Source organism: Carassius auratus, linkage group LG49B (genome assembly GCF_003368295.1).
Source record: "Carassius auratus strain Wakin linkage group LG49B, ASM336829v1, whole genome shotgun sequence".
NCBI classification, from domain to species: domain Eukaryota; kingdom Metazoa; phylum Chordata; class Actinopteri; order Cypriniformes; family Cyprinidae; genus Carassius; species Carassius auratus.
The window spans coordinates 1,162,528-1,219,189 of record NC_039301.1 but is presented as its reverse complement, the minus strand read 5'-3'; the positions used below and the strand labels follow the sequence as shown (position 1 = coordinate 1,219,189).

At 39.7% G+C, this 56,662-nt stretch overlaps 4 protein-coding genes across 4 annotated transcripts in view; 2 read left to right on the top strand and 2 right to left on the bottom strand.

Annotated features, from left to right (window-relative positions):
• Window positions 1-5,719: 5,719 nt before the first annotated feature.
• Window positions 5,720-11,564, bottom strand: LOC113068780 (uncharacterized). The gene is made up of 4 exons (XM_026241636.1): window positions 11,433-11,564; window positions 11,220-11,343; window positions 10,857-10,933; window positions 5,720-7,488 (listed from the first exon to the last, which is right to left on the bottom strand). Exons 3-4 carry the CDS (start codon window positions 10,874-10,876, stop codon window positions 5,919-5,921), a joined length of 1,590 nt encoding a protein of 529 aa, XP_026097421.1. The 5' UTR covers window positions 10,877-10,933; window positions 11,220-11,343; window positions 11,433-11,564; the 3' UTR covers window positions 5,720-5,918.
• A 1,339-nt stretch (window positions 11,565-12,903) lies between these two features.
• On the top strand, window positions 12,904-23,512 carry LOC113068781 (uncharacterized). Its single transcript, XM_026241637.1, has 2 exons — window positions 12,904-12,977; window positions 21,846-23,512. The coding sequence occupies exon 2, from the start codon at window positions 21,853-21,855 to the stop codon at window positions 23,428-23,430; it is 1,578 nt and encodes a 525-aa protein (XP_026097422.1). The 5' UTR covers window positions 12,904-12,977; window positions 21,846-21,852; the 3' UTR covers window positions 23,431-23,512.
• A 4,204-nt stretch (window positions 23,513-27,716) lies between these two features.
• On the bottom strand, window positions 27,717-32,868 carry LOC113068779 (amiloride-sensitive amine oxidase [copper-containing]-like). Its single transcript, XM_026241635.1, has 5 exons — window positions 32,727-32,868; window positions 30,217-31,758; window positions 29,772-30,060; window positions 29,542-29,674; window positions 27,717-28,421 (listed from the first exon to the last, which is right to left on the bottom strand). Exons 2-5 carry the CDS (start codon window positions 31,751-31,753, stop codon window positions 28,152-28,154), a joined length of 2,229 nt encoding a protein of 742 aa, XP_026097420.1. The 5' UTR covers window positions 31,754-31,758; window positions 32,727-32,868; the 3' UTR covers window positions 27,717-28,151.
• A 21,252-nt stretch (window positions 32,869-54,120) lies between these two features.
• The window catches only part of LOC113068778 (potassium voltage-gated channel subfamily H member 2-like), a 117,060-nt gene continuing 114,518 nt past the window's right edge, over window positions 54,121-56,662 (top strand). Inside the window, exon 1 of the mRNA XM_026241634.1 lies at window positions 54,121-54,519. Coding sequence (XP_026097419.1) covers window positions 54,444-54,519 — 76 coding nt within the window. The 5' untranslated portion in view covers window positions 54,121-54,443. The remainder of the gene's footprint in view (window positions 54,520-56,662) is intronic.

Here is a 56,662-nt window from a genome sequence, read left to right as displayed (position 1 = left end):
GAAGTATATTACATCTTTTGTTCTTTTAATTGTGATGATTTTGGCTTAGATTTAACAAAAACACACCAAATCACTATCTCAACAAATTAGAATATGGTGACATCCCAATCAGCTAATTAATTCAAAACAGCTGCAAAGGTTTCTGAGCCTTCAAAATGGTCTCTCAGTTTGGTTTACTAGGCTACACAATCATGGTTAAGACTCTTTTTAAGCCACTCCTGAACCACAGACAATGTCAGAGGCATCTTACCTGGGCTAAAGAGAAGAAGAACTGGACTGTTGTTGCCAGTGGTCCAAAGTCTTTTCTGATGAGAGCAAGTTTTGTGTTTCATTTGGAAACCAATGTCCTAGAGTCTAGAGGAAGGGTGTAGAAGCTCATAGCTCAAGTTGCTTGAAGTCCAGTGTTAAGTTTTCACAGTCTGTGATGTCATCTGCTGGTGTTGGTCCATTGTGTGTTTTGGAAACCAAAGTCACTGCACCATTTAACAAGAAATCTTTGAGCACTCTTCTATCACTCACACTATTCTGCTGACCAGCTTTTTGAAGATGCTGATTTCATTTTCCAACAGGATTTGGCACCTGCCCACACTGACAAAGCATCAAAAGTTTGTTAAATGACCATGGTGTTGGTGTGCTTGACTGGCCAGCAAACTCACCAGACCTGAGCCCCAGAGATAATCTATGGGCTATTGTCAAGAGGAAGATGAGAAACAAGAGAGCAAACAATGCAGATGAGCTGAAGGCCACTGTCAAAGAAAACTGGGCTTCCAGACCACTTCAGCAGTGCCACATAATGATCATCTCCATGACACGCCGAATTGAGGCAGTAATTAAAGCAAAATGAGCCCCTACCAAGTATTGAGTACATGTACAGTAAATGAACATACTTATCAGAAGGCTAACAATTATATATATTTTTTTTATTGGTCTTAAGAAGTATTCTAATTTGTTGAGATTTGTTGTGAATTGGTGGGTGTTTGTTTTAAATGTGTGCCAAAAATCATCACAATTAAAAGAACCAAAACTTAAACTACTTCAGTCTATGTGCACTGATTTATTTAATACACTGATTTCACAATTTAAGTTGAATTAATGAAATAAATGAACTTTTCCACGGCATTCTAATTTATTTAGAAGCACCTGTAGTTACACAAACAAAGGCTGTTTTTTTTTTTTGTGTTTGTGGAGCGTGACATTCTGTGAAGTACTAAAAAAGACAGACCAATTTCATTTACCAAAGATATAGGAACTTGTCAGGCGGGACCCATGTGCAGATTTATTAAACAATGACAGAAATATGTCCAATATACTTTAGAGGAAATTTTATGTAACTGCATGACTAATAACTAACAAGGAATTAGTGAAAACAACAAACACAAGATGCAGTAAGCACTTAACATCATTGTTCAGGGGTGCATTTCCCAAAAAAGTATCGTTGGCTATGGCTGCAAGTTCTATTAAACAGTATTAGTAATGATGGAACTTGTGACCAAAGTTGCTTTAAAGAAACGCACCCAAGACCAAGACAGACTTTCACTATTCCAGTATCTGGATGTAAATGGACATATGAATATTGTTCCTGAACAAATTGTGACGATCGTGTATCCAGAGAGACACAGGGAGAGCGAGAGATCCAAATGCAGATGTATTTATTATAGGGTAATCCAAATCGTAGTCAGAAACAAGCAAAGGTCAACACCAAAAAGACAGTCCAAAATAAACAAACAAAAGGAAAGGAACAGGAAAGGGAGGACGAGCAGACTGGGAAGAATCTCGGGGAACGGGAATGCTGGATACATGAAGGGTAAGGACTCCATACAAACAACAGGATAAGACTGGTATTTATAGGGAGGCTAATGACAATAAAGTGACTGCACCTGGTGCAATTAACAATTAACAGGAGTGCAATTACTGTGATGACAGGACAAGACTAGAGGAATTCTAGTGCCTACGGTGAAGTGCCTGAAGGGAAGTGAGCCCACTAGTGGACACCCAGGGAAACAGAGACTAGACAGCGTGACATTACCCCCTCCTCCACAGAATAGCTGCCAGATGCTCCACCCAAACCCAAGGGAAAACCAAACACACAAAGAGACCAGGAGGGAGGTTGAGCAGCGGAGGACCAGGGGGAGGGACGGAGGGCCAGGTAAAATGGGGAAAACAGAGACAAGAGGACCAGGTAGAATGGGGAAACAGAGACAAGAGAAGTGCAACACAAAACAAGGAGTCCAGGAGGGTGGTGGACCGGCGGAAGATCAGGGGGAGGGACGGAGGGCCAGGTCCTTAGAGGGAAACAGAATGAAAGACACAGACATGAAACCCGGGAGGTAAGTGGACCGGCGGAGGTTCAGGGGGAGGGACGGAGGGCCAGGTCCATAGGAGGAAAACAGACAGAAGAAAAAAAACAAACAAACACAAAAACACAAGTCCAAGAAGGACATCACATGACGCACACCAGGGTGGAGCAGAAGACCACCACATCCGTGCGGTCAGAACAGACGCTCTCCAGTGCGGAGCAGAAGACCACCACATCCATGCGGCCGAAACATACGCCCCCCAGGGCGGAGCAGCGACCACCACATCCTTGCGGTCCAAACAGACGTCTCCCAGGGCGGAGCAGAAGACCACCACATCCGTGCGGCCGAACCAGACGCCCCCCAGGGCAGAGCAGAAGACCACCACATCCGTGCGGCCGAAACGGACGCCCCAAAGGGGGAACCAGAAGACCACCACCTTCGTGTGGTCGAATGGGCAGGAGGACAAGTCTGGTTGGGCAAGTCTGAAACAAAGAACATGAACAACTTACGGGTAGCCACCATGGCCACAACAGGATCAGTCGGGTGCTCAGAGAGTTCGACTGAGACATGACGAGACTCAGGAAGTTCCGCAGAGGCGAGTAGAGACTCTGGTAGATCAGCCGAGCCGAGGTGAGACTCTAGTAGTTCAGCAGAGACATGGAACAGCTCTGGTATTTCAACATAGAAATGACGAGACTCTGGTACTCCCATGGTGCTACTACTGGGTTCCAGAAGATCAATGCTGACTTGACTCTGCTCATGAAGATTATTGGTGACTTGCATTTGTTCATGAAAATCATTGGTGACTTGTATTTGTTCATGAAGATCAATGGTGACTTGCCCTTGTTCATGAAGATCGATGGTGACTTGCCTTTGTATTCTTGAATTCTCCCATGAAGAACCCCGGTGACTTGACTCGGTCCTTGAAGATCACCGGTGACTTGACTCTGTCCCTGAAGATCATCGATGATTTGACTCTGTCCTTGAAGATCACCAGTGACTTGACTCTGTCCTTGAATATCACCAGTAACTTGACTCTGTCCTTGAAGATCACCAGTGACTAGACTTGATTCTAGAAGGTCAACGGTGACTAGCCTTGACTCTGGAAGGTCCACGGTGACTAGCCCTGACTCTGGAAGTTCAATGGTGACTAGTCCTGACTCTGGAAAGTCAACGGTGACTAACCCTGACTCTGGAGGGTCCACGAGCACCTGACTCGACTCTGGAGGGTCCATGACCACCTGACTTGACTCTGGAGGGTCAACAGGAACTATCCCTGACTCTGGAAGGTCAACAGTGACTGACCCTGACTCTGGAAGGTCGATGGTGACTAGCCCTGACTCTGGAAGGTCGACGGTGACTAGCCCTGACTCTGGAAGGTCAACGGTGGCTGACCATGACTTTGGAAGGTCGACGGTGACTAACCCTTACTCTGGAGGGTCCCCGAGCACCTGACTCGACTCTGGAGGGTCCACGACCACCTGACTTGACTCTGGAGGGTCAACAGGAACTATCCCTGACTCTGGAAGGTCGACGGTGACTAACCCTGACTCTGGAGGGTCCACGGGCACCTGACTTGACTCTGGAGGGTTCACGAGCACCTGACTCGACTCTGGAGGATCAACCGGAACCTGACTCAACTCTGGAAAGTCAACTGGTACCTGACTCGACTCTGGAAGGTCAACAGGAAACTGACTCGATTCTGGAGGGTCAACTGGAACATGACTTGACTCTGGATGGTCAACTGGAACCTGACTCGACTCTGGATGGTCAACTGGAACCTGACTCGACTCTGGATGGTCAACTGGAGCCTGACTCGACTCTGGAGGTTCAACTGGAACCTGACTCGACTCTGGATGGTCAACTGGAGCCTGACTCGACTCTGGAGGGTCAACGGAAACCTGACTCAACTCTGGAGGGTCAACGGGAACCTGACTCAACTAAGGAAATTCCACTGTAGCTGCCATCCTCTGCAGTGGCTCTGGGCTGGTGGCCATCTTTTACTGTGGTGTTGGCCCAGCCTACGTGACGTGAACAGTCTCTGGATCAGTAGACGTGACATGAACACTCCTGGGAATCACTAGGTTTTGTGACAGCATGGAGAAATGATCCAAAAATGTCTCAGCGGCCATCTTGGGTGTTGGCGTTGAGCTGGCGGCCATCTTGGGCGTTGGCGTTGAGCTGGCGGCCATCTTGCATCGTGGCGCTGGGTTGATGACCACTTTTTGCTGTGGCGCTGTGCTGGCGTCCATCTTGCCTTCGCCTTGTCAATCTTTAGAGTGTCATAACCGGACACCGCCACATCATGTCACATGCTTCCTGTAAACTCCCTGGTTCATATCTGCCCATAACAACACTGATACTCTTCTGTACATGCGAAATATATGAATAATAAACCCGCGATTACGATAGTAAAGCTTGGTATGAGATTTTTTGGAGATCTGGGGCATTTTTATAAAAAATAATTGAAAATGTACATCTGAAATGCTAACTTGTGCAGCGATGTAAAAGGCTATAAATAGCATATTTTTACAACAGTAAACAACCAAATTCCACCCGTGATCGCAAAAGGAAGTTATTACAAAAACTCAATCGGGGTTTAAAGTGAGTTTTGAGTAAAAGTGTACTAATAATTTCATAAATTGTCTGATGTAGCTTAATGCTAACATTAGCTCTAATTCTACTAATAGCAGGTGCATTTATTCTTCATAATGCATTTCTGTCACAATAATTCATCTAAGGTCGTAAGAAAATGTTTTGTTGAATTTTTTTAGTAAGACTTTTGCTAAATAAGGGCTAAATGCATGCTGAGACTGAAGTGAGATAGCAGCTTGGTGGCTTTGTAAAGCTTGAAATACCACAACAAAGGCTAATAAAGGGGGAATAAAAGCAAAATAATAATGCATATAATGTGTCATACCTGGTGGAGGTGTGAAAGACTTGTTTTGTGAGAACAATAGAATCATGAATGGGGGAGTATTCAGAGCCAAAAATACAGACAGAGCACACAGAACATCTTCACATGATCTTACAGAGATGACAAGTGCCATAAATCAATCAGATTAGCCTTCTCTAAAAACACACATGACATGGCCTTAGAAAATATTTCATAAAATTCACAGTTTTACAGTTTAGATTATGAAATTTTCAAATGAAGCTTTGGTAGACTTGTGGCTTTAAATAGACGGTGTTTCTAAACTCATATCCTACAGTACATCAACAATTTTTTAATACATTAAAAAAATATGTTTTTAATATTTTTATTTTTATGTTTGAGCTTATATATCTATATTATCATAACAGTCTGAGTGATTCCTGAACAGTAAACTTTGAAATGTCAGCTTTGTGAACAAATGATGATTATGTATCTAGTCAGAAAGAATCATGAGCAGAAACCTTTTTATTTTGGGTATGTCATTTCTGTCTCCATGCCAAAAAAATGGGGGGTGACTGGTAAGGGGCTAGACAACACAAACAATTGGCTAAATTGTTATATTTAGCAAGGCTTTAGTCACTCTTACAAATTATGTACTGTATATGAACACTGCTTTCATGAATACAATGATAATATATGTAGCATTATATCACAGAAAGACAACTTCAGAGCTCACTATATCTGATTTAACATGTTTTCATGTATTTAAGCACTTTGTTTTTTTCTTCCCTTGCTCTCTTTTTTTTCTTTTCCAGTGTTTCAGCCTTTCCAGACTTACAGATTTCCTTCAGCTTCTCAATCAGAAAATCAAAATGCTGAAGTGTGAACACAGAATCAGTGTTCAGTGCGATCAAGTCCAGAATATCCACACAGTGATAAGCTTCCATCACCAGGTATACTTTCTCAATCTCTAATATGTGTAGTTCTTCTTCCAGCTTCTTGGCCAGAGACTCACCTTCCTTAATTTTGATTATACTGTCATTATATTTATTTTTTAAATCTTCATCTGTCATTTTTTCCCTCTTCATCTTTGTTTCATATATTTTTGCTTCTTTGACATGTTTGCTGTAGTGGCATTTATTAGTACACACTGTACAGTAATGATTCTTCATGACTTTACACCATGAGAGACCACAGCACCACCAGCATCCTGGATAATGACAGTTCTCCCTACAGAAGGTGCAGCACATCGCCACACTGGCTACAGAACGATCAATATCTACCTTCTCTATGTAGACCACATCAACTTCATACTCAAAGTTCTTGTTTTCTTCAGCATCTTTCTTGTTTTGCTCCACAGCTTCCTGAGCTTGTTTCAGCTCATTTTGCTTTGTGTCAATCTTTTGATTAAGTGATTGTAGATCAGAGATATTTGTCTCCAACTGCTTCCTTTTCTCCAAAACACCTTGAGTGATCTTCAGTGATTTTGCTTTTATGTTTTCAATAAATATGAAAAATCCTGTAATTTCTGTGAAAGTTAGATCCCATGATTGTTTCAGCATTTCATTAGTTTCATCAGCAGGTTCTGTCTGACAGTTGTCGAACAGGAAATACACCGGCTGATTCTGCTGATTTACTGCACACTTGATTTTAGCCTCTTTAACAGCCGTCAGGATATTTTTAGGGATAGTTCCACGTGAATGTGTGAGGACCAAGATGATGTTTTCAGCAATATCTCTTCCAAATAAAGACTGAACAGCATCAAATATGTATAATTCTCTTTCAGATATTCGAGTCTGGGTTGCTTTAATCACCAGACACACTGCATGTATTTTATGAATACCTTCAGCAGATTTACTTAAACTGAGCAAACTCTCAGCAATCTCTTTATCTTTCTCAACTCCATGAGTGTCTCCATATCCTGGAGTGTCGATGATTGTTAAATGGATTGGACTCTCTTGTAGATAAAACTCATAAACAGTGATGCGTCTGGTCTGAGTATGAACTTGTGAGTAGTAGCTCTGATCATCTGTGATCTCAAACCAAACCTTGTCTTCTCTCTGAACACCCAACATGTAGTTGATCATCACATCGATCAGGGTTGTTTTTCCTGTTCCTGTTCCTCCCACCAGCAGAATGGTTTTATGGAGTTTCTTTGTGTGTCTCTCCCCAAAGGTAACTTTTATGTATGGTTTAGATGGATCACGAGAGTCTGTCCTCGGTTTCAGATGATATCGAGTAGGAGGCCCCTCCTCAGTTACATTACTTTCTTTGATGATTGCATGAAATTTGTACAAACTTGATTCTTTTTTTTGTCTGTGGAGAAAACAACATATAAATAATATAAATAACAGCTTATAACATTTTAAAATAAATTGTATTACTTTACTTTTTTTAGGGCCCTATGAAATCCGTTTATTTTTTCCCAAATTCGGTTGAATATTTTTCCAAATTCCGTTTTTGCGTTTCAATTTTTCTGGATTCCATTTTTTTTTCTGTTTATTTTTTTCTCAACTCCATTTTAATGGTTAAATTTAATTTTATTAATCAAATACTTGTCTTTAAATTAAACCGGACTCTTATTTTGATGTGTTTACGTGAATACCTTTACAGTTCCGTGTATGCGATGTGACGCTAGTTTTACTCAAATCAAACGGTCAAACGCTCATGAAGTGAACGCATCATGACTCTCAGTGCAGTTTTGGAGGGGGAAAAACATTTCTTAAGGCTATTTTAAGAAATAATTGAATAAAATAAGTTGTTTTTATGCATGTAAATATGTCAATGTGCTGAAGTGCATGAAAACCAGCTATGTATTAGACCCGGAAATAACGTCTCTCTCTCTCTCTCTCTCTCTCTCTCTCTATCTCTCTCTACTGTATAAAAATACATTATATATTATTATGTAAAGTATAATATTATACACTGTAATAAAATATAGTATTGTATTATAGTTATTGTATCCAAAGTTGTCTGTCTGGAACGCAGCATTAGGTTAACGTCAATAAACGAGCGTGTACTACAATTACGATTCATTCTATAAGGTGACATTTCAGCACTTGACAAACGGACAGCGACTCCTCTAAGCAGCACTTAAAGCACAGCTACGTGATTGTTGGGAAACTAATGAACGATCGTAAAATTACTCGTAGAAAACGCTCTTAAAGAGCCAGTAAGATGAAAATTCTAAACTTCCTATCACTGTTTATAAGTCCTGTACATTAGGTTTAAATCCATCCAAGGTTAAAAAACATTGTCATTTTGTCAAAATATCATTTTAAAATTACCTCAATTCTCAGAGATCCCCAAACGGTTCGCGCGAAGCTGTTCAAACAATTCAGTTTTCTTAAACCCCACCTTTCGGTAGCATACTGTGTTCTGATTGGTCAACTGACATAGTTTTGGTTGGTTGTTCCGCACACAACTTCACGGTAAACTATGCGTTAGCATCTTTTTGGGGTGAATTATGTCTTATTCCTCTCATCGCGAAGCCAACAGTAAAATAAAAAACTTGAACAGTCTCGTTGCTTTTTCTTCTGTGTGGGTGTATTCAGGGGCGTCGCACCCGTGGGGGATGTGGGGGTTTTAACACCCACACTTTTCCCGGTGAGAGGGTTCGACACCCGCACATTTTCTGCAGTTTTTCCGCAGTTTTGCACAAACGCCTTACTACAGTCGTTCCTCCGTTTCTCTGACCGCTCTGTGTCTGCGCTCGCCGCGGCTGCCTCCTGCCCCCTCCCTCTCAAACTCTACACCGGCTTTGAGTGTGATCGGCTGATGATTGGCTGTTTTGCCTTAAGTCCCGCCTCTCTTGGGGTGTTATCGGTCAGCTCGTGCTGAGGAGGCGGGAACTTATGGTTATTTACATCTCCCTTTTCCAGGTACTTTGAATGAGTGTTTATGCTTTAGAGGTTTTTAAATAAGCTTGATATGTGTTTGGGAAGATGTTCTGTTAATCGTTTTGTTGACATGTCGAGTGTTTTCGGTATTATATTTCGTCTTTTAGACTAATGCTAATTGCTATTATTGGGATATTGTTTGCATACCTGTTGAAGAACTATGAAATTAAAGTGTATATTATTTTAATGTTTAAAAATTATTTATACCACCAGAGAAAAAGCTTTGTGTGGGCGTTTTTTCTCTCCTTTTCTGATTTTGCGTTTTTTTCTCCCCTTTTCTGATTTTTTTTTCTTTTCTTTTTTTTAATGTAGGATTATTTTTTTCCCAGCCAAACGCTGCAAGCCGGAAATCCCGCACAGGGCCAGAGAACTTTAAGCCCTGCATTTTGTACCCCTCTGTCAATGTGTTCATCATTTTTATTGTTTATAAACAAACCACATCCATCCCCCACACTTTTGAAAAGCTTGCTACGCCCCTGGGTGTATTCAAGCCGCGCGCTTCAGTTTGAATCTGAATAGCGCGTTCAGCACGGGGGCATGGTCACATTAGATATAACGAAGGGTGACATGAAAAACAGACATCGCGTTGTTTTCATATGGATTACTTTATCACAGAATATCTGTTTTCGGCAGCACTTGTTTAGTTTTAAAGTAGATATCTATAGAAAGTCAAGCTTTCTATAGATATCTCTCTCATGTCTCTTCGTTGAGTATTCACGGAGTTACACTTCATTTTAATGACGTTTTTGTAAATGAAGATCAGCGCAGAAAGGCTGTAGACAGCACACACACTGATAAGACGCTCGGGAGAAAACAGACACATAACTTCATAATCATACTTTGCGTTGTGATTCAGAGATGCTCGTTGGTCCAAATAAAGTTGGTAATGAACCCTCTTTTATGGCCAAATGCTTTGAAAATCCCGCTATACTCACCGAGATTAGAAAAGCAGTCATCAGTGAAATGTTGTGAACCGAACAAAAGGGATTTGTTGTACTGCTCTGGTATTGTGGTAAAAATGAATTTTAGCCATTGGTTCTTCTGATCTTCATTCTTTGGCAGTGAAAATAAAACACACTGTCTCCTCGACATGATGCTCTCACACCAACCAGAGCTGTGTGTGTGTGTGGGGGGGGGGGGGGGGGGCAGGTCAGAGGTCAGTTTCTCTCAAGACGGTAGGCGGAGATTATTATGCAAAGTGTTCCTAGTGACGTACATAGAGATGGGCAAAAGATTTGAAATCTATAACGACTCGTTTCAGCGATTCAGAGTTGACTCCTTACTTAAGAAGCCAATAACTTTATAAAAAGTGTACTTTTTGGTTTAATTACTTTGCACATTGTTTACACTGATGGACAGCTACATGATACACTGTAATACAGGTAATTTTTGATTTCCCATCTGTGTGGCTCTTTAAGCGCTAAGATCAATCGTTATCGGGAAACCCGGCCCAGAACTTTACACACAGGCAAACACGGCTTGAGTAACGCAGGAAAGCGCGTTCCTATGGTCTAGTAAAGTAGTGTAGTTACCAATATTATTAGGGTACTTTACTTAGTTACTTAAAAGTAATATAGTTACTGTAATCTGTTACTTTGTAACTCGTTACCCCCAACACTGGACTGTAGCTATATTTAAGTCATGTGAATAGCAGGGAAATGTTTATACTGTATGATCATTTTAGCATATGTTTAACAAAAATAGGAACAACTGGTAAAATAAAATTTAAAAGCTCTATAGACAAAAACACCTAAATACTGAAATTACAGTGGCTACTAGTCCTACCTTTCAGTAGAATATGCCATGACTCTGGATTTGTGGTTTGTAGTCTTCAATGTAACCAATCAGTGTGTCGAAAAACACTGTATAGGCACATTTAATTATTGTTTTTAAAAACTTAAAGACATAGGACCAAACAGTAACTGACCAAGCTGTACACATAATTAGTATTATTAAAAAAACATACTTGGGAACTTCCAATCTATCATTTTTTCCTAGCTATATATTTATTAAAAACAATACTGACAAATATCTACAATCATATACAGTAACATACAGTAAGCCAATATGAGAAACTAAAAAGCATTACAATATAATAACAGACACAGAGGCTACAGAACAGCAAAATACCCTGACTTACAACATTACCTGTTTGTTCAACTGCTTCTTTCTCCGATGCTGTCTTCCAGGCAGGTTTTTTGAGACTGTAAGTCACGACTTTAAACCACGATCAAAGACTTTGTAGCGTTCCAGGCAAGTCACGCCAAACGTCCTGAGCGCAAGGAATTGTAGCTAGATTATTAATTTTGTTAAAACGTTATATTGTCCTAAAATATTTTTTTTTTTCAACGTGTCCCCTACCACTTGCATTATCCGTAGGGACTGCCATTGTTGTTTCGCGAACTATGTGACGTCAGAGCTCGGAACTGGGAGTAGGCTACTACATCGATCTAGTACGAGTTCACGGGTGGGAAGCCACAGGTTTGACTGCTGTTCCAGTGCACTTTCAAGGGTAGAAGGCTCTCTCCAGATACTCGGAGACGGGATGAACGCCAGTTGTATTTATACACTGGTCAACACCCATTTGCTGAAGGTCAGGTGATTAGCAAGAAGCGTTAGATCTGTTTGGGAAAAACAACTGGTTTCACCAGTGGTTTAAAACATGTGATTCCTAGATAGAAATGCTTATTTTACCTTTATTTATACTCCTGAGAGTCTGTTGCAAAGTAAAAAAATAAAATAAAAAAATACGATATATAAGAACCAACAAGACATTTAAATAATAAAAAAGATTCCTGCTGAAATAATAAAAACGTATAAATACGCATTCTTTATATAATGAATAATCAACTTAAAATTGACTAAATTTAAAGCTGATCTACATCACCCGCACGGAACGGCTTCCATGTACAACTAAGATGCGCAAGATAGATTGGATTGATTATTACATTTTAAAATGCATATTGTAATTAATTATTTAAATGTTTCTAAAAGAACATTTCTAAATAAAATTGTGTATTTTTAGCCAATGTATATATTTATATATGAATGCGCACGGCCACATAAATGATCAAAATGGTTGGGTTTTTGAACAGGGAAGTGTACATTTTCAAATACTGTCTCTGATTTATGGGGATTATGAAAAAGTAGTGGGTGTATTTTTCACATTATAGGCTGGTTGCTTTCACACATTGTGGACACACATCAGATTTCAAACAGCACGTTAAAGTAAATTTTGGAAAAGAGACAAAAATGTAGATGTTTTAAGAGGGATGCTCATTTTTAAATCATACCCTATTTATTGCATCAAAGTTTGTTTGTGTCATGCATATTTTGACGTGACTCACCCGGGTTCGAATCCGCGAAAATGTTTCTCCCTTTTCAAATTTCAAATCACATCAGAAAAATTTAAGTAAAAAAATAAATAAAATAAGTAAATAAACAAAAGCTTAAGGGTAGGTGTAGGGAGGGCTTTATTGTCCCAAAAATGTGGCATCAATTAAATTAGACTCAATATTATATATATTCGAGGTTGTAGCTAGAAGGGATACAGCTACAGGAAACCAACAATAAATATTATTTTCTTCCAATTAGATTGCGTTTTTATTAAAGTACCCTTACGGTTATGCAAATACATGAAATGTTGTTTAGCATGAGAAAAAGGACCCGATATTGATGTGCGCATGCGCAGTAAACCGTAGGAATCTGACGGGTATAAAATGTCAGGACACCGGACCCCGGTGACCTCATAGCTGGCCACGGCCATGGTCTGGAGGGTTTGACACTTTCTTGCAAATCACGTGACCTTCAGAAAATGGATGTTAGCCAGTGTATAAAATAAACTCTGGTTCTTTCTGTCTGCAAGTATCTGTAGAGAGGCAGAGAAAGAAGCACTTGAACAAACAGGTAGTGTTACAATGTGTTTTGCTCTTCTGTAGACTATGTATCTATAAAGTCTAGTAATGTAGACAGTGTATTAAAGTGATGATATTTAGTATTTCAAAATGTGTCTTATAATGTATATATTATATATATTTGTTTATATTTGTTATAAATACATAAGTAGGACAAAATAGAAGGACAGATTAATATTACCTTTTTTTATAACTGTTTATGTGTGTATTGATTGGTGGATTGTTGTTAAAAAAATCTATTTGTATTTATTTCTTTAGAAATAATTTGCTTTGGAACCTTTGGGTCATGAAACCCCCTGTTTCAGCACTGGTTAATGCTGAAAGTTTAAAGCACTAAAAAAGTGGGCATGGTTCGCTGCGGAGTGGAGAGAGGAGAGACAGACAGCAAACTGAGTTCGGGTTCAGAGAATGTAATTTCGCTCCCATCGAGTTAAAAAAAAAAAAAAAAAAAAAAAAAGCATATCGAAAACATATGAACCGATGTTGCACTGATAACTTTAGGCTTATTCTGCAGCCTTTTAGCCTTTTGACGGGTTGTGTCACGGAGCTCTAACACTCGCCGAACGCTCAATCCAGCAATCCAACGCTCTCCATTGACTTTCTCTTGTGGGAAGCTGCCTTGTGGGAGTGTTTATGCTTGTTTCAGCCCGACGCAGTTCTCATTTTCCCGTGCTGCGCGCCTTGTTTAAATAGTAAATGCATTTGTACCCATGCTGTTGAGGCGCATTGTTGGCGCGTTGTTATTTTGAGGAGCTGTAAATATACTCCGCCATATGCGCCTTAAACCATCTTAGGGGCGCAACTATCGAGTGTATGCAGCAAAAACCTTTGGCTCAGAACACATTTTTTCATTCCCTGCTGTACTTCTCCATTGTATTTCAATGTAATAGCGCTACTCGACGTCGCTGTCCGTTTGTAAAGTGCTGAAATGTCACCTTATAGAATGAATTGTAGTACACGCTTGTTTATTGACGTTAACCTAATGCTGCGTTCCAGACAGACAACTTGGATACAATAACTATAATACAATACTATATTATATTATAGTGTATAATGTTATACTTTACATAATAATACATAGCCTAATGTACTTTTTATACAGTAGAGAGAGAGATAGAGAGAGACATTATTTCCGGGTCTAATACATAGCTGGTTTTCATGAACTTCAGCAAGTCATTGACATATTTACATGCATAAAAACAAATTATTTTATTCAATTATTTCTTAAAATAGCCTTATGAAATGTTTTCCCCCTTCCAAAACTGCACTAAGAGTCATGCTGCGTTCACTTCATGATCATTTGACCGTTTTATTTGAGTAAAACTAGCTTCACATCACATACACGGAATTGTAAAGGTATTCACGTTAACACGTCAAAATAAGAGTCCGGTTTAATTTAAAGACAAGTATTTAATTAATACAATTAAATTTAACAATTAAAAAGGAGTTGAGGAAAAAAAATAAACAGAAATAATCTAATCCAGAAAAATGAAAACGAAAAAAACGAATTTGGGAAAAAAATAAACGGATTTCATAGGGAAAAAAAAGTAAGTGAAGTTACTTTTCAAATGCAGTAACTAGTAAAGTAATCTCCTTAAAATTTACAGAAGTAACTAGTAACTAGTAACTAATTAATTTATTTGTGTAAATACCCCATCACCTGAAATTGCATTAACATTTTGGATTATAAAATGTACAAATATGGCACACACACACACACACACACACGTTTGTTTTTGTGAAAAGTGGGTTCATCCTATAGGCGTAATGGTTTTTATACTGTACAAACTGTATATTCTATGGCCCTTCACCAACCCTACACCTAACCCTAACCCTCACAGGAAACTTTGTGCATTTTTACCTTCTCAATCATCTTCTATATGATTTATAAGTGTTTTGAAAAATGGGGTTATGTCCTCATAAGTCACCCTCTCCTTGTAATACCTGTGTCATACACATGTCATTATACAGAGTTGTGTCCTGATATGACACAAAAACAAGAGCACACACACAAATAGGCTATATATGTAATTACAGGGTCACATCTCTCTCTCTTTAAAGGTCTGTGCTATATATACATATAGTGAAGTGTGCATACTCAGAATTAGTGCTCTGCATTTAACCCATCCAGAGTGTTGCCTTTCACCATCCACTTATTTAGCTGCTGTCGCATCCCTTGACATTCCATCTCCTTTTCCATCTTTCTTTCTCTATTTATAGTTCCCGATAATTTTTTTTTCTTTATCCATTTTTTTTAGTTTCAACGACAACTCACTAACATTACTGCTACTCACTCAGCGCTCACGGCGCCCCGCCCACTCGCGATATTACCCTTCCATGTCTAAATTCTATTATGGAATCTTTTGAGGGCACCAGCGCCTGTTAGTCCTCTAAAATGTATATAACTTGTTTACATATAACTTTTATATAAATTTAATAAAAAAATACAAAAAAAAACAACGCTTTGGCATATAGCGCCACTGGACCAACTCGAAACGGGTCTAAAGTCTAAAGTCAATGGCGCAATATTTTTTATTTGTTTATGTATTTATTTTGTGATTTAAAGAGCACGTTATTAGAAAATACCCCTCTGATCGGGTCCAAAACGCATGTTAACTTTGCTTATTACACACAGGAACGTTATACCCAAGAACACACCCATGACTCATTAAGATAATAGTGACAACACAACGACTGATTGTCCTGTCTTGCAAAAGTGGATTCGGAAGCGCCAAGAATATAATCCTTTGACATTGTTAAAAATAATGAATGCTCTTATCCAGAGGCGTTTCTAGGATTTGAAAACATCTGGGGCTAAGGCCAAAACATCAGGGGCTAATTAGGGGGGAAAGGGAAAAGTAAGAAAAACGTGTTTTGGTGTAATTTGACATAACACTTGATTTTCTTAATTTATTTGCAGTAAATATGACTAATCTAACCATTTTTGGAGATTTTAAATACATTTGCTTCACAGCAGTTCAATCAGTGTCTACTGTTTGAGTACATGAATTACTCCGTTTAAAACGATTCAGTTTGATTTGGTGAACTTCGGAGCCTGTTCGCGACTCGGTTGATTCAGATCGGGGCTTCAGAGCCTGTTCGCGACTCGGTTGATTCAGATCGGGACTTCGGAGCCTGTTCGCGACTCGGTTGATTCAGATCGGCACTTCGGAGCCTGTTCGCGACTCGGTTGATTCAGATCGGCACTTCGGAGCCTGTTCGCGACTCGGTTGATTCAGATCGGCACTTCGGAGCCTGTTCGCGACTCGGTTGATTCAGATCGGCGCTTCAGAGCCTGTTCACGACTCGGTTGATTCAGATCGGGACTTCGGAGCCTGTTTGCGACTCGGCTGATTCAGATCGACACTTCGGAGCCTGTTCGCGACTCGGCTGATTCAGATCGACACTTCGGAGCCTGTTCGCGACTCGGCTGATTCAGATAGACACTTCGGAGCCTGTTCGCGACTCGGCTGATTCACATCGGCACTTCGGAGCCTGTTCGCGACTCGACTGATTCAGATAGACACTTCGGAGCCTGTTCGCGACTCGGTTGATTCAGAGCATGTTCGCGACTCGGTTGATTCAGATCGGTACATCGGAGCATGTTTGAGATTTTTTTAAATTCAGATCTGGACACCGAAGCAGGAAGTGTTTGTCAAACAGTTAATTGGTGATAAATTAATACTTAGACTAGAGGCTTTTTTTTACCTGTCGATTCAGCATGTACATGGACCCACACACAAAGGTGGACACACTACATCATCAGTAGAGCTCTAAACTTTTCATCCATTGTTATTAAGGTCGTTATTCATAACCGTACTGAAAATAAGTAAATATTGTTAGCTGATGCTAACTGTCTAGCTAACAAGCTTGCTGGTGCTAACTTGAGGTAATTTTTATAAATAATGTTCAAATATTTTTATTCAAACACCTATATATATATATATATATATATATATATATATATATATATATATATATATATATATATATATATATATATATAGATAGATAGATTACATCTGGGGAGAAAAGAAAGAATGCGATGTTCAGGACATGGTAACTACAGTAATTATCAAAGAGGGGAGGAGATGCACCCCGTTTGGCCAGGGGTGTTTTGTCACGTTAGGTGTTAGGAAACACGAAGAAGGAACCAATTTGTTCCTTTGTCTGGGTCAAAACCAGAAGATCAAAACATAAACACAAACAAGACACGAACGCAACGCAAGGCAAGGCAAGGCAAGATAAGGATGACGGGCATGAAACTGTAACATATAAACAAGGACTCCGTCACATAGACTGAGACAGACTGGGTATTTATACACAGAAGGATAATGGGGAAACAGGAGACAGGTGGGGGGAACAATCAATTACGTAACAAGGAGGAAGGTGACCATATAAGGGAACAGGAAGTGATCTGGGACAGACACCGTGAGAAGGAGGACATCTAGTGGAACCCCGGGGAACAACAACCCAGACACTGTGACAGTACCCCCCCTCTACGGAGCGGCTCCCAGACGCTCCAAGACAAAACACAACACAGAGACCAGGAGGGAGGCGGACAGGTGGAGGCTCAGGGGGAGGGACGGAGGGCCGGAAAAGGAACACATGGGGAACAAACACCAGAAATGTAAACCTAAAACAGGGAGACCAGGAGGGAGGAGGACCGGAGGAGGTACAGGGGGAGGGACGGAGGGCCAGACTAAACTAAAGGGAACAGACAGAAACATAACAGAACTCAAAAAACACAAAACAGAAGTCCATGAAGGACATGTTGAGGCATCCACCAGGGCGGAGCGGAAGACCACCACAGCCTTGTGGTCAAAGTCAAAGGCCTCCAGGGCGGAGCGGAAGACCACCACAGCCTTGTGGTGAAAGTCAAAACCCTCCAGGGTGGAGCGGAAGACCACCACAGCCTTGTGGTCAAAGTCAGAGCCCTCCAGGGTGGAGCGGACGGCCACCACGTCCCCGTGGTTGAGACCGGAGTCTCCCGGAACGGAGCAGCAGACCACCCAGTGACTTGACTTGGCTCTGGAGGGTAATTGGTGACTGACCCTGGCTCTGGAGGGTCCTCGGTGACTGGCCCTGGCTCTGGAACAGCCTCGGGCACCACCTTGGCATCAGGCACCGCCTCAGCCTCCAGAACAGCAATGGGTGCTGCCTCGACCTCGGGCACCACCTCGGCCTCTGGAACAGCGTCGGGCACCGACTCGGCATCGGGCGCAGCCTCGGCATCAGGCACCGCCTCGGCCTCTGGAATGGCCTCGGGCACCACCTCGGTAACGGCCTCGGGATCGGCCTCGAGCACCGCCTCAGCCTCTGGACCAGCAACGGGCACTGCCTCGGTAACTGCATTGGGAACAGCCTCGGGCACCGCCTCGGCGTCGGGTTCCACCTCGGCCTTTGGAACAGCGTCAGGCACCGCCTCGACCTCCGGAACAGCCTCGGGCACCGCCTCGGTAGCTGCATTGGGAACAGCCTCGGGCACCGCCTCGGCATCGGGTGCCACCTCGGCCTCTGGAACAGTGTCGGGCACCGCCTCGACCTCCGAAACAGCCTCGGGCACCGCCTCGGTAACTGCCTCGGGAATGGCCTCGGTCACCGCCTCGGCCTCTGGAACAGCAATGGGCGCTGCCTCGACCTCGGGCACCACCTCGGCCTCTGGAACAGCCTCGGGCACCGCCTCCGCCTCCGGAACAGGATCGGGCACCGCCTCGACCTCTGGAACAGCAACGGGCACCGCCTCGGCCTCCGGAACAGCATTGAGCACCGCCTCTGCCTCTGGGACAGCATCGTGCACCGCTTCTGCCTCCGGGACAGCATCGTGCACCTTATCTGGAGACTCAGGCTTTGAGTCGGCCATCTTGTGCTGTGGCGCTGGGCTGGCGGCCATCTTGTGCTGTGGCGCTGGGCTGGCGGCCATCTTGTGCTGTGGCGCTGGGTTGGCGGCCATCTTCTGCTGTCGCGCTGGGCTGGCGGCCATCTCGTGCTGTGGCGCTGGGCTGGCGGCCATTTTGTGTTGTGGCGCTGGGCTGGCGGCCATCTTGTACTGTGGCGCTGGACCGGTGGCCAATTTGGGCATTGGCGCTGGGTTAGCGGCCATCTTGTACTGTGGCGCTGGGCTGGCGGCCATCCTGGGCAGTGGTGCTGGGCTGACGACCACCCTGCCGGAAGAGACAGGGGTGGCTGGGGCATCCCACCGACACCGAAACTGCAGGTAGCGCACGAATTCCCAGAACTCCAGCATCTCCAACTGCGCCATCTCTTCCTCGGGCACTGGATCATCCAGGCCGCCATTGAAGTGGTCCTTAAGGGCCGCATCATTGTATCCCATGCCTTCAGCCAGGGACCAGAACACTTGAGCCAGGGCACCCACTTCGTTGCCGTCTTGACGGAGGGCGGTCAACCGAAGATACTTGACCCGCCTCTCCGCCATCTTGGCTGGGGAACGGAAAAGTGACATACCGCTGGTTCCTACGTTGACGGAGTCCTTCTGTCTCGTTAGGTGTTAGGAAACACGAAGAAGGAACCAATTTGCAGGTACGTCGTTTATTAAAGGGGTAATCCAATAGAGTAAACAGTCCAGGCAGGGTCAAAACCAGAAGATCAAAACATAAACACAAACAAGACACGAACGCAAGGCAAGGCAAGGCAAGGCAAGGCAAGGCAAGGCAAGGCAAGGCAAGGCAAGATAAGGATGACGGGCATGAAACTGTAACATATAAACAAGGACTCCGTCACATAGACTGAGACAGACTGGGTATTTATACACAGAAGGATAATGGGGAAACAGGAGACAGGTGGGGGGAACAATCAATTACGTAACAAGGAGGAAGGTGACCATATAAGGGAACAGGAAGTGATCTGGGACAGACACCGTGAGAAGGAGGACATCTAGTGGAACCCCGGGGAACAACAACCCAGACACTGTGACATGTTTTTACACCCCAGACAAGATTTGAGAAGGAAAAAATCATTATGAAAATATAATTATATTTTCCTTAAAATCTTCAGGCCTTATTATCATGTCATTTATAACTGTGATGTTCTGTAAAACAACAAACTTTAAAATAGTTTGTTCTTACTGGTGAAAATCAGATGGTCATCTCTGTTTTCTCTCAGGTACATCACAGTGTAAGCTTCACAGTGAACATTACTCTCTTCAACGTAGGTGTAGTGTTGCTGGTTGCAACAGCACTGCTGGACTGCATTTTCCAGCAGACTTGAAAATTAGGCACCAGTGGTTGCATACAATTGGCCTGAAAGACTGCGAGTTCCCGCCTAGAGCTGGAGAGTGCAAACTGTATTTTACGCGGGATTGCTTCTCCAACACAATGGAGGTGGAGATGGGCTTCTCCACACAGCTTGCGCTGAAAAGCGATTCTGTGCCGATTGCGATGCAGGAGTTAAGAGTGCAGTTTGAGCCAAAACTTTGAGCCAAATTCTGACTTCATTATTTTTTATTTTTCACAGCAAAAGATGGTTTGCACTGGCACACGCTGTTAATAAATCTGGCCCTTATTCTGAAAAATAAACACACACACACACATACACACATATATATATATATATATATTAGGGGTGTAACGATACGCGTATTCGTATTGAACCGTTCGGTACGACGCTTTCGGTTCGGTACGCGGTACGCATTATGTATACCGAACGGTTCGTTGGAGTAATTAATTATATTTGAAAAAAAAAAAAAAAAGAGAGAGAAAGAAATATAATGATATGCGTTCAACAAGGTAGCCCAATAACCCAAACAACGTAACAGGCAACGCCCCTGACACTCCCGAAGAAGAAAAAAACACCATCTTATATGTTTATGTTAGGCTACTCAGCAGGCGCTCGCTCACTCAGTACGCGCTGAAGGCTCGTTGCAAAATAGCCAATGCGTTTAACAGACTAGAAATGAGAAGATCCCCCAATAACCAACAGGTCTGGTGTTTGGGTGCACTTTGGATTCCCTTTAAGCTATAATGGTGATGGCAAGAGAGTGGTGGATAAAAAAACAACGGTATGTCGCATCTGCAACATGACAGGGTACACCAGCGGGATTACAAAAAAAAAAAAAAAAAAAACCAGCGGGAATATCTGGGATATATGCGTCAGTACTATCTGGGAAAAGACGAAAAAAAGGAGAAACATGCACGCAGCAAACTATCCCTGCAGCATTTAGACACTATAGCTTACAGGGAATCCAACCCAAACACCAGACCTGTTGGTTATTTTAGGATCTTATATTTCTGGTCTGTTAAATGCATTAGACATTTTGCAACGAGCCTTCAGCGCGTGCTGAGTGAGCGAGCGCCTTAGGGGCCGTTCACATATCGTGCCTAAAAACGCATGGAAAACGCTAAGCGCGTCTTTCTCCTCCTTTCCAAAGCGCTCGGGCAGAAGCGCTCATGAGGCGTCTGTCTTTGCTAAGCAACAATGACGTGCTCTCTCCATGAGACGCGGAAATTTCAGCGAAGGATAAATGGATTTGCAGCTCTAAAAATCGCTTGCAGTAGCTCTGCTACTGAATTTATTTCAAAATTGCAATCCATATACAACTATGATCAGCTGTTCCTTCATCTTGGCTGAGCTCTCAACGTTGTTACGGGAAAGGATGAAGCTGATTGGTTGGTTCTTGTCACATGACCCGCGGTGCGCTTGCGGCATTCTGAAAAGTTGAGATGTTTTTACATTTTGCTGTATCTAAAACGTATCGAACCGAACCGAACCGAACCGTGACATCAGTGTATCGTATCGAACCGAACCGTGAATTTTGTGAACCGTTACACCCCTAATATATATATATATTGATGAAGATTTTAATTTTTATATTTTTAAATGTCTTTTCCTCTTTATATTACAGACAGAAAATGTTCAGTTCAGAACCAGGATCACAAATATTTGTTGCAATCATCAAAGACAGTATTGTAATTGAGGAGGGGAATCCTACTCGATATCATCTGAAACCCAGGACAGACTCTTGTGATCCAACTGAACCATACATAAAAGTTACCTTTGGGGAGAGAGACACAAATAAACCCCATAAATCCATTCTGCTGGTGGGAGAAACAGGAACAGGGAAAACAAAACTAATCAATGTGATGATCAACTACATGTTGTGTGTTCAGAGAGAAGACAAGGTTTGGTTTGAGATCACAGATGATCAGAGCGACCGAACTTTAGTTCACAGTCAGACCTCCAGCATCACTATTTATGAGTTTTATCTACAAGAGAGTCCAATCCATTTAACAATCATCGACACTCCAGGATATGGAGACACACGTGGAATTGAGAAAGATAAAGAGATTGCCAGGAATTTGCTTGGTTTAAGCAGTGATGACTGCTTGCATAAACTAGATGCAGTTTGTCTGGTGATTAAAGCAGACCAAAATAGACTCTCTGACAGACAAACATACATATTTGATGCGGTTCAGTCCTTATTTGGGGAAGATATTGCTGAAAACATTGTCTTGCTCCTCACACACTCGCGTGGAGTTCACCCTAAAAATGCTCTGACAGCTGTTGAAGAGGCTAAAATCAAGTGTGCAGTAAATGAGCAGAATCAGCCAGTGTTTTTCCAGTTTGACAACTGTCAAGGAGAGACATTTCTTCCAGAATACCAGATGGCACAAAAGCAAACATGGGATCTCAGTTTAAGTGAAATTACAAAATTTTTCACATTTATTGAAAACATAAAACCAAAAACACTGAAGATGACTCAAGGTGTTTTGCAGAAAAGGAAGCAGTTGGAGACTAATATCTCTAATCTACAATTAACTGATCAAAAAATCAGCCAAAAGCAAAAAGAGCTGAAACAAGCTCAGGAAGCTGTGGGACAAAACATGAAAGTTGCTGAAGAAAACCAGAACTTTGAGTATGAAGCTGATGTGATCTACAAAGAGAAGGTTGATATTGATCGTTCTGTAGCCAGTGTGGCGATGTGCTGCACCGTCTGTGAGGAGAACTGTCATTATCCAGGATGCTGGAGGGTCACTGATGTCTCATGGTGCAAAGTGATGAAGAATAATCACTGTACAGTGTGTACTAATAAATGCCACTACAGTAAACATATCAAAGAAGACAAAATATATGTAACAAAGAAAATGAAGGAGAAAAAGACAAATGAAGGATTAAAGAAGAAATATAATCACAGTATAAAGAAAATTAAGGAAGGTGTGTTTTGGGTCAAGAAGCTAGAAGAAGACTTACATAATATAGAGAAAGAGAAAGTAAAGATGGTGATGGAAACTTTTAACTGTGTTGAAACTCTGGATTTGATTGCACTTAATACTGATTCATTGATCATACTTCAGCATGTTGATTTTCTGACTGAGAAGCTGATGGAAATCAGTGAGCCTGAAAAAGCAAAAACACTGGAAAACATCAAGAAGAGAGCAGGAGAAGAAAAAAACAGAGCTGTGAGGTACATGAAAGAATTGTACAAATAATCATGTGATATTATGCTACTGTATATTATCATTGTATTCATCGATCAAATAATGCATATACAGAATTCGTGAGTTTGATTAAAATCTTGGTAAACAGTTATTTATAAAAATTTTTAAGTTGTCTAAAGAATTTTGTGCAGTATATAGTTTTTTGTAATTATAGGGTTCATTTGACTCTTGATAAAAAAAGAAAAAAAGTTGTTACACAAAACCTGATGTTCTCCAGCATTCTCTGATCCAGCATCTGTTGTCCCACAAAAACACATTAATACACTTGATTTGATTATTTTCTCTCCTTATCAGTGTATGAATTTGCATTACTGTTTTTCTATGGATGTCACAAATATTTTAGTCAAATTAACTTTTTTTTTTTTTATTTGGTAAATCGGACGTTTACGTTTTACAATATATTGCTGTTTGACATAATGATAACAAACTGTAGAAAAACAGTTATATACTGGCAACCATTAATTTACGGCAACAAACTATAGAAAAACAGAAATTTATTGGCCTGTAAATAACAGTTTTCTACAGTTTGTTGCTGTAAATTAATTACAGTTTATACAAAGATACACATATAGCAATCAAATAAAGCAAAGTTAAAAAGTCAAGGGTCAGGAGCACAACTAAAGATCTCCACAAACGAAACAGTAAAACATCATCTAATTTTCTGTACCTCTCAACAAGATCTTTTGATCTCTGATCTCTGATCTGACAGAAATAAAGTCAGTCTGGTTATTAATGAGTGAAGCTGGTAAAGCTGTTTGTTGATTGTTTAAATCTTCAGTTGATTTTTTCTAAAGCTGTGGCTGAAGACAGTTGTAGTTTGTATTGTACTTGTGTTTGTATTGTTTCTCTTTTCTTCAGTGATTCTGCTCGTTAACAGCAGCCGTTCATCAGTGTCTGAATTCACTCATTAGTTTTCATTCTCTCTGTCAGGTGGACTATATTAGTAAAGTCGTGTAGGGAATAGTGAATGAGGGTGTAGGGTGTGATTTGAAACACAGCCGCTGAGTGTCAACTTTGAACGTTTTTAATTTACGATATATAGCAGCAGGCTAACTTCTCGAAAATGATGAATATTACCCAGATGCATCGTTTTAATGCAAATCAAAATTTGGCCTTTTTTACTGTGATTTTTAACAGTGCAGTAAAATGTTCTCCACTTATGCAATAAAAATGTGCAATATCCTTATATTTATTAGTTATCCCTCCATTCTAGTACATCCCTGCATCTTACTCAATCCTATTCCATTATCATTTATAGCACAATTGTTTATACACTTATTTATTTGCAAATGCTTTTTTTGTCTGTGTGTTGTTGTCTCTGTGTAATGTCACTAAAACAAATTCCTTGTATGTGCAAGCATACTTGGCAATAAAGTATGTAAAAGAAACCAACAATACTCCTCACATATTTTTTTTAGCACAAAGAGACACTACTCTAAGTACCTTTGAAACAAGGACACAAATAGGCCATATTAACAGCAAGTGTTTTACTGAAATGAAAAAAATCATGTGTATAAATTGTGTATTATAGAAATCATTGTAAAAAAAACTAATCATTTAAGGTTTACAAAGTTTGAGAGTTTTCACATGTATATAGATTTCACTAGAACACATTCTCATTTAAACAGCATATGATCATGTTGAACTTTATTCTTGAAATATATGGCGCAGTATAAATTATCTGTGCTCACGAAACGTTCTATTTACCTCATCTGTGAAAAGTACGCGAGTACCACGTGAGTGCAATTAAAAGGAGCAGAGTGTCCGGCTGACATGTCTGTTTTCTCTTCATGAACCAATTTTGGACAGGCTCCACAGGCACAGTAATGGTCTACACAGTGCTTTAAGTGGCCCAAAAGAGGTGCAGGTACTCTATTATAGCCTATTTCATTAACGGGGTGGGGGGGGGGGGGTTATGTGTTCTTGGGTGACGGGATGGGGGGCTTATGATATTAGACTTCGTAGCCTATAATAAAAGATAATGAATTTCAAACCTTAACAAAACACATTTTTATTCAAAGATCAACCGTCTGTCATTACTCTTTAGTCTGGAACAAGAAACAGCAACATTAAAATCATGAACTCAAATGTCATTGTAAAAAAAGAAAAAAAACAATGACTGTTGTAACAGTGCGTAAATCAGACCTTTCTGTTACACTTAACGTTAATAAGCTTAAACGAAAATAACGAAAAAATTGTGTAGCGCAGTATTTTTTGTACACAGTGCCGCGAACTGTCAATCACTCCTGTATGCGTGCATCACTGTCCTCCTCGCAGCTGCAGCAACTTGCGCTCTCTTCATCAAGCTTTAAAACAAAAAGGGGACAAAAATATTATATTGTCTTTGTGCATAGGCTATAGATTAATTAGATAAATGAATATCTAAATTTGTGCCTAGCCGCCTACGGTATTTTTTTAGAATTTAGAAAAAAGATGCTATAGCCAATGAGCAGCCAGCAGGGGCTGCAGGACGACTCAACCTCCGCAGACAGTTTTTAATGTTTATCAGACAATAAATACTCAGTATTTTGCTTTAGTATAATTTTCGGGACAATTAGGGCCAGAGTCGGGACAACAGTTTAGATTTCGGGGCTGTCCCGAATTTTTCGGGACGTCTGGTCACCCTTCCTGAAAGAGCTGCATTACTTCATTAGGTTGAGTCTGACCTGTAGTTATAGCATACAGTCTTGGTGAGGCGTCAGTCATTGAGTTTCACACACTTTCTCCGGCCACGTTGAATTGTTGACACTTAACAGTGGGAAAAGCGACACATGCGCTATTCTCTTGTATAATTTGAGGGTGAATGGGTAATTGGGTAATGTACTTTCTGCTGACGTTGGGATGAATTAGGAAGCTTGCATTAAATCGGCAGTGCAGGTAAAAGATTAAATCCTCTATTAAAACATGTCCAAATGAGCGTACCGGTACGCTAAAAGCACGTTCTGGGCGCACGGAGAGGTGGCGGTACGCTCAAGAGCTATATTTGGAAGTGGCGGTACTGAGTACCGGTGCGTACCGGCCCACTTAAAGCACTGGGTCTACAGCATGATCTACAGCTAGTATAGGAGTGTTGATTATAACCAGTGGATAATTCAATCAACATACATTTAATACATAAATAAAATAAAGAATGAGTAGGAGGACGAGAAGAATAATATACCTGTAGGGGACCGCTGTTCTATCCCTCGAGCGAGGGACGACCTCCCCCTCAGAAGAAAGGGACTGCTGTTCTATCCAGCTGGAGAGAACACCCTTTGCTGCTATGGCTGCAGGGGACTGCTGTTCATCCTTCAGCAGAGGATGAACACCCCTGCTACTTAAATAAGAGGGAACTTGCTATTCTTTCCCTCGTGTTTTAGAGGGGAGAATACCCCTCTCCTAGCATGAGCCGCATTAAGGACATCTCTATAACATTAACTTTCTCTTTTGCAGGAAGGGAATAGGGACAAATTTGGGGGGTCTTCACACTACCCCTTTGCCAGCCAGTAGGCTTTATTAAGGATATCTCAATAACACTGTCTTTTCTCTTTGCCGGACTGGAACAAGGTTGGTTTTGGGGGGGTTCTTCTTCAGGCAGTAATACTTCTCATTATGTTTTGGGGGTTAGTGTCAAAGCTCTTGAATGTTCAATTATTCTGAGAGAAAGAACCCACATAAGGAACCATACCGCCAAAAATAAAATTGTTTAATAAACTCAAGTAAACTTGCCAAAGTGGTTCCTGTCTGAAATGTGATGAGTTAAAGATCAAACTATTACAATCAGTCAGATTACTGTCATTTGTATCACTCTCTCCACCCGTCTCTTCTGTGTTTCTATGGAAGACTCTGCAGGTGAATTGTGGTCTGTTTGCAGAGAGATTCCAGAATGTGTGTGTTTGTGTGAGGAGCCTCTGTTTCCCACTTATGCTGAGCCCATACAGGAGCGCCGGGATCAGTGAGCTCACGGATACACCATCACCATCCTGGATGTTCTCCACTGATAAACCTCATCCACACATCCTCTCACTGATGGAACTCAAGGGTCCTTACTTCATCCCACCGCTCACGGTTACCACAACAACCAATGTAAACACACTACTCACATTGCATTTAATTATTCACAAGCATTCAATTATTACACGTTTATTTTCAAAAACACTTCAACAGGTGAAGTTTTCAACATTTTACACAAGGAAAATTAAGCTTATTTTTAGACTTTATTTGCATGTTAACATTATTTTCATTAAAAATAAGCAGAATCCATTCAACAATTCTTAGTTGCTTACTGTATTATAAAAAATACAGTTGTAAAATACAATTGTAACTATAGCTACATTGTCATATTGGTTGTACAGAATTTAATACATATTAATTTATAAAAACAAGAAGAAATTCTGCTGAACTGTAATGAAAATAATATAACAGGTACAAAACTGCCTTAAAATCCTGCATTTGTATGCAAAATATAATTTTATATTTTTTCTTCTGATTCCTGGATTAAAATATAATAATGTTGAATACAACATTTATTTGTAAGATTTGTATTGAGAAAAAAACATTTAAATATTCTTAATGTTTGTAACAATCTTGTTTATGTTGTCAGTTAAGTCAGATGTTCATGAGGTTTTTAAAATATTTGATACCATCAGTATTTAATGTCACATTTCAGCTCTTTTATGATTTTATATAAAGCACAAAAAATTAACACAATATTAAATGAGCTCAGTCTCTGTCTAGACACCAGTGTATGTGCCATTGTAATAGAAAGGTTTGTTTGAGACACAGTGACCTACGACCTCTGGAGTCCATCTCTGAATCTTCGGCAGGCCCTTCTCATCTGGTCGCACGATGACCGTGCTGCGGGACGCGAGTGAGGGGTCCTCGTCGAAAAAGTTGAAGGGACGCAGGAAGAATCCCACTGCATTACCTGGAGTCGCTGTGTTGGGAATGTCTTCAGAATGAGGAATGTGTAAGAATCCCACCGTCACCCAAGCAACCAAATCCTTTAAAAAAATATATATATATATATTATATTAATATATCAAAATGTTATATATGTATATTATATTATGAAAATAGCAATAATAAAATAAATTAATTATATAAATAAAATAGTAAATAAAAAATAGTAAAAATAAAATATTATTATTACTATGAAAATATGAAATTATTTTTTTTAATTAAATGATAATCTAAATAATAAACTAAAACTGCCAGCAGGTGGTGGTAAATGTCTTAATGATTAAGTCACTGAGTCATTTATTCATTCATTTGATTCGTTCAAATGGTTAATGCATTCAGGAGTGAAGTAAATGGTTATTTATGAAAGGTTCATTGAATCATTAAGTTTGTTCGACTTTACCATTAGAACGATCGGTGTGTGACATCAAAGTACCAAAAGTTCATGTCACACACCGACTGGTCTGTGCAGTGCCACTTCAAAGCCAATGCGACTATAGACAATGGTTTAACATGCCAAATGGTTCACCAAATTCGTTTAAAACTTGGATTAAGAAATTAAATGCCGCTGTGGGTTCCTCGGGGATGAACAGTTCTGATTTGTCTTTATATTTTGGTTGGCAAAATTGAGCAAAACAGACATCATTTGTGTCTAAAATAACACAATATTAACTTCTTAAAGGACTGTTGTATAAGATGTGTATCACATTTGCACTTGTGTGATATTATATTGTGTTTGATATTTCTTAACTATGTGATTTAAATATGAGACAAAATTTCAAATAGGATGTTTTACTCCATATCTTGAATTTTAGGAATATTCTCTAGGCTACATCACAGTAAGTTGTTGCTCTGCCTCTTTTTAGTCATCAGTTGACTGTATGAAATGGCAGATGATCCACATTGGTCTAGGGTGGGACAAGTGCATCAAATGCGTGAATAATTTTAAATTACCAGCCCTAATATAAATTATATATATATATATATATATATATATATATATATATATATATATATATATATATATATATAATATTTTTTTTTTGTTTTTTTTTGCCATGTAGTTCACAGATTTGAGTATTTGTATTTAAAATAAGTTTGATGTTCAATTTATATATATGTTGAACTGAAATCTCTACAAGTCTCTATAAGTTATCTGTGTACCTGGTTAACAATGTTTTCATTGTTGCGAATGAATTCCTCGAAGGAAACCACAGGCTCCCAAGGGTCATTCTGAGTGTAGATGCTACTGCTGGTGACTTCATTGTCCTTGTGTCTGGTTACAGCCAACGGGTATCTGCAATCAACAAAATCAAAAACATTGGCTCAAGAAATAGAGTGCAAAAGTGACAAATTTGTTATTCCTTTTTTATAAATTAATTGCTTCAGCTTACCTTGACCAAGAAATACCATTTTCCTCCCTCCAGCCTCGGGGCAAAACACTGTTAGCATGCGAGTTATACTGGATCCGATAGCCCTTCTTATGCCCCCACTTGTTGTTTTGATTGGGATTGTAGAAGTGCAAGTATTTGGGAAACTTCTTGCCAAATCGGAAGGCAGCATTGCGTTCAGTTTCGTGCTGCTTCCTATGCAGTTTTGATTGCACAATGGTGTGTCCTGGGCTCCAGGGGTTGCTAAAGTTAACATATTTCAGATCAATGGTTTCAAAGCTGTTGTCCCTTCCTGTTCAAAAAAAAATGCAAAATGATCCCTATTCAGTAAAACCTTTTATGCATTTATCTCTTATTTGCCCCCTGTCGCATTTGTAATTTGCACTGTGATCTCAAAATTGATTATTTGACTTCAGATTGTAAACCGATAAGGAAGAGCTAAACTCACCTGCAATGTCAAGGTCCACTTTGTAGTGAATTAAATGGGTGTGCAAGTTGCCAAGAACATAGTTGTAAACCCTGGTTCCATAGTTCAGTCCATTTTCCGTAAAAAACGTTGCATGGATATACCCAGTTGCACTCACTCTAGACTCCATTACGCCATTCTGGTAGAAGACAAAGTCCCAGATGTAGTCGTAGTTGTACACCGTAGACGTAGTTCTGATCACCAGGACATGGTTTTCCAAGCCTCCATAGAAATTGTAGCCTCCTTGGAAGTTGCTATTGAAATGTCTCCTCAGAGGAAGTGCAGTGGTCATTTCAAAAATGCAGAGTGCATTTCTGTAACGCACAGGTTTGTCCGTGTCATAGTAATGGTAAAGATCCACAAAATGAGCAATTTCTGGACAGTCGATTCCAGGTGACAACTCATAATCAGAGGTACCCATCGCCCACCCAGCATCGATGTACTTGGTCTGCATGGCAGCCGGAGTATCTCCGGAGTAGAAGGCAATGGCTTCCTGCAATGATATCTCATAAGCAATCCTCTCCCCGTTGAAGCGAAGATCAAAGATCTGCAATCCTGCCGAAGAGCGAACCCGATATGCAAAGGACCATCCGGCATATTCCACAAAGTTCCTATCCACTTGGAATCTGCGGCCTTGGGGCTCCACAAGCTTTGCTCCATGGACATCTGTCCGTGTGTTCATGCGTCCACGAGGAATATAGGTTGAGAAAAGATCCTCCTCATCATGCTCTGGCAGCTTGAGTTTATTGATCGTCCCCTTCTCGTACTTCTCCACAAGTTCCTCTACACTGTCGAAATACTGGCCGTTGTACCACACCTTCTCCACCATCCACTTTTCGTGATCCAAATCTTTGTGGTTAACGAGGACCTCGAAGCCCACAGGGTGGATGAAGTAGCCCTCTACAAACTTCTGCAGCATGATCCATGTCCGCCTCTCTCCCGGTGCCAGCCCACGAGGAGCGATGTCTGAGAAGGTCAAGCAACGATTAGTACAGTTTCCGTAAGTAAACCCAGTGCTCTCTTGCAGAATCTTGTTTGCTTTAGCCGCTACTTTCTCCAAAACCCCATTCAGGTGCTCGTACTCGACAGTGGAGATTGGCCTGGACTCGAAACGGATTGATCTGTCACGCTTGAATGTCTTCACCTGGTAAGAACTCGGGAAAGGTAGGGGACCAACAACATATTCTGTCACGTTCGGCACCGCCTGGTTGCCGAACTGCACCACCACACGTGCCTGCCGTGAAGGTTTCGCCTGTCCTCTGTCCAGTGCACGCAGCGCTTCATGCTTGCGAGGAACGTGCAGCTCCATGAGAAGGATGCTGTTCTTCTTGAGGGACTTGTCTCGTGCCGAGGTGAGGCCCAGCTCGCTACAGGAGTAGAGGTAGTCTCTCACACCATTCATCTCTTGGGGAGTGAGATCGGCAAACATCGCAGATCCGTGATGAGCCCACTCACGTGTTTTTGACGAAGTGGTGGACGTAACTAGTGAAGCCAGGAGCAGTATCCAGGAGAACCCCATCTTGGCTCTTGCAAAATGAACAAGCCACTCTTAGAACATGTCACATGAATATAGTTTTCAGGTTTATTGTAATAATTCAAACTAATGTGTGTGCTGGTGGCCCAACAACCTTCGTAGCTACCTAAATCAGCAACCTTAAACCACTTCATCAGCGATGCTGCTTCATCAGCAATTGTTTTTACTGTTTTGATTGTTCACCAGTTACTCAAACTAGACTAAATCATAGAAATTAACTCTAGTTTAGCTGATCTACCCTTTAAGTTTCTGCTGCATCTTCTGAGACCAACATTTCTAACACAAACTTGTCATAGAGCTTTCAAACTTTAATCACCAAACTTGGCACACCTCCTAACCCTGTATACTTTATCTTTTCTATCTATCCATCTAGAACTTTAACGTATTTTAAATTCTCAGACTTGGCAACGCCAACGTAGAGTTTGGTGTAGCTTCAATTCAAAGGTTTTTTGACTTTCCAGTCGAGTTTAAGCTGCTCTTGTAAGCAGAGGTTATAATTTCTAGAGCGCCCCCCTTGGAATAAGTGTGTCCTTTTTACAGAGAATCTAAAGCAAATTATAGTAATAAAGATACAAGGGTGATGTGAGCCAACACCTTTCTCTTCCTCTTAGTTTCCTTCTTTTTCCTCTGCCTTCCTTGACTTGAATGAGAAAATTAAAAACCAGTATGCTGGATTTAATTGTTAGCAAGCTTCCTCATATCATAATTCTTAAGCTGATGTTGTTTTTCTGCCACCCAAAAGCTGTAATATTCTTCAGGGATTTCTTTACTTCACAAAATGTCACTGTGTTCGTGTTGTTTGTGGATTTAACACAATCGATTTCTAACATTTTCTGCAGCAGGGTCAACTCAATTGCACTATTATGTAACTCTCTTTGCATAAATGTCCAGTGACTCACCTTGTAATTAGAAGAACTAATGATAGCAGCACATATTAAAAATCAATGAACATGCTTACCTTCACGGACCGTTTCCAAGTTTACCGGCTGGATATATACCTTAAAAGTGTGGCCGTTACAGCTGCAGTGTGTCTTTTTTAGATCAGCCAGTGGATTCAGTCCTCTTCTGAATCGTACTGCTCTGATGTTTTTGCTTTTATCAACCACCCACCTCTCTTGAACAGAAGGTGATTGGCCAGCACAAGGGGCATAACACTTCAGAACAAAAGCAAGAGATGATAGATGGGTTTGCTTGCATTATCAATGCACATTTGTGGATGTTTCACATGGTATAAGACAATGACAGCTGCATGCTGACAGGTGTTTGCACTGTTTATATGTAACACATATTAAAATTTTGATTTTGGTCAATCTGTAGATATCAGGAAGGGCACTTCAGCATCCCACCTCTTTAGTCTGTTTTACCTCATATTTCTCTCAATTATATACTCAACAATATTTTTACAAAACAACAAATCTTTAGTCATGTAGTTTTTGAGCAAACATATTGGAACAGGTCATGACATATGTTACCCTGGACCACAAAACCAGTCTTAAGTGTACATTTTTTTAATAAATAATCTATCCATTGATGTATGGTTTATTAGTATCTGAAAATATTTGGCCGATATACAACTTTTTGAAAATCTGGAATCTGAGGGTGCAAAAAAGTTTAAATACTAAGAAAATCACTGTTTAAGTTGTCCAAATTAACCCTTACCATCCTACTTTTACCACAAATCATGCATATTACTAATCAAAAATTAAGGTTTAATATATTTCCGGTAGGAAATTTGCTAAATATCTTCATGGAACATGATCTTTACTTAATATCCTAATGAATTTTGGCATACAAGAAAAATCTATAATTTTGACCCATGCAAGTTTTTATTTTATTTTTTTTATTTTTTGTGCTTTTGCTAAAAATACACCCCAGTGACTTAAGACTGGTTTTGTTCTCCAGGGTCACATATATGGTACACTATAACATTACAATATAATCATGTGCAATTTACCCGTTCTGTATGATAAAATGCATTTCCAAATATGAAATATGTGGAATATGCAACGTATAATGTAATAACAATAAAATATACTGAATTATATGCAATTAAATAAAGATTGTAATGTAAATGTACTGCATAATGTGAGTTAAAAGGATAATGTAAAACAGTTGTGGTAAGAATAGCTGCCAATAGACACATCTGACACAAACTGCCAAATTACTAACAGCTGAAAGATTTCCATGCATAATTAATGCATGATTTTAGTTTCCAGAGCTTATATGTAATCACCACACTTTCAGGGAAAAACGAAATGTGTTTACAGGATAAAATTCAACAGAAATACCACTGTTTTTCAACTGATGAAGCCAAATTTCAAAGGTAAGTCCAGTTGAAAATGTGCCAATGTCTATATTTAAGCAAATGTTTAACGCCAGCGGATGAAAGCAACGTGGAATGAAGAAGAAAAATAGTAACAGGAAAAGGTTTTAGAAATAAAACCCTGGGAAAAGAAACTTTAAAATGAAGTTAACACGTAATTCAGCTCACATGCAGTATGTTAGATCAGTACAGCTCTAATCTCTCTAGATCTCTACAGGAAAAACAAAAATCTTACAGCAGAAGTGAATCACATTGTGGGCATTGTGGGACTGGGAATTGGAAAGACAGCCAACTCTGTTATTGCACTGTTGTGGCTATTAGTTTCACACCACAGAAATATGATCGGTCAGACATGAAATAGACCATCATTACCAACTTAATGTGAAACACTTATGGTTAATTATTAGCTTGAGTCTTTCATAACTATGGCCTGCAGAGGGCTTAATCACAAGCACTTAAATCACCATCTGAAAGTAGTAGTCTGTTATGTGTGCAATATTATTTTTTTACTGTATTACTGTCTTAAGTTTAGAAGTACTCTTTTACAGGCTATCAGTTTAGTGAGACTGTATCTGTTTTACGTTAAAACTGCAACAGTTTTGTTTCAGATATAATAATTATAATCAGTTTTTTTTTTTAGATACACGTCTTGGCTGTCCATATTTTTAGTGATGCAGATGTTTAGCTGGAAAGACAAATGTTATAAACAAACTCTCAAATAGACTATTTATAAAAAGCTCAAAAGAAGGGCCAGTGAGAATAAAATAACCTTGAATTATGCTGTCCAAATGGTTGTGAATTAAATTGTAGTTTATTTATTTCCAACTTATTGCTCATTATTTGAAGGTTGTTGTTTTTTTTTTTTTGTTTTTTTTAGCATCATGGTTAAAACATCAAGAAACAAGATATTCTTAATTTATTATTTTTTCAGTACCAAAGGCACACTAATGCAGAGGATTGTAAATGCAATAATGTATAAACCTCATGAAATCCAAATATATCTATTTTTTTAATCATAAATTTATTCACCAAGATTGCATGATGCTAGGTTGATGAGATATTCAGATGAGATTTCATCTCATGATAAATGATTTATGTCATATCCAAAGCATTGACCTTTTTTACCTATTCTTCTTATTTAACAGTTTTAGATGTAGACTTTTTACTAAACCAGTGTCTCATCCTTCTCTTCACTATTGTAGTGTTTTACTTATTTTTTATCTCTGTTTCTAAAACTAGAGAATGCATGTATCTTTTACTTTATCATCTGTATCATCTGCATCTCTCTCTTCAAAACAGAGTAATTTGCCTCACAAGAAGACTATCGAAGACCAAAGCAGAGGCTGTTCTAGAAGGTTTTAGCCAATTACAGATTCAGTCAGATGTTTTTGCCTCTAGTGTAAACAAATGTAAATGCAAACCTATTTTGCTGCTATGTTTCTACATCATGCTGTTCAAACAAATGGATCTGTGTTTGAAACTCTCTTGTTTATGCTCTTTAGGAAGTCAAACCAACTAATCTATGATGGCTTTACGTGTTGTAAACTGGTAATGGAAAAGAAAAAAGTCAATCCTCCACCTAAAGGTCAGAGGTCACTTGTTCATGCACAATATTGTATGGATCTTGGATTGATAAAAAATGTTTTGAATCGTAGGTTTTTAACTTGTGTTATCAAATGGAAATTAAAACCTAATCTTGGTATATCAAGCTGTTCAAACAAATGGACTGATGTTTTGTGCTCAAGGGCTCCTTCACTCAGACTATGATTCATAGCTGGCGTCAATGCCTTTTTAAAAGCTGATATCCCAGTCTGCCTCATGTTTCCAGAGATGTTATGTTAAATAGAAAGCGTTATGAGTGTTTTTTATGTTCATACATGTTACAGTATTAATATATAAAGTGCCAGACAAGAATATGGACAAACAAATTAAAACTTCTAACATTTCATAAACGGAAATATGGGGATGATTTTGTGATTTCACTCCAGACGTTAATCAACCAATTTTGTCACATGCATTCTGGGATGTTTTGCATACTACTGATGGAGGAACATGTTAATTTAGCATGAAAGAAAATTATAAGTATGTTGGTTAGGAATAGGGTACAATTTTACAATTTACTGTACTGTACTGCATATATATATATATATATATATATATATATATATATATATATATATATATATATATATTGATTCATATATATATGATTTTATATATGAATATAATAATGTATATCCTATTTACTTTTATAAGATCTTAATGCGTATGCACACGTATAATTGTCTTTTAAACTAATTTTAAGCAGGCGTTTCTATCATTTCTATTAAAATCTATTATTATTTTGCATTTTTTATTTATTATTCAAATGAATGATGAAGTTTCATCCTACAATTTATTTCTTCTTCTAGATTCAGTCTTAAATGTCACATTCTGATGAAACATTGGTTGCAAATTCAATTTCATGCACATTAAATATAAATTTACCTCATTTTTTTCTTAAAACATTGTAAAAGATGTTTATCTTCACAATCTTTCATCATAAAGGAAGTTTTCCCCAAAGGCTTTCCCTTTACACTATCAAATTAATTCCTGATGGATAAGATCAAGCTTTAGACTGCATACTATTTTGTGTTGAAAATCCAATTTTAGTCTGAAATGCATCACATTCAGAGACAAAATCGGTTGCAAGCTTATAGTTTATTCACACACACACACATACACAGTCTATTAAAGTCAACATGAAATCAAAATTAACTGTATTTACATTCCTAATACTTTTTTTTCTGGTCTCATTGTGCATCATTTACTTACTCTAAAGACCATTATAGTCTAAAAACAGTTTTGTTATCATAATTTTTCATCAAAAAGTACATTTTTCCCGAAGAGTTTCAATCTGAAATGTGTCACAATTTGAGGCAAAGTTGGTTACTGAACATTCTGGGTATGTTTACACACACAACACAGATTATTAAAGTTAATATGAATATATTTATATTTTTAATACACGTTCCTGATCTTATTGTGCATAATTCATCATCTGATGTTGATGGTTAGATCAATTAATAAAGGCTCATGTTTTGGCCCTGATTTGAACCCTAACTAACTGGGAGACATTTTTCAACAATGCATGATCTGTTTGAAGCTATTAACATTGAGTCGAACAACACTGAGAAAACACGGAAAGGTTTTCCACGCTACTTTATCTGCAAAAGTCTGGCTAAATTCCTGACAAGTGACTGGTGATTGCATTGGTTTCAGACCATTAAAAGCATAAAAAAATATTTAGCTCTTTTTGTTTTTGCGTTTGTTTTTGAAGAAGTGTAATCTAAACACACCCTTTATTCCAAACTATTTTCCCTTACAAATCAAATGAGTTTCTCAGGCTCGCATTCTGGCTGAATATCCAGATTTACTGTAAAATTCGTCACATTCGGAGGTAAAATTGGTTGCAAATGTAAGATCTTCCTCTCAGATTATTTTCCAGTGAACAAAACAATAATTTATCAGAGATGGACATCTACAGTCAGAAACATCAGAACACATCAGTCGCATACAAAGTGTAAAGGGTTTGGGGGTTTTGGCATATTATGACCGTTCTTTATGTTGACTACTACATGTGTGTGTGTGTGTGTGTGTGTGTTAGCAGTGATTGCCGACAGCCTGTGGCTCTGGCTGATGTATAAGTGGTTGTTTTGTGTGTTTAGGGACTGCGGATGATGTTGGGTCTTGGCTTGGTGTCTATATATAAAACCAGACTGTTAATGGTTTAGCACTAACTCAGTGGGAACCTCTCTTCCGAAACGGTATTAAAACCACTGAGCTGCTTTTATACCTAACACTATATAGTACTTTATATTCTGTTGTGTATCGCAGCTTCAGAACACAGACTTAACCAATACATGTGTGAGGGTCAGTGTTATTTCAGTGTCTGATTTAGTGAAAGTGAAAGTGAAAGTTTAAATCCTATTACAGTTTTATGAGTATTTTGAATTAGGTTTTATTTAAAAAAATTAAGTTTTCATTTAATCTTATTTTATCTAATTTAATTTAATATAATAATTTATTTAAAATTTATTTTTTTCTTTTACTTTAACTTTTTTGATGTTTTTTCAGTTCTATTTTTATATCATTTTATTTATTTTATTCTATGTATTTCTTAATATATTTATATATTTTAATCCTATTTATTGTTTTTTTTTCCGTTAATTTGTTAATTTTTCATTTATATTTATTTCAGTTTTAGTTTTAATTAATTTATTTTTAATAAATTCAATAAATTAATTTATTTATTTATTGTACTTAGTTGAAAGGCGACATTTTATATTTGGGTTTCATTTAAGTTTATCATGTAAAAATATTTAAAGTAAAAAATCAATGTTTGTTACAGTTTAGCTCAGATTAGCTTTGCAACCATGAGGCTTGTTTTGAAAAGAATGCTTAATTGAGAAATCTGAAATATTACACCCATTTTACTGCATTTTGAGCGCGTGTTTACATGCATTCCAAATGCAATATGTTTGTTTTTCATGCAATATGCAATGCAATGCTTTTATTTTGTACAGATGACTTCAATACCAGCAGTGAAAGTTTTCTAGTGTTCACAGTCATAAAACACTGGACAGAGCTTAATTACTGTTAATTATGTGTGTATATTTGAATAAACCTTATGTTAATCTTAAGTTATTATAAAAGATTCTTCAGGCATCTGGTGTGAATCCTGTAACACAGCTGGCGACTGATCAAGGTTTGCACGCTTCTCCAGTCTCGAGTCGTTCTGCACGGGTCGTCCCGTGTCAGCGAGTGTTTGTGAGGTGTGAGGTGTCTGATGAAGTCGTGTCTTGTGTTAGGTTGATCTCATCACGGTTCTTGAGCCGTCTCATGCGCCGCTGTGGTTTATAGAGAGTGAAGTGTGTTTCTCATCTGCTCCTCATGATCGGTGTGAAAATATGGAGTTTGAGTCAGATCTATAACGAAACACAGATTGAGATTGGCCTCTTTTATGATGCATTTCCTCACACCTCCACATGTGTGAGTACAGTATATGAGTAACACATGCTCACAATCACAAACTAAAGAATCAGGCTTCAACAGCTGAACAGATGTTTGTTTTTTGTTTTTATGGTGTCACAATAAAAGTTTAACTAATCTAGATTTATTTATCTGTTCATTTAATTTTATCTGAATTTATTTATTTATCTTATAATTTCTAGAATTATTTATATATGTTATATATGTAAATATATGCAGTTAAGTTTAATTTAACTACATTATTTTATTTATTTATAATAAATTATATTAATCTCAATTTATTTGTTTATAATAGTAAATGCATTTTATTGATTGACTGATAGAAGTATAAATAGTATTTGATCTATTCTAGATTATGTATTTACAATTAATTAATTGTATTAATCTGCACAGATTATTTATTTATTCATATATTTATATTAGATGTTATTCTATCTAGATGTATTTATTTATTTATTTAGAGATATATATAGTAGTATTGTATATAGTATATTGTGCTGACACAGACACTAGTTCGGAGTCATACTGACATTTATAAGTGAGGGAATGCTTTCTGGAGGCTTCAGAGTGTCTCTTTAGAGTTTATTTTTGGTTATACATTGACCTTTCTAGACTTTCCTTACTTCTTGAAAGGAACAAACAGTGTGTCCTCCGAACAAAATTAAAGAATAGAGATTTACAGTAAAGAGAATGAAAGAGAACAAACTGTGCTGTGCAAAGTAAGTTTAGTTTTAGCAGCACTCGAGCAGGTTTTACCCGGGTCAAGTGTAATGTTTGTGAACTGTGTGCTTGTGTTTGTGTGTGAAACTGCACGAATCTCTCCTGTCCAGAGGTCAGTCTCTGGTCTTCTCTCCTCAATCGTGTGTGAGGACATGCTCCAGTCCGGACTCTCATCGTCTGTCTCCTCTCCGTCTGATAAACACAGCATGATTCTGCTGGTTTTCTCTCATGTGCTGATCCATTTTCTATACATGACTATGATTTGGTGCTAGAGGCACCTCAGGGGGCGGGGCCTTCTCACTCTTGAAAGCATTTGATTGGACCAAAACTTTAGAGTACAATAAACCATCTCTGTTTTTGGTCCGTTTCCACAAAAGAAAGACTGTAAATGATTAATGTATACAATAAATATGCATTTTATCACTTATGGTAGCCTAATGCAAACAGATTATTATATAGAGACAAAAAACCAATGAGGTTTAAAAAAGGCATAAATTGCTGAGCAGATCTAATAATGTTCATGAGTCCACCATGAGGTGTTTATCATTAAATAGTAAATCATTAAATTTAAAGAAAGATTATATTTTACCAACTATTTTTAATAACATATTTTATGGTTAAGTATTTATTTTTTAAATAATAACGAATGCATTTTTTGACAGAATTTTATTTTGATTACTTATATTCCGTGATTGAGATGAAGATGATGTTCCTGCAGCAGAACAGATCACGTGTCATCATCGTCTCTGTCCCGCAGGGGGCGCTGCAGGACATGGAGCTGTTCACACTGAGAGTGACGTCACAGTGTTATCATGACGTGCCTTCGATAACTCAAGCATCTCAAACATCACAGAAGCGTGGATTTACTCTCATTAGAGATGTTGACTAATTAGTGCTCCTGGTGATATGATGGAAACGCTAGCACTAGTTTGTGTTTGTGCTCCAGACATGAAAAAAATACAAATATAAGTATTTATAAGTGTATTATAATAATACAAGTATTTCTGAACATATATGTTGCAGCTTTTTATTTATTTGGATGCTATTTTTATTACTGTAAATATTTCTGAGAAATGTAATGTAATTATTTCTAAAAAAAAATCAAGATAAAGTTATATATTAAAGTTCAGTGTGTGTTGTTGTGCATTACTTCTGCTCCACACATTAAAAAGAAAATAAACATTTCAGCGTCATAAGCACATTTATTTATTTGTTTTAGTTTCTTATAATAAAATGTAAAATTAATAGATATATTAAGTATATGTTTATTTCTACAAAAAGCCTCTCCTTGAACTGTCACCTTATCGTGGTGGAGAGGTTTGAGTACCCGAATGATCCTGGGAGCTATGTTGTCTGGGGCTATATGCTCCTGGTAGGGTCTCCCAAGGCAAACAGGTCCTTGGTGACGGGCCAGACTAAGAACAGTTCACAAAACCCCTTATGGAAAAATTAAAATCGAGGACCGTGACGTCGCCTGGCATGGCGCAGCCGGGGCCCCACCCTGGAGCCAGGCCCGGGGTTGGGGCTCGTATGCGAGCGCCTGGTGGCCGGGCCTTCCCCCATGGGGTCCGGCCGGGCTCAGCCCGAAGGAGTGACGTGGGGCCGCCCTCCTGTGGGCTCACCACCTGCAGGAGGGAGCGTAAGGGGCCGGTGCATAGTGGATCGGGCGACAGTCGTAGGCGAGACCCCCGACGACCCGATCTCTGGACACGGAATCTGGCTTTAGGGACGTGGAATGTCACCTCGTTGGCGGGGAAGGAGCCTGAGCTTGTGCGGGAGGTCGAGAGGTACCGACTAGAGATAGTCGGGCTCACCTCAACGCACAGCTTGGGCTCTGGAACCACACTTCTTGAGAGAGGCTGGACTCTCTACCACTCTGGAGTTGCCCATGGTGAGAGGCGGAGGGCTGGAGTGGGGTTGCTAATAGCCCCCCAGCTCAGCCGCCATGTGTTGGAGTTTACCCCGGTGAACGAGAGGGTCGCTTCCCTGCGGCTTCGAGTCGGGGATAGGTCTCTCACTGTCGTTTGTGCCTACGGGCCGAACGGCAGTGCGGACTACCCGGCCTTCTTGGAGTCTCTGGGAGGGGTGCTGGAAAGTGCTCCGACTGGAGACTCCGTCGTTGTACTGGGGGACTTCAACGCTCACGTGGGCAGTGACAGTGACACCTGGAGGGGCGTGATTGGGAGGAACGGCCCCCCTGACCTGAACCCGAGCGGTGTTCTGTTATTGGATTTCTGTGCTAACCACGGTTTGTCCATAACAAACACCATGTTCAAGCATAAGGGTGTCCATCAGTGCACGTGGCACCAGGACACCCTAGGCCGGAGGTCGATGATCGACTTTGTGGTCGTGTCATCAGACCTTCGGCCATATGTCTTGGACACTCGGGTGAAGAGAGGGGCGGAGCTGTCAACTGATCACCACCTGGTGGTGAGTTGGATCCGATGGCGGAGGAGGAAGCTGGACAGACTCGGCAGACCCAAACGTACTGTGAGGGTCTGTTGGGAACGTTTGGCCGAGCCCCCTGTCAGAGAGATCTTCAACTCCCACCTCCGGCAGAGCTTCGACCGGATCCCGAGGGAGTCTGGAGATATTGAGTCCGAGTGGACCATGTTCTCCACCTCCATTGTCGCTGCGGCTGCTCAAAGCTGTGGCCGTAAGGTCTCCGGTGCCTGTCGAGGCGGCAATCCCCGAACCCGGTGGTGGACACCGGAAGTAAGGGATGCTGTCAAGCTGAAGAAGGAGTCCTATCGGGCCTGGATGGCTTGTGGGACTCCGGAGGCAGCTGACAGGTACCGGCAGGCCAAGCGGACTGCAGCCCGGGTAGTCGTGGAGGCAAAAACTCGGGCCTGGGAGGAGTTCGGTGAGGCCATGGAGAAAGACTATCGGTTGGCCTCGAAGAGATTCTGGCAAACTGTTCGACGCCTCAGGAGGGGGAAGCAGTGCCCTACCAACACTGTTTACAGTAGAGATGGGCACCTGTTGACCTCAACTGGGGATATCGTCGGACGGTGGAAGGAATACTTCGAGGATCTCCTCAATCCCACCGACTTGTGTTCCGTTGAGGAAGCAGTGGCTGGGGACTCGGAGGAGCACTCGTCCATCACCCGGGCTGAAGTCATCGAGGTAGTTAAAAAGCTCCTCGGTGGCAAGGCACCGGGGGTGGATGAGATCCGCCCCGAGTACCTCAAGTCTCTGGATGTTGTGGGGCTGTCTTGGCTGACACGCCTCTGCAACATCGCATGGCGGTTGGGGACAGTACCTCTGGACTGGCAGACCGGGGTGGTGGTCCCTCTTTTCAAGAAGGGGGACCGGAGAGTGTGTTCCAACTATAGGGGGATCACACTTCTCAGCCTCCCTGGGAAAGTCTATGCCAAGGTACTGGAGAGGAGAATTCGGCCGATAGTGGAACCTCGGATTCAGGAGGAACAGTGTGGTTTTCGTCCCGGTCGTGGAACACTGGACCAGCTCTATACCCTTTCCAGGGTGCTGGAGGGTTCATGGGAGTTTGCCCAACCAGTCCACATGTGTTTTGTGGACTTGGAGAAGGCATTCGACCGTGTTCCTCGCAGCATCCTGTGGAGGGTGCTCCGGGAGTATGGGGTCGGCGGCTCCCTACTTAGGGCTGTTCGGTCGCTGTACGACCGGAGCAAGAGCTTGGTTCGCATTGCCGGCAGTAAGTCAGACCTGTTCCCGGTGCATGTTGGACTCCGGCAGGGCTGCCCTTTGTCACCGGTTCTGTTCATAATTTTTATGGACAGAATTTCTAGGCGCAGCCAAGGGCCGGAGAGTGTCCGGTTTGGGGACCATATGATTTCGTCGCTGCTTTTTGCGGATGATGTTGTCGTGTTGGCCTCCTCAGACCAGGACCTTCAGCGTGCACTGGGACGGTTTGCAGCCGAGTGTGAATCGGCTGGGATGAGAATCAGCACCTCCAAGTCCGAGGCCATGGTTCTCAGTCGGAAAAGGGTGGATTGCCCACTTCAGGTTGGTGGAGAGTTCCTGCCTCAAGTGGAGGAGTTCAGGTATCTTGGGGTCTTGTTCACGAGTGAGGGAAGGATGGAACGTGAGATTGACAGACGGATCGGTGCAGCTTCTGCAGTAATGCGGTCGCTGTACCGGTCTGTCGTGGTGAAGAAGGAGCTGAGCTGTAAGGCAAAGCTCTCGATTTACCGGTCAATCTACGTTCCTACTCTCACCTATGGTCATGAGCTGTGGGTCATGACCGAAAGGACAAGATCCCGGATACAGGCGGCCGAAATGAGCTTTCTCCGTAGGGTGGCTGGGCGCTCCCTTAGAGATAGGGTGAGAAGCTCGGTCACTCGGGAGGAGCTCAGAGTAGAGCCGTTGCTCCTCCACATCGAGAGGAGCCAGCTGAGGTGGCTCGGGCATCTATTTCGGATGCCTCCTGGACGCCTTCCCAGGGAGGTGTTCCAGGCACGTCTCACCGGGAGGAGGCCCCGGGGAAGACCTAGGACACGCTGGAGGGACTATGTCTCCCGGCTGGCCTGGGAACGTCTCGGGGTCCCCCCGGAAGAGCTGGAAGAAGTGGCTAGGGAGAGGGAAGTCTGGGCGTCTTTGCTTAGACTGTTGCCCCCGCGACCCGGCCCCGGATAAGCGGCAGATGATGGATGGATGGATGGATAAAATAATAACTTATTTGCTATTATATATGGACATATACTAAAAAATATATATGTATTTATTTCTACAAACAATTAATAAAAACTTACAAATACTTAGATAATTATTTCTGAAACAGTAATTAGTATACAAAAAATAATGTTCCTATTATATGTGTGTGTGTGTGTGTGTGTGTGTGTGTGTGTGTGTGTGTGTGTGTGTGTGTGTGTGTGTGTACATTATAGGAACCAACACTCAATATTTTCTTCAGAGAATGTGTAAATCTTCTTTTAGTTGTGTGTGTGTTTCAGTCTCTGTCATGATATCTTTGCAGTGTGATTTACAGGAATGTAAAAGTATAATGCTTCTATTTTTATGCATATAACCATATTTAGCCATGAGTGTCTATTATTCCTTATTTCAGATGAATATATGATCGTCTGAAACCTAATAACAATTTTTCTGCCTGTTCATGAGTAAAGCCCGGTCTGTGTGTCTCTCAGTGATGGTCAGCGAGTGATCAGATATCCCATCATCCTCCGGCGTGAACGCTTCGGGGCTGGTGTCGCTCCAGTCTGTCCTGTCTGGACCTGGACTGTGGTGATGAGTGTGATGAAGAGTGAATCTGTCCACAGAGGGTCACCTGCGGACGGTAACCATAGTGACACATCATCAGCATCAAACACTTCCTGCATCAGACTCTCAGACGTCTGACTGTCATCAGAGCAGAAGCCAAAGGGCAGTGGATAACCCGACTGATTTTAAAACGCCATCAACAAATCTACTCAAGTACTACTGTATATACGGGATAGAAAGAAATCTGTCCGAAGTGCCGACCTGATTCAACCGAGTCGCGAACCGGCTCCGAAGTGCCGATCTGAATCAACCGAGTCGCGAACATGCTTCGAAGTGCCGATCTGAATCAACCGAGTCGCGAACCGGCTCCGAAGTGCCGATCTGAATCAACCGAGTCGCGAACATGCTTCGAAGTGCCGACCTGAATCAACCGAGTCGCGATCAGGCTTCGAAGTGCCGATCTGAATCAACCGAGTCGCGAACATGCTTCGAAGTGCCGACCTGAATCAACCGAGTCGCGATCAGGCTTCGAAGTGCCGATCTGAATCAACCGAGTCGCGAACAGGCTCCGAAGTGCCGATCTGAATCAACCGAGTCGCGAACATGCTTCGAAGTGCCGATCTGAATCAACCGAGTCGCGAACAGGCTCCGAAGTGCCGACCTGAATCAACCGAGTCGCGAACCGGCTCCGAAGTGCCGATCTGAATCAACCGAGTCGCGAACATGCTCCGAAGTGCCGATCTGAATCAACCGAGTCGCGAACATGCTTCGAAGTGCCGACCTGAATCAACCGAGTCGCGATCAGGTTTCGAAGTGCCGATCTGAATCAACCGAGTCGCGAACATGCTTCGAAGTGCCGATCTGAATCAACCGAGTCGCGAACATGCTTCGAAGTGCCGACCTGAATCAACCGAGTCGCGATCAGGCTTCGAAGTGCCGACCTGAATCAACCGAGTCGCGATCAGGCTTCGAAGTGCCGATCTGAATCAACCGAGTCGCGAACATGCTTCGAAGTGCCGATCTGAATCAACCGAGTCGCGAACATGCTTCGAAGTGCCGACCTGAATCAACCGAGTCGCGAACAGGCTCCGAAGTGCCGATCTGAATCAACGGAGTCGCGAACAGGCTCCGAATTGCCGATCTGAAAACTTCGACCAAAAAATGTAAAAAATAACTCTAATATAGTAAATAACTCATTCCTCTAATAAGTCTATACTCTAATAACTCTACAAATCTATGAATGACTCAGATCACATATCTAAAAATAAATCGCTATAGTAAAAGAGAAATAATAAGAGGAGTTAAGTTTCCTACCGTTCTGCTGTGTTTGGTCCTCACGCGCGTCTGACGCTCCGCGGCGCGTCTCCGCCCCTCACACGCGCGTTTACAGCGCTAAATTAATCATCTTTGCTAATTATTATACATTTACTTCATTGTCAGCTTCAGGTACTTCATTTATTATTGTTCAATGAACTGTTTGAAACAAAAAAAAAGGTTGTATTCAGTAATAATTCTAAATTATCAAAATAAAATATATAAAATAATGGTTTCTATTTTAATATCCTTTAAAATATAATCTATTTCTGTGATGTGCAGCTGTATTTTCAGCATCATTCCTCCAGTCTTCAGTGTCACATGATCTTTAGAAATCATGAAAATACCATGATTTATTATTAGAACTATTAACAGTTGTGCTACCAAATATTATTTTGGAATCTGTGATACTTTTTTCAGGATTCTTTGATGAATAAAACGTTAAAATTAAATAAATAAACTTGAGTAAAAGTACAGATACGTATAATAAAATATTACTCCAGTAAAAGTAAAAGTACTCCTTTTTCAATTTTACTCAAGTGAAAGTACAAAAGTACTCAATTTGTTATGTACTTAAAGGGTTAGTTCACCCAAAAATGATAAATATGTCATTAATAACTCACCCTTATGCTGTTCCAAACATGTAAGGCCTCCTTTTATCTTCCGAACACAGTTTAAGATATTTTAGATTTAGTCCGAGAGCTCTCAGTCCCTCCATTGAAGCTGTGTGTACGGTATACTGTCCATGTCCAGAAAGGTAAGAAAAACATCATCAAAGTAGTCCATGTGACATCAGAGGGTCAGGTAGAATATTTTGAAGCATCGAAAATACATTTTGGTCCAAAAATAGCAAAAACAATGACTTTATTCAGCATTGTCTTCTCTTCCGTGTCTGTTGTGAGAGAGTTCAAATCAAAGAAGTCTGGATATCCGGTTCGCGAACGAATCATTCAGTTCACCAAATCGAACTGAATCGTTTTAAATGGTTCGCATCTCTAATACGCATTAATCCACAAATGGCTTAAGCTGTTAACTTGTTTAATGTGTCTGACACTCCCTCTGAGTTCAAACAAACCAATATCCCGGAGTAATTCATGTACTCAAACAGTACACTGATTGAACTGCTGTACAGATGTATAATAAGTACAGATACTTTAAAAATGTACTTAAGTACAGTAACGAAGTAAAGCTACTCCGTTCCTGTCCACCGCTGGTGATGACCATGCAGACTGTTCATTAATTATGTTTTAGATGATAAGACCGAATAGAGTTTGAGTTGATCGACTCATTTAAAACAGAGCGATAAGTCTTCGGGAGGAATGAAGTGTGTCTGAAACAGATTTAAGCAGCTTGACTCATTTATTTACAACTATTAATGAACTTCAGCAGCTCGTCACTTAAAGAGCTCTGGTGCTTCCTCGAACCGCCTCCAACAGATCATGTGTTTAAACTACTGTAGTTCAGACACAAATAATAATGTCATCTATGTTAATGGCATGCTAATTGGGATGCAAATGAAAGATTGGACTGTGTTCTGCTCCGGATGGCTCTATATTTTTGGAAGTGTTTAATTCTCCTGTAATTTGGACACAGATGGCTGGACGAGTCCCTCGAGCTGTGCTCACATGAACATGAAGAAATGATTAATCATGTAATCCATCTGAACGTGATGCTCAAAGGAAGCTGCGTTCCTCAAACCCAGTGTCTTTGTTGTGTTGAATCGCTCCCCGTAACCTCACCTTTGACCTCCAGGAACAGGAAGTCATCCCAGACACTTGCAAACTCATGGTATTTATCAAACATTGCGTGCTATTTGTCTTCCCAGGGTTTGTCTTTCATGTATAAACGGATCTCTGACAGAAAGAGCTGCTTCTGTTATTGGATTGAGATTCGGTGACATGAAACTCCATCAGACTTCGTCTAAGAGCGTCTCAGTGTGGAGAAGTGAAATCCACATCCTCTCTTTGGACATAAAATATCGGCTCGATGTTTTCAGAAAGTCACTCTGACATTGCTCTGGATGGAATAGCTGGTGAGAATATGAATTCAGAAAGAATTGGGCTCCTCCGGATCATTGGGAGGAGATCTGTTCAGAGAATAACTAAAAGTGCTCCCTCTGGTTCCTGGATGATTTGTTCTTCTTCATCCAGTCCAAATCAAATTACCCAATTTACATTTCTGCCACCGGCACAAGTAAATGTCACAGCTCACTGAAGGATCGTTCCTCTTAACTCCAATCTAATGATCACGGACAGAAATAAACTCAGACTGGACTGACTTTCAAAGTGTGTCGTTTCTCCGCCGCTGGCAGCACCTGAAGACAAAAACAGAAACATAGTAATTGAGTTTTCAAAGTTGAAAACAGTCAGATATTTCTAATAAATCTGTAAGAAACTCTCGAATCATGCAGTGCACTGCTTTCAGATGCTGGAGTAAATTTTCTAAATCAGTGGAAGAGCTGCAAAAAAACAACACTTGAACTAAAAAATACTGCTTAGTTACCGTATAAACATATATAACTAGATAAAATCAAATGCTTTGCAACTTTTGTCAATGAAAACAAAATTAAATATGTTGAATAACGCTTTTATTCATCCAGTGGTATATGATTTTGTTGAATCTATAAGTCACATTATTTCAACCTATTTTTTTTAAGAATCTGATATTTAACATTGGAATTCCTTTCCTGATGAAGAAAAAAGAAAAAAGACCACCGAAAGAAGTGCTACGAAAAACATAATAAAATATATTATTTCTATAGATAAAATCAACAACTTTAAATGAAGGGTTCTATATTTCTCCATTGCTTCTAATTTGATTGTTTTTATTTTTGTAGTTCTTTCCCTAAATAAAGCTGTAAAAATCTGTGCTTTTGTCCGTTTTTCAAATTTTGAAATACTTTATGATTCAAATCAGTTGTGATTCACCTCGTAGATGTATCATTTTAGTATCACTGATATAATATTATAGTTTATATTAATATTTTGAATAACGTTTTATTTTTATATTTTATTTTTCAGTTCAGTTTTAATAGTTTAGTAAATTTGTATATGCTTTTTAAAGTTTTTTAATGTCTGTATAGTTTTTTTTTTTAATTTTTTCCAGTTTTAGTTTCAGTTAGTTTAGTCAAGTTACCCAAAATGAAAATGAGAAAGCCTTGTCAACTAGCTGAGATAAAATGTTTTATTTTGTTCTATTTATTTATTAATTTATTCATTCCTTTGTTTTATTTCAATTAAAGTTGAATTTTAGTTTAAGTTAATTATCATAATCCTGCCTCGTAGAAGGTTGGTTTAGTTCATGGCGTAAAACTCTTAAATACTATTTTTTTTTTAACTATTAAAAAATAAAATCTAAAAATATATTTTAAAAAAGTCTATATAGTTCTATTAATTTCTTTTTTAGTTTTAGTTATTTTAGTACATTAAAAAAATATGGAAAAAATTTTGAAATGTTGACATAAATTTTATGATAATTCAATGATAATAATCATACCTCACTCTTGGGCTGTGTTTCCCAAAAAGATCATAGACCCAACTTAGGTTACGATGATTTTGAGAAACACAGCCATGGTTGGTTTAGTTCATTGCTTGTAAGGTCACATCAAATAATCATATTCCAATGTAAATGTCATCCACCTACAGTATATGCACTGTGTGAATAATAGCAAAACAAACAAACACATTTCATACATTAGCTCTGGATTCTCAGTTGTGCTCCATATTTTCTCAGTAAACATCTGCGAGCTGCTCTGTAAATAAAACTTTACTTAGTTTCTTGGTGGATAACAGCAAATAACACTTTACAAGTTCTGTTTGTTAACACTTTAGATGAGCTAACATGAACTAACTATAATGCTAGTTTTATTATTAATAATAAAATATCTAATACATTATTAAAATCAAAAGTTGTATCTTTTAATATTATTTATATGATTATTATTATTATTATTATTATTATTTTATTGTTATTATTTAAAATAATAAGTATATATATGCTTGTGTTCTCTGTTCTGGATTTAAATGTTTCATCCGTGTGAAAGTTTTCTGTTACTATTTTAAAATGTGTTTGAAGTGGAATCTTCTGTCGGGTTGCCATGGAAACCAGTCTGCTCCTGCTCTAACACCAAACTCACACATGCTTTTCCTCTTTTGTCTTCACATCTGTCGTCTCCTCTCTCGTCTCCTAATGGGCTCAGAGAGAAACCGAATGCTCTAAATGATCCCTCGACTCCGCTGCATCAAAGAGAGCAGGCCACTGGCATTTAAACAAATGTAGCATGAACACAATTTGAATTGCAACACATCGTATGTTTGTCCATATGTTCATCGCTCGTTTTGGTGTGTTTTTTTTCTACATTTTCCTGTTATTTTCAATTAATAAAAAAATGTATACTTAATAAAAAAATTTACTTATGCTTAAAAAAAAATAATTAAGTAATACAATATTTATTTAGGAAATCAGTGGGTATTATATTACTGGTAATTTTTAAATAAAATTATTTTTATTTATTTTTTATTTTTTATTTTTTACAGTAATTCATTTAATATTATAAAATGATCAATAATTAAGCCCATATAGTTTTTTCTTACTCATGTTTTCTTAAAAATAATCGTTTAATTAGTCTTAAATATGCTTTATATATACACGTTTGTACTTAGAAACTCAAGTAGTACTTTATAGTTGAAACTTTATTATTTGTTACAAAAAAAGTCAAGAGTTAAAGAAGCTTTGTGTGAGAAGCAGACTGACATTTAAGCTGACATTTAAACAATCAATTCTAGCCTATTTATAACATAAAGCCATCGTGTGACTTCAGAAGACTTGCAAACGGCTTTTGTTGTGCTTTTTTTTTTTGTCCAAGTATAAATTCACTGTGAAAAAAAAACAAAACAGAAAAGCTCATGCATTCATCCGAACGTCTCAGTGCTGCAAAACTTGTTCTAAAAATGAAAATGTGTGCACTGAAGAGATCATCTGCATGATTTAAGCAGCGTTCGACTCAGATTGATGGGATTTACCGTCTGGAGGCTGGATTTCCTTTAATTCGAGTGTGTGCCAATTACAGAATCTGATTTATTAACAGTAATTAAACTACTATTGTGAATGCTGTTCAATTTAGTTTGGATGCATTGTGTATTGTTGATGAAAACAGCAATAAAGCTTCCTGGAACACTCCTTTAGCTGCTTATGAGGCGACGGGATTTTGCCAACACACTGTTTCCCATAATTCCCTGTGGCACCGTAAGAACGATCAAATACACACAGAGCATCAGTTACACGCATGATACACTTCCTTTGCTCTTTCTGTCTTTGTTGAAAAGTAAAAAAGAGCTAAATATGAAATTGTGCAAGATGGCAATTTTATTTCAGTCAAAATCAGCTTCAGATCATCATAATCACAGTTTCCAAGCCTGTTAACAGGAACTTTCCAGAATGAATGGAAAGTCTTGCATGCACTGTCTTTCTCACTACTGTACAAATATCTAAATGTTTTTCTTATAATGTATAAGCAAGTTCTTAAATCAAGATCCATTGACTAGAGATGCAGAATGACATCATCAAGTTTTGTTTTCTGAAAACGATCAAAATTAATTGAGGTTGTTTATAGGGATGCACGATAATATCGGCACAATATCGGTATCGGCCGATAAAAGCTTAAAATGACCATTATCGGTATCGGCCGATATGAATATTTCTGCCGATGAGCCAAACCGATATTCTCCAAGTGAAATAATTGACCTGTTTTTCAGATGTGAATGTCTGTCTACATTTGTAAAATAATAAATTTATGGTAGAATCAGTACAGAAGAGATACATGGATTTCTCTTCAGTAAAATTAAAGTTTAAATATATCAGTATATATTTGTATATATATCGATATCGGTATCGGCATCGGCCAAAATTATTTTGAAAATATCGGCATATCGAATATCGTGCATCCCTAGTTGTTTATAAAACAAGAACAAGATCTGCCCATGTCAGTGGTTGGAAAATAAACTTTATTCAATGAAAAAAGCAAGGTTTTTGGTTGTTACCGATTGGAAGTCTTAAGCATAAACTTACTTAAAGGACTAGTTGATTATAGTTAACATTACATCAGTGTTTCGCCAATGGATGCTCTGCAGTGAATGGGTGCCGTCAGAATGAGAGTCTGATAAAAACATCACAATAATCCACAGCACTCCAGTCCATCAGTGAACATCTGGAGAAGACAAAAGATGAAACAATAATCCATAATAACACTTCCTCCAGTGAAAAAGTGCATCTCCTGTTGTCTTTCACATCAAAATCCAGCCACAGATTTGTTTAGAGCTGTTTAAATAAAAAAAAAGAGCTTGATCGGTGCAGATTTCTCTCCCGATTCAGACCCGAGCGAACAGTTAACTTTCAGAAAGGTATGAATCAAGATTCCAGGTTAAAATACTCCCAGATTCCTCCAATGTTCACGTACTTTTGCACTTTTCTACAGATGGAGACCTGTCGAGATGCTGAATGGTCACTGATGAATGGACAGACGCCATGTCCTCGTATCCGTCCACTGTTCTTCATGTAGTCTTTATATGACTGAATATTTACTGTTTAATATTTCCTTAAGCTCTACAAGATATACATTCTATACTTTTTTTAATTATGTTATGGTTTATAATTTTTGCAGGCTTTAGTCTTTATGTTTTAATGAAATACTCTTTATTAAACTAGCTGTGTTTATCATTTTATCATAAAGAAATGAATTATTATTGCCATAGACAGTCTTCTTTCATTTTTATGACAAATGAATTCTTTAATAAATGTTTGTAGCAAATTTTTGTGTTTAAAATAAATATGTACAGTGGATTTTACTTCATTTGATACATGTATTTTCCCTTAAACACACTGGTTTAATATAGAAAACATTTATTTATTTACATTAAATATTTTCAGATATTTATTCATTACTTATTTAAGTCGTTTTATGATTTCTGGGTTTAAACTATTAAGTCAATTCAAAATGCAAAGTGCAATTTTCATGCAGCAATTAAACTAACCTCTTTAGTAAGTTTGTTTTCTATTGTGAATCATACAAGGTTGAGAAACCAGTAAAAATGTACTGGAGTAGAAAACGCACACACACACACACACACAAATGCATCTAATGTATTGCATTTCCACCTCGTGTGTCATGTGCATTCGCCATATGATGATGTGCTGACAGTGAATGAGAGGGATGGATGGGGAGGAGGCTGGAGATCTCACTGCTGGGATGCTTCAAAGACAGTCTGATCTAAACATGGGTAAAAGCGCCGCACCCCCTTCTGAAGCACATCTCGCGCACCCAAAAAAATCAAGTTAAAATAGATTTCGCTTCGAGTGTTTTGGCTTCTCGTGCTGATTAGAAAGAAGTTGCAAACTCGATGAAATTGCACTAAAAACCGCCGTTATGTTCACGGGGAGCGCCTTTTGTCCCCCGCACGCGCGTGACGGCGCAGGGAAACCCCACGTCCGCCACGCGCGCACCTGTGACGTATCATGTACAGTCTCCGCCGAGGGGGGAAAACAAAGCGCGTGAAGCTGTCAGATGAGTTCAGGAGATCGCGCACGGGGTCCGCTCGGGATTATCAGGAAGCGTCCCGGTGCACCTGTGACTTCTGGACATTTCCACCAAAGATCAAGGCGTGACGACATCAAGAAGCCGAACTGCACGGAACCGAATATTTATGATGTCTGCAAGCTTTAGTTTTGCGCCGTTCTTTATTGCAACCCTGAGAGCGGTAATTAATTTGACTGATATTTGTGATTAGATAGATGACGCTCGCTGCTCGCGAGACCCCAGGAGCGACACGCGTCAAATGCATCGCATCTCTCTTCAAATGACTCTGTTATTGTCCTCGTGCATTATTGACAAACTATCTTCCCGTTTGAGCTGCATTGACTCAGTCAGTATTGCATAAAGCGCTATATAAATAAACGGGACTTGACTTCCACGAATGAAAACTGAAGAGAGCGCTTTAATTGGGCTAGCTATAATAAACTATGGTGGTTTGGAGCGGCGCGTCGCGTTCGTGAGCGTCGGCTGATGAAGTTCTCCGGTTGACGGAGCGCGCAAGGATGCCGGTAAGACGGGGGCACGTCGCGCCGCAAAACACCTTCCTCGACACGATCATCAGGAAATTCGAAAGTCAAAGTAAGTTCGTGTTATTTAGAGTATTTCACGCACAGAATGCATTTTTAATTAATTTAATTTATTTGTTTATTTTGACTTATACCTTGCACCGCGTTCTTCAGGTGACACCTGTCAGGAATATTGTGACTGATCTCACCTGAGTGCGTTAGATAACTCCAATGAAAGTCACTTTAAAAGGTCAGAACAGGTAGAAAATCAGTCTAAAGGTGATAACCACATGTTGCCACTCTTCACAGTGTGGTGTCCCTGCAAATACCATGGGAAATTAATATATAGCTCAGTATTAGGCTATATTATAAATCCAAATAGCATTGTGTCTCCACAGTACACTTTTCATAAAGTGTGTAAACAGGTGTGTCTATACATAATGTGAGGAATAATGGAACATGTTCACTGTTTACATTGATTATCTCAAACATCTAGATCATATCAATCTATAATTCTGAATTATTAATACTTCACAGGTGTTCATACACACAGTAGGTGATTGATCTTTAATTAAAAAAAAAAAAAACAATTATATCACAATATCCAGACTAATGGCCAGATGTCAACTTTGGATTACCCATTGATAGATATACTCTGTATGTGCTGTTTAATATTCAGTGAGGATTTGGTTGATCATGAAAAGCCAGAGCGTTTGAGACGGTTCTGAATTGTTATAAATCAAGTCTGGTTTGCGTCAGTAGTGAAGAGACAGAAATCAATGCTTTCACTTTCCGTCTTAACACCACTACCCTTCCTCTATTCAGATACAGCGTCTCTCCCTCTGTCGCTTTAAATAGTGTATTACCTTCCGTCGAAACCCATCGCAAGCTTTCGAGAAGTGCTAGTGTAGAGCAAGTGTCTTGTCTCAGTGTGTGCGGTCATCACGCTGACCAGAAGCCGCTAGTGTTTCTCTCCAGATGGCTTGGATCTGCTTTTCTAGCCTTGACGTCTCACACCGGTTCAAAAAGAACACTGTGTGCTTCCCGTTGAGAGGAAACACGGTTTAGTTATCTGCCCCGAATATTAAAAACTCAGCGTTTGGGAGTGTTTTCTCTCCGGTGATCGGGAGATGAGATGAAGGTTCTCCTCTCTTCCTTTTGTGAATAATGGCTCTCACTGTGGCTTTATAACCTCTTCCAGACTGATAGATCTCAATTACGCAATTTCTTTGGATCACAGCATGACGTCTCTCTCTCTCTTTCTCTAAAGAAACATGGTTTAAGGTTTAGTGAAGATGAGGAGTTATAAGATTTTGGTGATTGTTTCTGTAACTCAGCTTGCATGCATGCAATATGTTCAGTAAATACATGCACATACTGCTGTTTTATCGGTGTGAAAACCTTCGCATCTAACAGTCTCTTGTTCTATTTTAACCACTTTTCACAAGTTTGCATCTGCAATACATGCTGACAGGAGAAAGAGTGTAAAACCCTTAAACACGCTTTGCTTTCCTCCTTGTTAAAGCCACACAAAAGAGGATTTGCTGTTTCCTCTGCCGTCGTCTTTCAGGTGCTGCTCGACGCTAAATGCATTGTTCTGTTTCCTCAGGAGACACGGCTTGTTCTTTCCTCACAGATAAAACACAGATGAGCTCACTTTCATCTCGTGTTTGTTAGCAGTCCGTCAGGAGTTTGAACGATCTGATATACAGAATGAGTCCTTTAAAGCTTTAATTTTAGTGTTTATCAGCCGTCGACACGTTTAAACCTCACTTATAGAGCTGAGATGGTTATTATAATGCATCAAGAGTGTGTTTTCTGATCCATTCAGTCTCTCTCTCCTTCCTCGGTGATGCATCTTATTTTGGTCGCAGCATATATAGGCTTGACACACACTTATGTTAAAGTTATGTTTGCATGGCTTCTTTTTAATTTAAATTATAATAAATAATATAGCAGCTTTTCTCAGTTGCTTTGGTGCATTTTTCGAATCATTCTTAATATTTGCAAAAAAAAAAGCATGTGCATTTTTGAAAACAATTCGTACAAACAGCACCACACGATAGATCACCTGCGAAAGCCTGCAACTTATGTGGAGTTTGTACAAGTATTTTTGAGAATTTCATTTCTGACTTGAGAAATGCACCAAAGCAACATTAGAATTAGAAAACCGAATTATATAATAAAATAACATAATTTGCCTGAATCTAGGTTAA

Bases quoted from the DNA above. Each gene is read 5' to 3' on its own strand.
- LOC113068780 (XM_026241636.1), bottom strand. From the start codon at position 10,876: ATGGCATATTCTACTGAAAG. The intron at 7,489-10,856 runs GTAGGACTAGTA...TTTTCTCCACAG, and splicing joins ATGGCATATTCTACTGAAAG to ACAAAAAAAAGAATCAAGTT.
- LOC113068781 (XM_026241637.1), top strand. From the start codon at position 21,853: ATGTTCAGTTCAGAACCAGGATCACAAATATTTGTTGCAATCATCAAA.
- LOC113068779 (XM_026241635.1), bottom strand. From the start codon at position 31,753: ATGGGGTTCTCCTGGATACTGCTCCTGGCTTCACTAGTTACGTCCACC. The intron at 29,675-29,771 runs GTAAGCTGAAGC...TGTTGATTGCAG, and splicing joins AATGGTATTTCTTGGTCAAG to ATACCCGTTGGCTGTAACCA. The intron at 28,422-29,541 runs GTACACAGATAA...ATTTTTTTAAAG, and splicing joins ATGAAAACATTGTTAACCAG to GATTTGGTTGCTTGGGTGAC.